The following is a 72,089-nucleotide window of genomic DNA, read 5'->3' as shown; positions in this document are numbered from 1 at the left end:
TATTCAGTAGGATACCTTTATTCACTCAAAACTTTACTATGCAATGCTTAATGAACCATAGTTTAACGTGAAAGATGAAATTCCACTAGAAAAGAAGGAATATAGTGTTGGTCATATCTTATAAAATCATTGAGAATTATTAGAGAACAACTGATATTTTTATTGTGAGGCTTAAAGGATATGGAGAATTCTGTGTGGACTGGAGGCATATTCTTTGCAGAGGTTTTATACTTGAAATATATATATTTTTAAGTATGAATTCAGGGCTACTTACTTGTATTTATAAAATAGAATTATAGTACCCTTTAAACTTGAAAAATATTGAAAAACAATTATACAAGTTACGGTACGTTACAATTTGTATTCTTGTTAAAAATTTTTTTTTCAATTTTAAAGGGTATTATAATTCTATGTTATGAACTTGGAATATAATATACGTTATTGGAGTTGATATATATTTGAAAGGGTCTGGAAAGAGCCCATTGATTATGGTAGGGTTGTTTCATGTGAGTAAATATACTAGCAATAATATTGTAAGAAAGCTTACAGGCATCGGAAGAGGGTGCTCATGAGGATCAGCACTTGCTCTATGCTATCAGAGACAAATAATCTAGGTAGATTACTCAAGATAATTTTAACAGTATATTTTTGCCAATCAGTATCTATATGGTACTATTCAGCTGCAGAATAGCCTAGGTATGCCAGCCCTGTTTGGTACAAGTCTACTCATACTAAACATATGTAGATTATGCTCTGAATGAATCATACAGGATATTACTTCAGGATGTCTGAGGGCTAACCAGCCTACTTCTGCTAATAGATTGAAATCGAGGAAGAGTTTTCTTAGATTGGCCACTAATGACAGAACATGCATGATGAACATATACTATCATCATGCATGTCCTGTCGTCGTTGGTGGCCAGCCTTTATTACCACAATAAAATATTATAACTGCTCCCTCATAATAACACGGAAAAAATTGTGAACAACCAGAATAGTCATTTGTGCAACTAGTTCGCAAAGCGACAGTTTGCTGCACCGAAAGTTAACGTTTACGCCCGAGCCGTAGGCGAGGGCGGAATGGCTTCTTGAGTGCAGCAGAGGAACTTTGCTCACGTATTTCACATTAAACTTTTCCTACAGTTACTATTGAATATGAGAAGTGGTTGATTATGGGTAAAATGATGGCTGAAATCCATCAAATGTTTGTGTGTGTGATGCTGTTATTAATAACAACCTTAATTCATTTAAAAATTAATCCAATTGAAGTTGAAAATTCTCAGCCAAACTTCTCATTTCTATTCATTCAAGAATCAGAAAAAATACAGATATAACAAAAAATTGGCATTCAAAATACACGCCAACAGCTGATTGGGATGGCTGAACCATAGTTTGTTTCATCCAGCTAAAAAGTACTGAAACAGGATTCAGAAATTTAGACTTTTGCTCAAATTACCGAGAAAAATGCTCAAAGTAAACTGAAGAATATTTATAAAAATAACATAGACAACAGAGAATATTTATTGTAGTATTCTTATGTTTTTTATTATCATTATTCATATGGATATAAACGGTAATCATTTAACCTCAAAATTCGAATTTTATATTGTATATTTGCTACTTTTCTCATTGCTTGCAGTTGAAATAATAATTATCAATAGAAAAGAACTATTATTTATTATTAAATGATGAGAATTAGTAAATGATGATTATTTAATTATGATTTAGATGAACATTATTCTTGTTTTGGATTTCTAGATTGGGATTTTATCATAAATGTAGGATAGCCATTGAAATGATTCTTATCTAAATCTAACCACAGTCATTGTTACCAACTTAATTTTTGTTTTCGTGCACTAACCCACCAACTATTTTGTGTTGCCATGTTGCAAATCTGGTGTACGCAAAGTAATACTTTGCGCACTAGAGCAGAAAAATTATTCTTTGCGCTCTGTAATAATTAGTGCAGGAATGGTCACTTTTCAAGGTAACTGTAGGAAAATATAATTCCATTCATGGATACTATATGTACCGTCTCAGGAGGCAACCAGCACTGGAGAACATGGGAGTTTCTCAACCGACTAAAAAGCAGGGTTGCCAGAACAAGGGACAACATTATGAAAAAAATTGAACTATCGGAATCTCAACACCATGTGTGTGGTGAGGAATTGAAATAATTGGATTGAATTATCCATCAATCCTCATTTTTATACAAAGTCCAGTCTCCTTCACATTGGATGATCTGATGCAAGTTAAAGGAGAATGCAATTCATATAGAAGTACGGTACGGTAGGTATAGTCAATATTCTGATCTGAAAACAGCTAAATCATCGTAATTTGTTTTTCTTATTTCTTAGTGATTGATGGAAATCTTCATTCATCTTACTATTTATAACGGTATTTATAATAGTTATGTTCTGTTATTATTATTCTTGACCGAGCGAAGTGAGGTCTAAGATTCAAGTCGACGGTTTGGCATTTCTCTAAATTTTTAAATGTTTTTATGTTGCGCATTTACGGTGAAACGCGGTAATATATTTTCATGAAATTTGACAGGTATGTTCCTTTTTAAATTGCGCGTCGACGTATATACAAGGTTTTTGGAAATTTTGCATTTGAAGGATAATATAAAAGGAAAAAGGAGCCTCCTTCATACGCCAATATTAGAGTAAAAATCAGACTATAGAATTATTCATTGACCGAGCGAAGTGAGGTCTAAGATTTTCAAGTCGACGGTTTGGCATTTCTCTTAATGTTTAAATGTTTGAATATTTGAATGTTTATATGTTTTTCACTCGAAAATGTGAGGAATTCAGGACAATCAGTCTAATAGCTCATACAGCGAAAATCCTTTTGAGAATAATAAATAGAAGACTGTATGGAAGGTTGAATAACTCAATAGGAGAGGAACAATATGGTTTTTGGAAGGGCGGAGGCACTAGGGAAGCAATTGGCTTGTTGAGAAGTATTGGAGAGAGATTTGTAGAGAAACAGAGAGAGGTTTTTGTGACATTTGTGGATCTGGAAGAAGCATTTGACAGAGTCAGATGGGACCGACTTATGGATACTCTGAAAAGAAGAGGTGTGGAATGGGAGGAGAAGAGACTAATCAGGAACCTGTATGTCAACTAGACCAGCAGAGTGAGAATAGAGGGCGAAATTGGAGAAGAGAGTAGAATAGGAAGAGGAGTGAGACAGGGATGTTGTATGTCACCAATCCTTTTCAACGTCTACCTGGAGGATATATTGCAGGAGTGTTTGAATGGCAAAAGAGGAGTCAGCATTGGAGGAAGACACATAGAGTGCATAAGATTTGCAGATGATATGGCGATCCTGGCTGATAGCTGGACAATGATGAATGGAATGTTGAGAGATGTGAATGAGGCTTGTGAGAGGTATGGAATGAGGATAAACGTCAGGAAGACAAAGTGCATGAGAATTGGTGCAGGGAAAGCAAGAATGGGGAATGCTGTACTGGAGGGTGAACAATTGGAACAGGTATCATCTTTCAAGTATTTAGGAAGCATAATGGAAGAGGATATGAAATGCAACAAAGAAATCAAAGTAAGAATTGCTATGGCAAAAACAGCATTCAATAAGAAAAAGAGAATTCTTTGTAGCCAACTGGACAAGACAATAAGGAAAAGGCTAATAAAGTGCTATGTTTGGAGTGTGGCACTGTATGGTGCAGAAACTTGGACGCTGAGAAAGGAGAATAAGAGGAGGCTTGAGGTATTGGAAATGTGGATATGGAAAAGGATGGAGGGGATCAGTTGGAGGGATAAAGTTACAAACGAGGAGGTGTTGAGGAGGGTTGGGGAAAGAAGGAGTCTGCTGGATGTGATAAAGGGAAGAAAGAGGAGATAGCTGGGACATTGGATGAGACGGCAATGCTTGTTGATGGATGCCATGGAGGGGACCATTCAGGGAAGAAGAGGAAGAGGGAGAAGAAGATACAAAATGTTGGACGACATCAAGGAGGGGATGAGCTACTATACAACGAAGCGACTGGCAGAGAATAGAAGAGAGTGGAGGGCTGCTGCCATATAGAAGGACCTGCTTACGAGCAGAAAACTACAGATACAGATATGTTTTTATGTTGCGCATTTACGGCGAAACGCGGTAATAGATTTTCATGAAATTTGACAGGTATGTTCCTTTTTATATTGCGCGTCGACGTATATACAAGGTATTTGGAAATTTTGCATTCATACATACATTACATTATATTACATATTTTTAATAAAAATATTCAGGGTTTAGAAAATGATACCTCACTATATAATATATGTGTCGAGGTTATCATCAAATTAATACTAATTTATGCTACAACAGATAATACAAAAGTCCAAAAAATCTAAAACTATATCTATTACCCTCATTTCAAGGATAATATAAAAGGAAAAAGGAGCCTCCTTCATACGCCATTATTAGAGTAAAAATCTGGTGTGGCGCACTCACACACAACTTCCCTTGCCATTATGAAAATTGATCACGTGACGCTATAGTGTTCCCACGCATCTCAAGTCTACTATTCAAAGATTTGAGCCAGCTGGTGACAGGGCAATAACGCTGGAGACACACGAGGTCTGCTATCTCTTCATAGTAAATCATTTAATAGAATCAACAGTTGCCAACAGTTTGCAATTGGATAATCACATTTTCTCGAATTTCGAACTTATTTTTAATTTTAGGTGAAAATGTTACTTAACATTAATTGTAGAGATTCTCATGCTCAATCTTTTCCACTCGAAAGTTTTTGTTTAAATTGTATCAGAAGCCTGATAATTGAGAATCTAAAATCGAATTTTGCATAGATGGGGCGGAGCTCCTGAAATTTTTACAGATATGGGACTTGTGGCAGTTGATAGAGCTTATCGATGACTATTTCAGGTATAACTTTGATCAAAATCGTTGGAGCCGTTTTCGAGAAAATCGCGAAAAACCCTGTTTTTGACAACATTTTCGCCATTTCAGCCGCCATCTTGGATCGCATTTGATCGAAATAGCTCGTGTCGGATCCTTATATTGTAAGAACCTTACGTTCCAAATTTCAAGTCATTCCGTTAATTGGGAGATGAACGCGATAATAGATTCTCATGAAATTTGACAGGTATGTTCCTTTTTAAATTGCGCGTCGACGTATATACAAGGTTTTTGGAAATTTTGCATTTGAAGGATAATATAAAAGGAAAAAAGAGCCTCCTTCATACGCCAATATTAGAGTAAAAGTCAGACTATAGAATTATTCATCATAAATCAGCTGACAAGTGATTACACAGATGTGTGGAGAAGCCAGTCTATTGCTGTATTTCCATGAGGTCTATAGTTTCAATCAGGTACTTGTGGATGAGAATACTGCGTGAGGTCTACTGTTCATAGAACCACTAGTAATAATAATAATGTTTCATTAACTCAAGAGCTTTTACAAACATAAAGTTTCGTCATACAGTAATTATTTATAGTCAATACAATATCAATATAAGTTCCATGTCAATAGTCCATTCATTATAAAAATCTTATCACAACTTATTTGTTCCAATGCTGAGTCAGCCCAGATCATAATTGAATTAATTATAACAGAAAAAAACAACAGCATATCTAATAATGATCAAAACAATACCAAATGATAACATTTATATCACAGTCAGGTCAAATGGAGATTAAACAAGAATCACAGTCAGGTAGGTCAAATCACAGGAACATAGCATAAAACATCAATACATCCAAACTGGGTCGTAGAACTAGAAATGCTGTGAATTTATAATATGCACGGGAAAATCAGAAGCAAGGAAATATGCCATTCAATTCCCCAGCAAGCTGCATTCAACTATATCTAAAAATACAAACTGCTGTACAACTAACTAAGCACATAGGAAGTCCATATATTGAGATATAAAATATTGATTGTTGGATAATTTCCATGAAAATATAGTGCATCAAATTTAGCTAAGACTAAGCACACCTGGTACGTAAATACTGGTTCTTTAAATTTAAATATTTCAAACTACAAGTTTCAAATGCTCTGAAGTGGACTGTATAAAAACGAATCAAATCTTTGAGTTGAATAATATATCCATTCAGGAAAACCACATATAAAGAACATAGAAAATCAGAAAATGTACTCACCAAATCCCAAATCCAACATGTTGCGAATCGAATTGTTTCACTTTTTGTGTAGTTGATATTGTGGTAATTATTCATATTGAATGAAAAAGACTAAGAAATTGTCAAAAAACCACTGATTTATTGATAATTAGAAAAGACCGGTTTCGGTTATTACACCATTGTCAATCTCTGATAAACTAAAACTAAATACAAGAGCAGCAGAATTTATACTAGTAGGCGAGTAGGCCTACTGCTATTGGTCGAGGGCATGAACGCCTGCCATTGGCCCAGCTAGCTTTGCTGATAGGGTAGCTAATTTCTTACAAGTCCAATTTTCATCCTCAGAGACAGAGTTACTAGGACGAGGTAACAAATACAGTAGTCATAACTATTTGGATAACCAACAACTTGAACGACTAGCATGCAGCATTGATAGCAATTGGGAAGCCTCAAAGAACAAAATACTAACTAACAGATGTGCTGACATAATTGTTCAAGAAAAGACAAGGGAACTTCGACCAGAGATCACAAAAACGGCGGACATCATGAAGAATTTAAAGAAGAAGATGAAAACCAATGACCTGATGATTTTGAAAGCTGACAAAGGATGCACTACAGTAATAATGGATAAGGACGAATATCTAAGTAAGGTAAACCATTTCATTGCAGATAACAATTTTACTGAGATTAACTCCAATCCCACCACCAAAATCAATAGCTTGATTAGAAAAAAGTTGACCACCACCAAATTATTTAACAAGAAAGAAACTAAGTATCTAACAGTTATGAATCCATATCCACCTAGACTTTTCGGTCAACCTAAATTACACAAAACTAATGTTCCTATAAGACCAGTGGTATCTTTTGTTAATTCCCCCTGCTCTAAATTAGCTCACAAACTGAATAGCACCTTTCGGTCATTAACAGGTTTTCAACCAAAGTTCAGTATTAAAAATTCATTGGAGTTGGTCAACAATATAAAACATACTCCTGTTCTATCATCCTATAAACTTGTGTCATTTGATGTTACTAATTTATTCACTAACATTCCGGTGGGAGAAAGTCTTGAAAGAGCTGAGGAAATAATGGAAGCCTCTATAAATGATCATACACTCAGAGAAGAACTGATAGGATTGATGAAGTTATGCACTCAGCATAATTATTTCAAATTTAACAATAGATTTTTTGAACAAAGAGAGGGGTTGGCAATGGGGTCACCCCTCTCACCACTCCTAGCTGAATTATTTATGGATAAGTTAGAAAGTAGAATAATTGAAAATAGTCATTTCAAAGATAAAATTGTTTACTGGTTTCGATATGTTGATGATATTATTTGCTTATGGAAAGGAAGTAACAGACAACTAGATAATTTTCTTTCCTATCTGAATGGATTACATCAGAGTATAAAATTCACTGTAGAGGTAGAACAGGATTGTGTATTGAATTTTCTAGATTTAAGAATAGATCATAGCACTGGTTTTCACAAGTTTTCTATTTTCAGAAAACCAACCCATACTGATGTTATCATTCCTCTTCATTCTTGTCATCCTATTTCTAACAAACTTGCTGCTTTCAATAGTATGGTCTATAGAGCACTAACAATACCTATGAGCCATCATGATTTTGATATTGAGATCACTAAAATTAAACAGATAGCTGTCACAAATGGGTATGAAGAAAGTATGGTGGACAGATTATTGAGTAAAATTAATAGAAAAATTTCAATCAATTCTAGCTTTGTAGGCTCAAACTGTGAGGAGAAGACTTGGATAACAATTCCATATTTAGGCCTTGTATCTGATAAAATAGGTAGGGAATTGAGGAGGAATGGATTTCATGTTGCTTTCAAGACCAAACCGATTTTAAATAGTCTATTTAGCTGGAGTAAAGACAAAATTGATATTTGGGATAAGAGCGGGGTGTACAAACTTAAATGTGATGATTGTAATGCTTGTTACGTGGGTCAGACTGGTAGACGTTTCAAAAGTAGAATTAAAGAACACATCAGAGATTGGAATAAACAAAATGGGGAATCTAACTTTGCAGAACATTTGATAACAAATAATCACAAGTTCACAGTTAAGGAGAATGTTGAGTTTCTGCATGTTAATAACAAAGGCAGATCTTTGAATATTCTAGAGGCTTTAGAAATAACAAGAGTAATTAAGGAAAATTCCCAGTATAGTTTAAATGACCAGATTCATTTCAACCAGTACAACACTACGAATTTAGTTTTATCATAAAATTGTAAGCATACATTAGTCAATAGTTTTTCCATTTACATATTTGTTTCATTATCTTTCACACTTGTTTTCTTGGTTCTTATTTTGTACTCAAAGTAAATTTTATTATCATGGCGATTCTGTTGCTTAAGCCGCCATTTTGTCACACCGTTGAGGGGGAGGAGACTGTCTAGCTAGGCCAATGGCAGGCGTTCATGCCCTCGACCAATAGCAGTACTCGCCTACTAGTATAAATTCTGCTGCTCTTGTATTTAGTTTTGTTTATCAGAGATTGACAATGGTGTAATAACCGAAACCGGTCTTTCTAATTATCAATAAATCAGTGGTTTTTTGACAATTTCTTAGTCTTTTTCATTCAATTGTTTCACTACTTATATTTGAGGTAAAAGGTGGACAGTTGGATAGGATAAATGAGAGGAAAAGGTAGGTGAAATTTATTATGCAAATCGATTTATCCGAAATGTGATTGTTAAAGTTGGTTCCTTGCTGTTTTCCCGTTCTAAGATGAAGTTTACTGTCTGGATATATAAAACTATGACTTGACTATTGATAAAAACAAAAACTAAAAATTAAGTTCTGGCATTCACTTTCACTAATACAAAACGTGAGTAACTTTCCACGTAAAACGAAAATGCAATTTATGTACACAAATAAATGTGTAGGCCAAATTTCTTATAATATTAAAGGACACGAATATTCAGGCAGATTCAGGACAAATTTCCTGAATCTTAAAGCCTCGACAGGGAGTGCTAGCAATACGAGAGCTGAATTCACACTGACTGGCAAACTATCCAGTGCGTGGAACGATAAATTGATGAGTAATGGATATTATAAAATTATAGAACTCTCCTGCCATCTGGCAGTCAATGAGCGAATGAATACAATTTAAAATGGCCTCAACAACACCTGTGGAGGCGCGGCTTGGTGATACAAAGTGTTGATCTTATGGAGATTGCCTTATCACACCGTTCCACGTCATGTCCGATTCAGTGTGTGAGTTCTTCCATTCAAACCAATAAGCAAGGAGCATCTGGATGCAAAATGCCGCATCGCGCCTCCTAAAGCCGCCTACACACTTCCAGACCAAACCACAAACAGTCTGAGTCTTTAGTCTGGTTTGGAAGTGTGTAGGGCTGTCTTCAGACCGATTAATGATTTTCAAACCGTCTGCCGGTCTGCTGACATGAACCACAGACAACAGACTGTTTGTGCTTCCCAGAACACTATTTTGGTCTGGTCTTGTAGTTTGTAGTGCTGTCTTCAGACGGCAGACGGTCTCCATTAGCTCATCGGAAACTTAATTTGTGTAAAAATGAAGATAGAGAAATTGTGATTTCAGATTCGGATTCAGCGCCCTCGAATGCTTCGCGAGTACTCAAAAATAATCAAAATTGAGGATTTTTTTCGATTGCATATAATAATCATCAAATCACTATAAGGTTAGCAGATTTCTTGTTTTACTATAAGTTATAGAAGTAATCAATATTAGCCTATGCCTTTACAATTTATCACTTTTTTCATTAATTTTTTATCATTACCGGCAAGGCACCAGTGCTTCGCTACGTGAATTGAAAGGTGGATTATTTTTGAGAGATAATCCAAATTCAATCAAATCGTTTTAATTAGTCTGGATTAGACTCATGTGCAACTGAGTGTAAGTCTCTAAAGGCCATGGCTGTTTATAAACAAAGAGCGACAAGGGAACCAATTCAGCAGAAGCTGGAGAAATATAGTCGCATTTCTATAATGAGAGTATTCACATAATAATATAATATTGGGGTGAAAAGCAAAAATGCCATAAATAATATTGAAATTGAAACAGGTGTGATTATTAATATAATGACCTCAAACTGAAATTTGTGAGGAAATTATTGTTCTTCATCTGATCTAATGTGAATAAATTATAGTACATTTCACATCAATGTGTCAGCATTGTTTGAATGTGGATCATTGATGCTATTGATATTGAAGTCATGCATATTCTCCATTATTTTTATCAAAAGCTATATACCTTCTATTTTTTTTTTTTTTTTTTTTTGGTGAAACAATCAATTTTTGATAATTATTGATTCATGGGAAAAGTGCCTTATTTCTATAAAATATAGAAGAAAAGATAACAAATAAAGATAAAAGATAGTAGAAAAGATATTATTTATAGTATAAATACATTATTTGGGAAAGTAACAAACGCTATTTGGTCGTTTTAATAAACAACCCTTATGTTTACCCAAGTAAATTTTGTCCGAATTTCCTCATTCTTTACACACATATCCTGCAACGGACACTTCTAAAATTTTAAAAAGATCCTCCACATATCATACTGAATAATCCAAATTTCATCGAAATTGTTGAAGCATTTTCCGAGATCTGTCGAATATACAAACACAAGTAGTATACACACATTGATAGAATCGGATCAATTGATAAAAGCAACTCCCGTCATAAAATTTTGTTCCATGAAACATTGAGAATTAATAAAAATTATCTATACCCTCAAGAATGGCTCCGCTTGAAACAGCAGTGCACAATCAAGTTTTTGCTCAATAAATGTATTTTAAGTTCTTTAGCTTCTACCTAATGAAGTGACAGAACTCATATATCTTGTTTCGAAAACATCCTCAACTTAGGCCAACCAGACAGAATTAGACTGTTAATAAATTTAGTTGCCAAATTCAACCGTAACAACTGTTACGAAAAGGTACTCTCTCTAGATTATAGTTCTACTAAGATAAAGTATGTACATTTTAATTATTATAATTGAGAGATTGGAAAAATAAGAATAAACATGCTAAAAGACGAACTTTGAACCCTTAAAAACCATCCTTAGAGTTGAAATATCGCCAAAAGATTTCTCAGTGGGCACCTAGGACTATAAGAAAGCTATACTTCAAGCTTTCTTACAATTTATCCTTTCTACATCCACCATGTAGTTTTTCATCAGAAATCGTGATCAGTGAGTGAGTGAGTGAATAAGTCAGTGAGTCAGATAAGAATGTTATGTTATGAGTATAGATTTAATATAAATGTTCTCGCCAATTTAAATAGTGAACTCAAATAGTAATATTCATAAGGTATTCTACTTTATGCTTGTCTGGTCTGAGGTCTGGTCTTGGAGTGTGTAGAGCCGTCCCAAACGGTTTGCCGCGTGCCGAACGGTCTTTGTCTGAGGTCTGGTCTGGAGCTGTGTAGGGGGCTTGAGGTGTGCATCCAGCTAAGGTTTGTCATGAGATGCATTAACTATTTGGCGGTACGAAGTTCGCCGGCCAGCTAGTTTATTGAATAAAACGGGGTTCCTTTCAAACCACTGATGCAATTTGATCTTGAACACATTTAATGGAGCATCTCGCAAATCAAGAGGTAGTTTGTTGAATAATTTTATACCACAATAAAACCAGTGGTCCTGAGTCTTTCTAAGTCTGTATCTAGGAACATTAATAATTATCATAACTGTTCTAACATTAAACCTGCGAAGTAAACCTCTTTCATTATGTTGTAACAGACTTCTCTTGTTACATGTTAATGTTTTCTCAGTGATTCACACATGAATCTAATTTACTAAAAATTACACAGTCTTATACATTTGAATTATTTAATTATTGCGTAGCCGACAAGAACTCTAGAATTTATAGAATGCCATTAATTGCAAGAAAAATAGCACTGTGTTGATGACATTTTTAAATTTTCAAATAGCGCGCTCTTTCGTAATTGGTAACCAATCACAACATATCTAGATACCACACAACGAAATTCAGTTGGCATCAGCACGCAACCGCCATGTTGCCTGGCAAAACATATCGATCTTTTTACAACAATCCAGGCTAAATTTTGTAAATGCCGTTATGTGTGACATTATCTAACATCTTCTAATCATATTAACTTTGTAACTTAGTATAAACTGATCCTTTGCCTGTGCAGTTGTTGTTAGAAGTGATTGATAGTCTGTTTTGCCCCACAATTAAATTCTATGACCTCAAAGGACAAGGGATTTGAGACAGAAGACGGCGAGAGCTCAAGGTATTTTCAGAGTATTTTTGTTCTAAATATGTACTTTTGCCAATTTGTACGCAACAATACTGTTTAGTTACCAGGTCAATTACTTTAGAGCGTTGAGAATGATTGGTAAAATTTGTTAGGTTAGTTCTGTTGTGATGAGTATTCTAAAGCGTTTCTAAACTGAGTATTCAATTCTAACTATTAGTTTTTATTGTCTCTCACGAACAAATGTTGCCTTCAACTTTGCATTGAACTGTCTCGTTTCCAGAATTTTAAAGCACATTTCGGTTACTACCTTCTATTCTATTTTTAACTAATGAAGGTTACTTCCACTACAACTCATTGGAAATTTGGGTTGTTTACTGTGTGCCAATTGCCAAGAAAACTGTCTTGTTTTTTGTTTCATCAAATCTCTTGACATTTTTAATCTAGGTTCAATGTTTCTATTTTAAAAATATTCAACCTTCTAGTTTGCATCTCTGAATTATTTTACTTATTCAGTTTTTTATAATCCTCTGTGGATGGTGAGGCTAAAGAACGTTAGTTCCTCTTCCGGAGACATTTTTCTAAATAAATTCTAGAATGTTTTTGATTCTCTGACTTGGCACAGTTTTCTTTCCTAGTTCGCATTGGCTTTCTAAAGAAATCTTGTTGAGAAAGCTCTTGGTCTTGGCGTAAGCTACACGTGATACTATTCTAGCAACAGTCGACTTGAAAATGGATGAAAATTCAAGGTGAGGATTAGTTAGATTTGTAATTACCATTGGTCTTATGCTTCTATCCATCTTCCCTTATTTCTTACCGTACTAATATATTTTTTAAATGTGAAGTAGGCCGAACTCAATAACATACTCCAACAAATTTGTTTATACTTTTCCTACTTGTGTGTAACAGCTAGAGCTTACCTCCTGCAACAATTAGCTCCTGATTATTCCATTTTATTTAATTGTTTGGTCCAAACAAATAGCATTGATACGGTTAACCCCCTCTGTTGAAGCAAATGTTATGTTCCTTGTGTCTTACAAAATTAGTAGGTCTAATCCTCTATTGATACCGGTACTCATTGTAATCATCATAATTTCATTCCTAAACCTAAACACGGGAATGAATGATATTGAACGTATGTGCTATTATCAATACAATCATGTTACTTGAACTAGAGGAAGGTTGCCTAAATTATTTCAGCTCTAAAGGTTGACTAATTAATCTCTCATCATAATACCTCTTATGCTGATGATGATGCCGGTATTAGCGTTTGACTTATGCATGGACTATTGCTGGAATGATAATAATAAATCAATGATCGTAAATGTCGGCTTCAAATGACCTGCAAGAAAGTTTTCTCTCAATATTATTCTAAATTATTTTTGTTTTATTTGGAGAAGCAGTTTGACTCAGTATTCGAGCAGATAAGCTATCGCTTAGATAAGTGAGAATCATGCGCCTGCTACTCCTTTTGGGAAAACTTGAGCCATCTCCTCTGAATATGAATCATGAGTTAAAAAATCTCTTTCCGTTTGTTTGGAACCCACCTAGGGTGTGATCACTTTGAATGCGTATAAATTTGCAAATGCATGTGCCGAAAAACAAAAACCGGAAAGAGCTATTGAAACACGTTGTAACTTGTCTGTAGCTACCCATACTGAACGCAACCAGTGTGAGAGTTCCTATTGCTCTTTCCATAGTTTTTCTCATCTGCGCGCTTCGTCATTCATAACCAAGTGTGTACTTGTACATAAATACGCATCACCCCCTATAACCTTAGTGTCCGGTTTCCCATTTTAGGGAACTTTGGACTATAATTATACGGCGAGGTGGAACTACCCTTGGGTCTCCCCACCATTCAAAGCCATACGCTAATAATAATAACCCCCTAAAGCTGGGTTTTTGTTTGTGCGTAAATGCCGTCGTCGACCACAATAGGGAGAGAATCTCAGATTGGGTGGATTTCAATTTGTCTACATAACCTAAAAGATTATGTTCAATTATGTTTTAATGGGGCACGTTGAGTTTATACTTTCAAATGGCAATATGTTGATATTATTAGAAATGTTTAATTCTTAAATAATATAGACAAATAATGAAAAGATATTTGATTAGCTGTTTCAGCACACTTGAAATTTGGACAATATGAATGTCAACAATGCTTGCCGTCGTCGACTGCGGAAATTTACACACAAACGAAAATGCACCTTTAGTGTGTACGCAGCTTTATAGATCAATGATCTTGAAGGGTTCAAAATTATCAGAAATTGTGATATTCAATCCTGTTGTTCCTTTCCTAATCATTCATAGTTGAGAATGATATTGTATCCATCAATGTATAAATTAATAAATATGTGTATTTTTGTATTATTCCTGCTCATGTTTGTGTGATTTCCAATTGGCAGTAGAAAATTGATGCATTTGTCTAGTATTAACGTTACAAATAATCATGTTAGTTTGTGTAGGTTTTGTTTATTTTTTGTGTCATTGCCGTGTGATTTTGCTTGGTATTTTTTGGTGGTTTTGCTGTATGATTCTGTCGCTTTGATTTACTAATTGATGGTTTCTGTTGATTTTGTTACAAGTGGAGGTTGTAGTTCGCAAGGAGGTCGCTACAATAGCCAGGAGCAGCCGGTAGGGGGAGGAGGAGTAGTGAAGAGTGGCGGAGACACCATGAAACGGTCAGCGGCCAGAGTCAAGCAATTTATTGAAAGTTACTTTTATCAGCTGATTGACGGTTGTGGCAACTCAAACTGTCAGAATGAGTACTGTGCGTCTAGTGGAAAGGTTAGTCATCAATAAAGCACAATCATAGAGAAAAATAGACCAGTAGATATATTATGTGTAAAATAGAGATAAGATGAAATCCAGAAAAATATGGATAGAAAGATTATAGCAAATCCCACAGATATGGGATATGCATATCCCATGGGAATTATACATAGACATCCCATGATATAGGACGTGACGTTTAGGGTAACCGTCCACTGGAACCTTATTCAACCGATCCGTTCGACCTTTGGATCGGACGAATCTGCCAATTGTTAATTCGGCCGAATATGGTCGTCCATTGGAACCATTTATGTCAGTCTAGTTCAGTAGTAGGCTGGTTGCCAATTATTGAATTAAATACTATCATAGCCACCAACATTTTTCATAAACAATGATTATATTGAGATTTTGAAAACTGAACAAACATATATCCACTACATTAGTTATTCATTATAATAATCTTATCTTTAGATCCTATTTGTTCAGCAATCTTTGTCTACAGATTCCTTTGCACATCACGACGATGATATCTTTTGTCTCGCTTATCCCACAATGGAACATGCTCTTGAACCAAACTTATCAAGTTTTGATTGTCCATAGCTGCAACTTTATAAAACAGAACAACTTCTAAAAACTAAAACAAACAATACTGTGAAACAATTTTAGGTTAGGAACATTTTGTTGTCTCAGCTCGACTAGTTAGTCCCATTCAATTCTGATCGAAAAATTGATCGGCTGGAGACGGCCGTATGAACCTGTTGCAATGGACGAGCATCTATTCCTTTCTTTGTTGGGGGATCGTTCGGTCGCGTTCGGTAGTTTTCGGCCGATGCTAGTTCGGACGAAAACGGTTCTAGTGGACGGCCCACCTTATGCTCCAAATTTAGCTCAAGTTAACTCAAGCTGATAGTTCACGTAGTTCTTTTTCGTGAAGCTATGTTACACCAGATATGAATCCCCCCACTGTTGAGAGGAAAGGGAGCATAAGAAGATGTCCCATTATATAGGACGTTACGTTCCAAATTTCACTGTTAACTCATGCTGATAGCCCTCGTAGTTCTTTTTGTAAAGCTATGTGTATGTGATGCCAGAGATGTATCTCACTACAGTTGAGAGAAAAGATAGCATAAGAAGATATCCCATTGTATAGGCCGTTCATTTCCCAAATTTAACTGTTTATTTCTTCGGACATGTTATTCATTATTGAAATTTGGGAACAGAATAGTTTTGGGCCATGCCTGTTGTTCTTTCCCGATCATATTTATATTATTTCTAATTGTATCTACAGAAAATAAATAAACTCAAGCTGACAGTCCACTTAGTTATTTTTCGTGAAGCTATATGACGCTGGTAGTCTCTCATAGTCGTGTGTTTATGGGAAGGATATTATTTTATATAATTTTGAGAGAGTCGACTATTATTTGTTGTGACACGGCCGATTTATATTTAGTTAGGCCTACATTACAATATTATACTATCGTTATCCAAATATTGCATTCAATATTCATTCTGATTAATAGTTTTTCATACTTTTTAAATTGACATTATAATTTTCTTTTTGAATTTGAGGTCTTTTCACATTACGCTTTGGTACGCTGAAATACGTCTTCGGAAGATGTAGTCATCCTATATCCTAACATTGGAAGCTAAGCTACGTCTTCCAAAGACGTATTTCAGCGTAGCGTAGCGTAATGTGAAGAGACCTCTAGCGTCGTCTTATTCAATTCTCTTTCAAGTTGAAACGCTGGATACTCGTGTCGGATAAAATGGCCGGTATTGTGGGAATAATTAATTAGAAATAATTAAAAAATAAACAATTAATAATTGTTTCAAGTGTCTGTGTTTTGTTTCAATGTGGAAATTGGTGAAGAATTGAAAAGTCGCGCATAACTTTTATTTGGACAATTTATTTTATGAAATTGGGATGAAAAGAAGTTTTGGACTGTAGTCTGTTTTTTTGTCCTTGAGTTGATTGAAAATGATGAATAAATAAATAATATTATTCCCATAAGTTCTAATGGGTAAAACTCGCACGGTCTTGCTGATTGTGAATAGTCTGATCAGATCTCATGAGAATCATATTTTCACTGCTCTGATCACTTTTACTGATCCAGCCACTCACTACTAAACTTTAATTTGTAAGAGTATATGGGTTAAACATAATAAAAAGGTTAGCTATCCTCACGCCGCTCCAATAATTTCAACATTTCTTGTGATTTACTAATTTATTCTATTTAATTACAAAAAAAAGATTAGGAGAGAAAAATAAGGATATAACGTGCACTATTCCTCTCCAAAATTTAGATAACATCAAAAAGTATGAAATAGGGTTCCGTTATGATGAATGATAGTTCTCATGATGATATAGTTCATCATAGTTCTATGATGATAAAGTTCTTCTAACTTTTCTAAAATGTAGTCCATTCTCAAAAACAACATTAACTAAGATGTCGAATTTTGACGGTTGATAAACTAAATAAGAAACAAAAATGTAACATTTAAATCACCATTAATCATATTATTTGGTATAGTTGAACCAAAAGCACGTAGCACACAGGGACAAAAGTAGCGTCCACTACTACTGAATTGGAAATGTCATGTACATTTGAGTTCCGGACACTTCCGATTCCGCCTTCTCATAGCAGCTAGTGGACGCTACTAGTGTCCCTGACTGCAGGGGACTTTTAAGGTTTATAACTCCCATCTACTTTCCATAACTTTCGAATCATCAAGCAAATCTTTCTGGCAGATCCCCCCCCTTACAGTCAGCAAACCCTCAAACACATCAAGAGTGGCCCGAGGCTTGACAGTCTGTTTCAGTGAGGAACAGGACATAGTTGATGATACAACTAGGAGAGTGAATGGTTTTGAACTGCCTCGCCAGGTGTGGGTGAGACCAGATTCAGAAATGGACAGGGGAGATGCCAAAACATGCATTGATGGGGTTTATCTGACACGCCTCTTTGGGAATGTGGTCAGGAGCAAACCATGAACCACATCATTGCCGAGTGTCTATTGACAAAACTTGTGGGAGGGCTACAGAAGTTGCATGTAGCAGATGACGAGGACATACTCTGGCTCAAAAATTTGCATTTACGAATTGTTTATTTGTTATCTTTTTTAAAATTCAACTGAGTCATTGTCAATATTGTAGAACCGTTCCATAATTGATTAAAAACACAAATATGTTGTCAAATTCTACACTGTTTTATTTAGTACACGACCATGGTTTCGTGACCACACCGGTGTAGAATTTGACAACATATTTGTGTTTTTATTCAATTGTTTGTTTGTTTCTGTCACTGCCTTTCCATACAACATAATATATAATATACAAAGCACATCCATAATCAATAGGCCTATTCATCATTTTCTTATCCGGTACCGTATTTTGTTTGGCAGGTTCAATTTTCATCATTTCCTTATCGGATATTTTATTTTTTTGTAGGTAAAAGGGCTGACCCCAGACCAGGCGGCCGGCCTGGCGATACGGCTGTTCCGGCAGGAGGCCGTCCTTTGCCTGGGCGCTGGCGCTGGCAGGCTGAGGGCCGGAGGCGGCAGCAGTATGGGGCCGGATACCTTTGGTTTCCGGGCGGAAGAGGGCGAGGGGGCGCCCAAGGTTGCTCGCACCGAACAGCACCAACAGCCGAGTGCCAGGTGCGGACAGGAGGTTGAGCGTCACAACGCCACTACCGCCACCGCCAACGTCGACAACGATGTACAGAGCAAGTCGTCGACAAGTGAGTTGATTTTCATATTAATTATAGATTTTAATTCAAAACTCACACTGATTGACTTGAGAAAGTAATTGATTTTCAAAACATAAATGTGTATTTATATTGAAATGAAATGACAAAAATCACACAGATTGACTTAATTTCAAGGAATAATAGATTTTTCAAAACATGAATGTGTATTTTTATTGAAATGAAATGAAAATCCTCAAGAAGGTACCCTTCTTCATGTTTTATTGAATAACAACATTTTCCATTGACAATTATTGAATTTATTAAATTTATTGTTCTATAATAGAATGAAAAATCAGTCACAAAATATAGCTTGATGCAGGGTGTCATTTAGGTATTAGTTAATAGTCAATAGTCAAAATTCTTTATTACATATTCTTCAAGAACAGTAGCCTAATTATTGTTGTCAAAAAATATTACAATTGTTTGGTAACTATAAAGAACATAATCATTAATAATATTTGTTGTTTCAAAAATAGATTCAGTATATTTTTTCACAGCCAGTCTGAGTCTTTTGTTTCAAGAAATTCACATACTTCATACATGGACCTTCCTTTGAGAAACTCCTTAAGTCTTTTTTTCAATGTCACACAATCCATTAGTTTTGCTCATAGTTAATCCAAATGTCAAGAATAGTTTTATTTATCATTTTTATTATTCATGATTGCAATATGAATGTGATCATACATAATAATGATTACGTAATTATAGTTGAAATTAAAACATCTTCCACTGTAGTTTACATATAGTGTTTTCATGAGTATTGTTCAACACAATAAAAACATTATAAATAAATCTATTTATGACTAGAACAAGGCAGTTCTACATAAGCTATTCACATCATACAGCGTAGTTTGTACAAAATGTGTTCATTGGAACTCCGCCAAGTACAAGGAGTATAATTTTGGCAGAATATCCATGAAATCTTTGTTTGAACCCGGAATTATCGAGATTTCAGACAAAAATGTCATTCAGCAACAAAAGATGAACTATTAAATTTTGGATGATTTTGTAACAAAATTGTCAATTCTATTTTAGTAATTCCCTTGACCTAGCTAGCGGTAGCATCTTTGTGACGTATGGTTTTTACTTCACGCCTCTCTCCTTCTCCGTCTTCTCCCTCCTTCTTAGTCACTGTTCTATTTATTCCCTCTCTTCCCCTTCTTAGCTGTCCTCTATTTTGCACTTTCATTCTTCCTCCACACATCATTCGCCTCTAGTTTCTGATCAGTTTCGTTAGAATTTTAGAGAGCATTGGACTCCTAAATTGTGATTGGATAAGCGGATAGAAAAGTTGAAGTTTTTTGTCACCTAATCTTATTCTAGTCAACAAACTGAATTTATTTAGAAATTGAAGTTCAATAGAAGTGAGGGTGTATTCAGGAGTTGTCTAGTGCTTTTGAAATTCGAAAAGTTTGTAGGTTAGTCAATGATTTTATAATTTGAGTTCATTGGCCTTGAGTTCGTGGTGATTTGAGACTTTAGACTCTGTGATTTTAGAAAGACATGTTCCTACGCTGCAACTTGAGATAACTAGGATAGAATGAAATTGAAAGGATTAACGAAAACATTATATTACTAATATATTCTCATTATTTGTGATATTTGATCAAATTTTGTTATATTTTCTTTACAAACTTGTATTTTAAGTGATCTCATGTAGTGTAGTGTCTTCGAATCTGGGATATTTTTGTGATATTATAAAAATCAATCATATAGTTGAACATCGTGTTCTTTGAGAGACAGTTTAAATTTTTCAATTTATTTGTTGTCTTCAGTGAGAATCGAGTTTTAAATTATGATGTTTAAAGTGTTGCAGTTTCGAAAGTTTTAATTCGATTTTTTAATTATCCAAAAATTTATTTGAAATATATTTGAAGTTCCAAGTAGGCCTACTTACTCTGTGAACTGAACTAGTGAATTTCTTTTTGTAACTATTCCATATCTTTCACTTTGTAAATATTTCATATGATAATTATTCAAGGGAATAGTATTCATTTGATACTAGAAACACTCTACTAATCGAGAACTAGATAAAACTCCGAGCACATTGACAAACAAATATTCAAGAAACATTCAGTGACTGTGCTTAATACAATATAAACTGTCAATCTAAACGTTCATATTCGACTATCTTGGTATATAGATTTGATTAGCCTACATACAGTTCTATTCAAAATAAATTATTTTCATATTTAAAAACTGCTATTTTAAATCTAGACCATGGATCCCAAAAGATACGTTTATAGAACCACCGTTACCGAAACGACGCAAAACCCTCCCAAAGACTATCAACTTATTCTCCTCCCTCTTTGTATTCTTCTTCTCCCACATCCCATCACTCTTCGTATCTATCTCCCTCCACGTATTCTCCTTCTTCGTCTTCTGCCTATGCCTCTTCTTCCTATTCTCCATCTTCTACATTGAATCCATCCACTTCTTTGTATCCTTTGTCTCCCTCTTCGTCCTCATCATCTGCCTACTCTTCTTTGAATTCATCTCCTTCTTCTTCACCTCCTTCGTATTTGTCTCCGTATCTTTCACCTCATAATTCATCTGCATCCTCTGCCTATTCTTCTTCATATTCATCTCCTTCTTCATCTAGTTCGTACTCTCCTTATTCTAATACTTCTCGTTCATCATCCACTTATTCTCCCTCTTCGTATTCTTCTTCTACTTCTTCATCCCCCTCCCACACCTCACTTTCTTCCTCATCCATTTCATATTCGCCTTCCACCTATTCATCCTCATCTCCTTCGTCCCATGCTTCTCATAGTTCTCATCTTACCTCTTCTTCCTCTCTTCCCAATTCTACTTCTATCTCCTCCTCTTCTACACCTTCTACATGCACTTCATCTCTCAGTTCTCCTACGTCCACTTCCTCTCTTGGTTCTTCTTCTAATTCTTCCACATACACTTCCCCTCTCAATTCTTCTTCTATCAATACTTCCTCTCTAAATTCCTCCTCTTATCCTACTTATACTTCCTTTTCCTACCCTACTTCTACTTCTTCTTTCTATCCATCCTACAATACTTCGTCTCTCAATTCTACTTCCTCACCTAATTCTCCTACCTATTCCTCTTCCTCCTCCTATCTTTCCACTCACTTTCCTTCCCGCATTGCTTCTTCTTCTTCCTATCCTTCCACCCATACTTCCTCTCTTTCTACCTATTCCTCTTCCCATCCTTCTACCTATACATCCTCCCACAATTCTCCATCCACACACACATCCTCTCCATATTCTTCCTCTCTTAATTCTCCTTCTACCTATTCTTCCACCCTCCTCACTTCCCCTTCCCCCTACACCTCCTCCCTGTACTCCTCTCCCACCCACTCCTCCTCCGCCTCCCCCTACACCTCCTCACTCTACTCGCTCCCCTCCTACCTTCGCAGCTCTTGTTACGCTTTTTGTCCATCTTCGTCCCCCCCAGGCAATCACCACCACCACGAGGTTCTCAACGAAAGAAAACTGCTGCAAGTGATGGAAACCTGTAAGGCGGAAAACTCGCATCTCAGGCTGATTCGGGTGCTTGGTGAAGTCTACTCCAGTCCGGAAAATCTGGGAAATTCGTTCCTGAAAAGCGACTCGCCGCCAGCCGAGATGCTCGCCCCTAGTCAGCTGGCCACCATGAAAAAGGAGGAGGTGAGTTTCCACCGATTTTCCGAATATTTTCAATTTTTTATTAAGGAATATGTTGAAATTTTTCAAGTTTCATTTCTAAAGTAGACTAAGGGCCGGTTCCCGAGCTCGGGATCTATAAGTTCTGGACTAATCAGAATCTGATCAGAGTCCAGGACTAAAATAAGCTCTCGGGTCTAAATTGACTTTCTGAGTCACGATTTTATCTTCTAAACTCCGGAGTCTATCAAGTTCTCGACTTATTTGAGTCCAGGACTTTAAGGCAGTGAACGTGAGGGAAATTCACAATATTTTGCTGTTGGCATTATAGCAAAACGGAAACAGCTGATTACAGCGGGACAATTCAAATGAGCATGCTCTCCAAACTATACAGTATTGTAATAATACGTTTCGATTTCTTTGTAGGCCTATTCAAAGCAATACCTTTGAAAGGTGAATGAATAAACATTTCATTTTACGTTGCTATTATTGATCATTGATCCTAACCAGTGATTTTGGAATAAAAATTTAATTAGTGTTTTGAAAATAGTGGAGTAATAATGTATTATTATTATTATTATTATTATTAATATGTTGAATATGACATTGAATAATAACATTCAGATTGGAATACAAATTCCAAGGCAATCCTTGTATTATTTTGCTTGAACATTTTTAGGTTGTCACAGTCGTAAAATGAGGTTAGTTTTTTACGCATATTTCTGATACAATTTTATTCCAAAATGAACTTGCAGACTATAAATTATGAATTTAGATGGACTAATCCAAATAATTTAGGTAATCCATGATATCTATTTGGCTTTTTATCTACTCCAAAACTATAACTGAATTGCGTTTGCTCAGTTAAGTCTAGAATTTGAATTTAAACCCTCCCCTAGTCGAGGGTTTAAAATCACGCTGTTTTAAGTCTTGGACTTGACGATTTTCGATAAATCCTTGACTCGGAAAGAGGTGAGAATCTTATTTAAGTCCTGTACTTATAAGACCTTAACTCAGAAAGCGAAATTATAAACTCCAGGGTCTAACATAATCTCTAAACTCCAGAGTCTATTTAAGTCCTCAACAACGTTAACGCTCTGACTCGGAAAGCCAATTTTCTGACTCCAGAGTTTAAAGCGAGTTGAATTCTAGAACTTAGCTAAATCCCGAGCTCGGAAACCGGCCCTAAAATGTCGGTAGTACGACTTCTCCTGACATGATAAGATTATATTCAAGAATATGAGGAGATTCCTGATATAAGGCTGACAACTAACGTAATGCCACTCTCTTTGTTTCTAGAAGTTATCTACTCATCTACATATCTATTCTCTGTTCTGAATACGTTAAATTTTTACTTGTTTCCATTATAATGTAGAGTTAGTATGCAATGGGTCTTGCAAGGCCTGGCAATAAATTGTCATTTGTGATAAACAATCAATCAATAAAGAATCAATGCCGCATCCATACTATCGCCCAATGACAACGAGCGCCAGAGTATGGATTGGTGGTTTGCCAGTGCTTGCTAGTGAAGTCTTCGCTTGCCATCGCTGTGATTTCTGTGGAGTGAAGGCGAGTGGCCAGCCGAGCATCCACAAATAATGGTCCCATTGCATTGTGGATGGCAAGACCAACTTGGCAAACCACTGGCCAGCGACTGGGCGATAGTGTGGACTAGGTATTACGTTTCACATGTCCTATACGACTGTCTGACGAACAGTGTTTGAGTACACCTGACCTGAAAGGGCACACAGAAACTGCTATGTTTTCTTCAGTCGAAACGACTTGAACAGTGTAAAAACAGAAAAAACCACCAATAACAACAACTAAACTACTGGAACATTAAAAATATTACAACATCAAGTTAACCTTGTATAGAGAAGCGAAGTATTGAACAAAGAGGAATTATTGATTGATTGATTAGGGTGGAGTTAGGACTCCTGGTCCTCTCTGTCACACAACCCTAATCGTAGGAATCGTAGATACAAAACCCCAAACTCTAACTACGCTAACTGTCGTTTTCACACAATTACTGATTCCTCTTCGACACGACACGACAGGACAGAAAGCTCTCCGATTGGCTGATTGTCGATTGTCTATAAGCCAACCCAATCAACCAATCCGATTCCAATCTCCGTTTGGCTTATTGGGTTGGCGTATTGATTGATTGATTGATTATTTATCACAAATGACAATGTATCGCCAGGTCTTGCAAGACCAATCGCATACTAACACTTCATTTTTATTGAAAAAAAGGAATAAGACAATCAGCCAATTGGAGAGCTTTCTGCTCTGACGTGTCGTGTTGCCGAAAAGCAAATGAATAGATAAATACACAAATCATAGAAATTACCGGTAGATCTGTCCTTGAATTCGGTGGAAAGATGTTCTGTCTCTCTTTTTCACCAGTTAACTATTTGTGTCTCTGTCTCGCTAGGTGCGCCAACTAGAAAGAGAGAAAGAGAAGGACTCATCTTCAGTGGTGGATGAGTAAATAAAAAATAAATATACAAATCATAGAAATCACCGGTAGAACGGTCTGTGAACTAAGTGGAAAGATGTTCTATCTCTCATTTCAACCACTTCACTATCTGTCTCTCTGTTTGACCAGGTGCGTCAACTAGAAGGCGAGAAAGAGAAGGACCTATCGTCAGTGACGGATGAGTAAATAAATACACAAATCATAGAAATCACCGGCAGACAACAGTCTGTGAACTCAGTGGAAAGATGTTCTGTCTCTCGTTTTGATTGATACAATATTTGTCTCTCTCGCTATGTGCGTCAACTAGAAGGTGAGACGGAGAGAGTGTGGATTCTGTGGATAGATGTTCTGTCTATCATTTTGACCAGTTTTCACTTATCGTATATTATTTATTTTTAGTTGAATTGTATTGTAATGCTGAAGTTCATTTTGATTCTTGTAAATGTGTGTATAAGTGTGAAATGAATTTGAATTTGAGTTAACTATTTGTGTCTCTGTCTCGCCAGGTGCGTCAACTAGAAGGAGAGAAAGAGAAGGACGAATCGTCGGTGAGTGCAGATGAGTGCAGCGGCGGAGAGGGCAGCAGCAACGAACTGGAGTCCACCTCGGATCACACAGCGGTTGACCTTGAGAGTGTTCGCCGGGCCTACAGTCAGCTGTTCTCGCTGTTCGGCAGCATAGTCGAGAGTGCTCTCGTGCTGGCTCTTATTACACTCTCCAGTAAGTCGAGCAATTCAATTTTAATCAAGAACATTCCATTTTTCAGGAAGTAATCTTAAGCTGCGTTTACACCAAATTTATTAACAAAATGTTAATAACTTAATACTTATAGATTCTATTAGATTGAAAATAACTTATCATACACATGATGAACATGTGTTTGTCAAGTTCCGTTCAATCTAATAGAATCTATAAGGATTAAGTTATTAACATTTTGTTAATAAGTTTGGTGTAAACGCAGCTTTAACAGATTGAAGTTGTTATGATCAGTTTTCTATCACAAAACATTATTCAAGAATAAAATCAAGGAGTGAGTTTGGTTTTTATTTGGTTTCTAAATTTCTAAATAATTCAATGTTTTCAAGTTTTGAATTACAGTTTGATGCAATAGAATATTGCAGCTTAATATTGAAATATTAAATTTTCATTATTCTCGGTTCTGATTTGAACCAAATGTTCTTATTTAAAAGTTGTGTACATTTTTGGCTTCCACATTTTTCGAAATAACTTAATTTATTTAATGTGTGGTGATAATTGAGTGTAATATTTGACTATAATCAGGTGTTTTAATCCTTGAAAATTTCTAGCTCATATATATTTTTTCACTGAAATTGAATTTGATCTTTTAACAGTAAAACATAACCTATTTTTTGGACATGTCATTTAATATCAAATTTTAGGAATAGAATAGGAATAGTTTTGGGTCAAGCCTGTTGTTCTTTCCTAATCATATTTATGATTTGGAATTGTATTCATAAATAAATGAATCAAACTAATTAAATCAAAATTTTGGTTTGATCTGCAAAATTGCAAAAGATTAAAATAATTTTTAAAATAAATCACATTTGCCACATTTGATCACATAAAAGTAGACTCAATTTCTCTTGATTTTGTTCATAGTTCCTGTTGTAGTTATCGATTTTCTTTTGTATTTCTGTTGACATTCTTGATTCTTTTATTGTAGTCTCAGTATCATTTCTTACAACATTCTTGAGTTTAATAATTTATGTATTTGTGTTGTAGATTACATAGAAGTAGACCTGCGCATGGGCTTCGTGATGTCTCCACGGGGAGGGGACAGGTTGATCAACAAGCAGCCGTGCTCGCTGGAAACCCTGCTCAACGCTCTAGTCATCGCTCTCGAAATACCCACTCTCGGCACTGCCGACTATCTCGAAGTCGCTTTGCCCAAACTCTGCAGGTATCTAGCACTTTATATTTACTTCGATTTTCAAATTTATATTTGTTCTCATTGTTTTTTCCCGTAAATTCACTTTATATTTGAAAATTATTCAATCACTTGATAATTCACAACTTTTTATGTGGAGAAAACATTCGCTTTCCAATCACAAATTAAACTTGTAAAAACGAAATGTAGTGAGATTCAGGTTACAAAGTACGTTCAGGTCCCGTAGCTTTGCCTTCCGGCGGAGGGGCACTAGAGTACAATATTACCCTTTCAAAAATATAGAAAATTTTTGAAAATCTATCTTTCCATAAACAACAAATGCTCTTTTGTATCTTCTCAAAAGCAACGTGTTGAATCCGGAAAGATACACAAGGAGCTTTAATGTATTTTTCCATAAGCAACAGATGCTCTTTTGTATCCTCTCAAAAGCAACGTGTTGAATCCGGAAAGATACACCAAGGAGCTTTAATGTATTTTTCCATAAGCAACAGATGCTCTTTTGTATCTTCTCAAAAACAATGTGTTGCATGCAGAAAGATGCACAAGGAGCTTTAATGTATTTTTCCATAAGCAACAGATGCTCTTTTGTATCCTTTCAAAAGCAACGTGTTGGATCCGAAAAGATACACAAGGAGCTTTTGGAGTTACGTCCTTTTAGCACAAAACAGCCTATCAGCTGACATTCGTTCAACATGCTCTTTCCATTATTGGTGATATGTTGCAACTCTCTCATTCATGAAGAATCGCTGTGTGTAGTTAGCTTACTTCAAGGAAACCTTGTAGAGAGCTTCCTTCACCTAGGGATCTAGGGTCTCTGAAGCCTGATGTTTTTTCAAAGCCGTGATTATTACCCCACGAACCATACCTTGCCTATATGCCGTTTCAAAGTCACGGAGGCAAAGCTATGGGACACGTACTGTAAGAATCTGATAAAATTGCTTACCTATCCTTGTCTGTTATTAGACAAAGCAGATAGCTCTATCCGTTTCAACTCCATATTGTTTGTAGACTATGTAAAAACTAAAAGAATATTCAATCTCAATTAAGAAATTCTCTTATTAAATCATGGAAATAGTTATTTGTGCAACTAGTGCACAAAGTGACAGTTTGCTGCACCGAAAGAAACGTTTAGGAATGGTTTCTTGAGTGCAGCAGAGGAACTTTAACACATTAAATTTTTCCTACAGTTACCATTGAATATGAAAAGTGGGTAATTATGGGTAAAATTCCCTGAAATCCATCAAATGTTTTTCTGTGTAGTTTTATTATTAATAAAAGCCTTAATTTATTTAAAATTGAATAATAATGTAGTAAATGAATGAAGGCGGCACTCATGTGGTGGCTGTCGCTGTCATCGTTGTCCACTGCCATTATAACGTGGACCTCACTATACCACAGTCAGTGTTACCAACTTAATTTTGATTTTCCTGCACTGGTGCTCCATATAACCTACTAACTATTTTGCGTTGCCATGTTGCAAATCTGGAGTGCAGAAAAAAATTTTCCCGGAAAAGTGATTCTTTGCGTTCTGTAATCAGTGCAGGAATGGCCACTTTCCAAGGTAACTTGTAGGAAAAATATAATAAATTGTACATTATTAACGAGTATCTATCAGCAAATTTTATTGTAATAGATTTTCCGGAATGGCTTGTATCATGCTATCATCTACTATATAGTGAGGTTCACGTTATAATGGCAGTGGAGAAAGATAGGAGAAAAATGTTGCTGAACCTCTGTCTTGTCTTCTATAGACGGTAGCACGTACGGGTTTATTAATGTTTCTTTTCGGTTTCGGGCTACTTGTAATATAAATAGAAATAAAAATCTCAGCATCTACCCTTTTATGAATTGTTTAATCACAACATGTTTCAACATTCATGCCACTTGAAAATGTTGTGATAAAATAATTCATAAAAGGTTACTGAGATTTTCATTTCTATTTAGGTTTATTAATGTAATACTAACTGTTCATTCTCGTTTAAAATATTCAATTTTATAAGCAATAAATTGTATTTTTTAATAATCTCATAATGAATTTACATGATTAAGATGAAATATTTTGTTTTGTTAATTATTAATTCTACATTGTTAAAAGACGTTCTGGCAACAGAGCAAAGCGAGAAAGAGATAGCGCTATCCGCTTTGTTGAATGTAAGACAAGAATAGCAATATCATTGCTAATCATGTTGAATGAAAGACAAGTATAGCAATATCATTGCTAATCAAACACTGCTATTATAACGTGGACCGATTGAAACGTTAATATTAAAACGTTATTTTCGTCTATATCTTCCCACGTAACCGATTTGAGTTGGAATTCTAGTTGATAAATACTTGGATGTTGTTGTGTTTCAGAGCCACATCGTACCTGCCACTAGCAGCGCAGGCTCGCCTCGCTCGCGTGTGGTCTCGCCACTCTGCGCACACACTGCGCTCTCTGCTGGAGGCACTGCAACAGCTCATCACGCACAGAGTCATCATCGGCTCGAGGGACTTCTCTGTGCAGAGCGACGAGGCTATCACTGCGCCCACCAAACTTATGAAGGTAGGCTACATATCAATCAATCATTTATTGTCAAGGAACATAGAAATGTTGCAAACGTCATTTTCTACAGTAGCTTATACAAAGTCCGACAATACAATTATTACAGTGAAAATAATACTGCTGTATATAGGTGTGTATCTATTGCACTGTTTACTCGTACTTCTTACTCATTTTGTTGCTTCATTGGCAGGTATCAGTCCTCTGACATTCATTTGTTAGTTTTATTCATTCTTTGTAACATTTTCTATTTTAATTTTAGAATCTTTTCATTTCTATATTATGTTTTATGATTATTTTCTTGTATATATTTATTTTTTCCTTCTCTTGTATTTCTATAGTTTTTTTAACAATGTTGCAATTGTAAGTTACATTGCTCATTGTATAATAATCTTGTATTGTTGTATTTGTGAAGGAGACACATTAGGGGTAACCTGTTGTCTCCATGAACAAATAAATAAATATAATAGCGAGCCCTAAGACGCCTAACACCATTAACAATTTATCACAGTAAGCTTTAGACTCAGACAAAAAACTCACAGAATACAGGCACCTTTCCAGTACCAAAACCCTCAAAATAAGTCTTGAATTGTGGAACGTTCATCGTTCGAAAAAAAATGAAAATCACAGTACCCTTTTGTCTATGTGTGCAATTACTATTTCGTTATCAGGGTATTGGTATGCTGCATGTTAATTTTAATAATACATACTGTGTAATACTAATATAATCCATAATAATGATAGTATTTAATAATAGTGTTATTCAAGTACAGTACGCGTCCCGTAGCTTTGCATCCGTCACTTTGAAACGGCGTAGGCCTATAGGCAAAGGTATGGTTCGCGGGGTAATATTCACGGCTTTGCAGAAACATCAGGCTCCAGTGACCCTAGATCCCTAAATGGAGGAAGCTCCCTTCATAGCTTCCTTGAAGGAAGCTCCCTTCACTCAGAGATTCTTCAACGTACCACCAACAATGGGAAGAGCATGTTGAACTAATGTCAGCTAATAGGCTGTGCTGTGCCAAAAGGACATAATTCCAAAAAAAACTCATTGTGTATATTTTCGGATGCAACACGTTGCTTTTGACAAGATACAAAAGCTATCTTCTTTGTCGAATGATAGACAAGAAAAGCAACACGAATGCTTATGAAATAGTACCATTATAAAGTGGACCTCACTATAGATATAAAAGGATGGAAAATATTATAGACTTACGATATTATCAGTTTACATTAGAACACCAGGGCCCTATTGTATGTTGAAATACAAACTAATTATATTAGTAGTGAACTGGTTATTATAATAGGAAATTGCTAAAATATTAGCTTGTATTCTCTCATGCAGCAGGGCCTAGGGAGGCACAAAAAGTGTCTCCAATACCATTATTATAACTTTTTCTTCTTCTTTTTGTGCTAAGCCTTATCCTAATCATATGGGGTCGGCTTATCTCTCCTTCAGAAATCTCTTCCACAAAATCATGTCTATGGTTATCTTCAGGGATACTTTTGAGTCACTGACTCGGGTGACCCAGAGCCGAACAAAATGGCGGCTGACCCGGGGCAGACTAGTGATCCCATGGAACGACAACCAAACATCGACCGGTCGATGCTATTTGGCGCGTACTTTTGAATATTCGGATGGCGCGAATATTTGAATGAAAGTAGGTTATGTTTTGCAAAACAAACATGGCTCATGCTGTAACTGTAATAAATGAGTTTATTCTAGGAGAATTGGTTAAGGAATAGAATAACAATAATTATTATGATGCACCAAACATTGTAGGGTCAGTTGCTGCGGTTGTTGTGGAGGAATTGAGAAATCCTTTAAGGGTTTTCAATGAATTATTCCAACAGGAACGTAATAATACGAGACCTCACAACTTGGGTTATTGAAATTATAATATCACTTTATAATATGAGTGAGTTTAAAAGTCATTTTAGAATGTCTTAGTAAACCATGAAGATAAAAGATTCTATACTATTATCATCAGAATCTTTCCACTGAAATTTTGTAAACATGGTTAATGTAGCATTATTCTATTCAGGTCACCTACTGAAAACAGACCAAGTGGGTCGCGGTGTAGATTTTGGATTCTTGTTTAATAATCATGAATATATTATAGGACTATATTTTTTGGCGTCATCAAAGAGACCACTGCACTAGTCTTCATTGGATGAAAATAATACCATTTTCTCTAAAAATATATTTTGTCTGCTTTTAAATTGTATAAAAATAAAAGCAAAAACTGATTTACTTTTGACATTTTAAAAGAATCAAAATGAGTTTAGAAATATAGCCAAAATTACATTTTCTAAACCAAACTTTTATGAAAACATTTTGAGAGACTAGTTTCTGTTGTTGCACCATTTTTCTTGAGTTGTTACTCATCTCAAGTAACTGGTTTGTTATTTTATTCGAAATTGACTATATCATTTTTTATAATGAAATCAGTGCTGTGGACTATTTTAAATTATTATCATCTATTTCCAATGACCAGGCCTTCCTGGATAGATCGATCGCGTCTTCAGTTATAGGATGGTCATAGTTGACTAGACCAACTATAGGTCCGCCACAAAGTAGACCCACGCTAATCCATGAAAAGCAACCCACGCCGTGGGATGTTTTGTAAACCATTGCTAAGCTTCTCCAGACATCTGTGTAATACATGCAATGAATAATCCACTTGTCAGTTGATTGATTATGAATAATTCTATAACAATGGTTTACAAAACATCCCATGGCGTGGGTTGCTTTTCGTGGATTAGCATGGGTCTACTTTGTGGCGGGCCATATGAGCGTATAATAGAGGTACTGCAAGATATAGGCCATACGAATAACCAAACATGGTGTATTTCAAATCAAAAATTGGTAGATTGATTGTTTTTTTATTAAATTCCAAATTTACAAAGATTAACATCAACATTTTTAGGTGTTCTTAGAAGCTATAGGAAGGAGAATTAATCAGCCTGCAAATATAAAAATACCTCTTGAGGAGAAAATACTTTTTACAGTTTGGACGTTGAGCAAACCAGAGACTTTCTTAGCTGCTGATGGCAGATATAATTTTTCTCAAAGTACTGCTCATAGAACATTCTATCAGATAGTGGATGTCATTGCAGCTTTAGTAGATCAACATGGTCGACACTCTTGCAGCAACAAAAGTCATCTGATGTAATTAATAATAGCCTTTACTAACTTCATAACTTGCGCTTACTACATAAGAACTTCCTTTAATACAAGATTATCACCGGGTTGCACAACGGTCTGTTAACTTTTAATCCCAAATAAATTTTACTTTTGTTGCCTCAGTGGTCCACACATGACCCTCTGTGGTGACTTCTGTAACATAAAGAAAACAATGATATTAAAACATCATTAAGTAGTGAACATGATTGACTTCCATAAGGTAGGCCTACTAAGCATTATGTTATAATTACTAGTAGTGCAGTCTATATAAATTGGTGCTTGCAAAATATTTTGTAGTTCTTAATTTTCAATATGATATAAATCACTCTCAAACAGGCTGTATCAGTGCCACTTTTTTGAAGTTGTTTTTTGAAGGAAACTTCAAGCTTGGCTACAAAATCTTACAGAAGCTTGATTAAATTACACCGGAAGAGTAGCTCAAATAATGTTATAATCATGATAACATAGAAGAAACGCGTCTATAGTGAGGTCACGTTACATTGGCAGTAGAGTAATATAGAAGAACAACGTTGCTGATTCTCTGCCTAGTCACTGCCTTTTATAGAGGATAGCTGATACCAGTATATCTTATGTAATATCAATTGTTCATTCTTCTTTAGAACAATAAATTTATTGTACTCATCAAGTAAATTTACTTTTCAATAATTAATAATACACTTGCATAATTGGATTGAATTTTTTTCAATAATTAGCAATTATTGAATATATTTCTACATTGTAAAAAATCTGGCAAAAGGATAGCAAAACCAATGTTGATCAAATACTGGCATTCAATCAAATACTGACTATCCTATGGAAAATTAAAGGTTACAAATTTTCCTAAACATTTTATTTGTCTCATAGTTTTAGAGATTTCCCTATACTGTAAGTCTTCTATGTTTTTCTCTGTATCTTCTTTAGTATTGACAAAAAGACAGACTTCTTTCAATTGTGGAGTAGCTTGGTTTAAGTTTTCAAAATGCAATGGGTTTAAAGCTGCATATTATACACCAACGTTTTCACAGATTCTTCTATAAAAAAGTTGTTGATTATCTTTAAAAATTTGCTGTTCTCAAACAATGTAGAGCAACAAAAGCTGTCGAATTTTCGCTTAGAGAGCATAGCCTGCATGGACTTGTAATGAAGGAAAATTTTGTTGGCAACTTTCTTAGTGTTTTCGACAATGTATGGAAAACAAAAATCATGTTATATAGAGGGATTTTTACAAGTTGAGGAAGCAATTTTGCTGTAATTTCAACATATTGCCATAATTTGTTGAAAACTTTGAATGACAACTCTAATGTAAAAGCTCCAAGTTTTCAGCTTGGCGTAAATTATCACAGTCTCTACAAAAAATAGCAGCAGAATATGGTAAAATTATTTATACCAATGTGACTACTATCACTAATCGTTATTATGTGATAAAAATTTTATTATAAGAGGATTGCATGAAAGCGCCTTACCTGCTGCTAAACCAGCCATCTCGATGTGGCCATAGTTTTCTTTCAGATAGGACTGGAAGAAGTCCAAGCTGCCTGTAAAACAAAAATCATAAAGTTTCAGTACTTGAGCTGTTGCAATTTTTGTAAAATATAATTTGAATGCTGCATGTGTTAATGTTGAACATTTCTGCTTGGAGGGTGAGCATGAGTTTGCATGTGTGACTTTGGGGCATGTCAAGATGTACATAATTGTAGTGTATCGTCCACCATCAGGCAATCTGGGTGGCTTCTTTCAGGCCTTGGAGGATATGATTATTATGCTTAAGAGGCTTAACCCAGGATTTGAATTTATAGTTGGGGGGGACTTCAACATCAATGTATTACTGAGTAACAATAAAACACGTGACTTTCAGAATCTGTTAAGATCTCTGAATCTATATCTGACAATCCATCAACCTACTAGAATGGATGCTTGCCTTGACAATGTTGCCTCCAGTCTAAGACTGAATGATAATTTATGGTCAAGTGTGGTGCATTATGAGTTGGGTGATCATGAGGCAATCAAGTGTATGGTGATTCCCATCTCCAGGGCAAATAATAGTATAGCAAGTGGGCCTAACCAGTTGTCTGTTTGTACTAAAACAAGATTGATTACAGAGAACAAAGTTAGAATGTTTTGTGATGGACTGAGAGATGTGAACTGGCTGATGCTCTTTCAGCATGTGGATGCAGAATCCAACTTCACAGCATTCTTTGATTGCTTTCTGGGAATGTTCAATCAGTGCTTCCCACTTATTAACTTTAGGAGCAAAAGAAGAAAGGCATCACCATGGATAAGTAGAGAACTGTTGAATCTTAGGGATATTGTTCTCATTGCTTATGAGAGATACAGAGTTGATGGCTCAAGGCTTTCAAAGTTGATCTATACTGATCTGAGAGATCATTACAGGCTGGAGGCTGAGAGAGCCAAGCTATCATACAATGCTGATCGTATTAGTAGAGCACCAAACAGATGTCTGGCAGCATGGAATGTCATTCGTGATGAGCTGCGGTCTTCTGTGTCAAGGGAAGTTCCGCTCTCTCCAGATGTTCTCAACAACCACTGGATTGGTTCTGTTGAGCAAATAGCAGCAAGGATGACATCACCTGTGACCTTGCCAGCAACAGCAGAATCGCTGACAGCACCATCATTGACACCAGAATCATCATCAACATCAGTGCCAGTGACAGCCTCTTCACCGGCACCAGCATCTCTGACAAGACCATCATCAACTCCAGCATCACTGATGGCACCATCATCGGTGGCATCACCACCAGCAGCGTCATCATTAACATTGTCGTCGTCAGCGGCATCATTGTCATCAACATCGGGACCAGTGACAGCCTCTTTACCGGATCCAGCATTGTTGACAGCACCATCATCGACTCCAGCATCATCATTGATGGCATCCTCATTGACAGCATCATCATCGACATCAGCATCGGTAACAGCCCCTTTGCCAGCACCAACATCACCAGTTCAAGGGATGGCTGCATCAGTGGCACTGCCTGTGTGTCATCTTATGCGGGTTCGGCAGCCACCCACAGCTACACTGATGTGGCACAGTGTCACATGTGAGGATGTCCTGCAGATCACCATGGGCCTCAAGTGTTCGGCAAGCAAGGACATTTATTGTATGTCAAGTAATTTCTTGAAACGTATCATTAAGTTTATATTGATCCCTTTGACTCAATGTATAAATGAGTGTCTAGCTCAGAATGTTTTCCCAGATGAGTTGAAGTTGGCAAGGGTTGTACCAATTTATAAGAAGGGTTCTCGCCTGGATCCTAACAACTATAGACCAGTCTCAATTTTGCCAGTTCTGTCAAAAATATTTGAGATCATAATAGCTGGCCAATTGTATGAGTTCTGTGAGCTGAATGGTCTGTTTGCTGACACTCAATTTGGGTTTAGGGCTGGACGGTCGACAGTGGGCGCTGTCGAATGTATAATTAAAGGGATATGTGATAGTTTTGAAGGGGGGAGCCTTGCTGGGCTGACGCTATGTGATCTCAGCAAGGCTTTTGACACCCTGGATCATGAAATCTTGCTGTCTAAGTTGATTCTCTATGGTGTGGTTGGTGGCCCTCTCCAGCTTCTGCGCTCATACTTGGGTGGACGCAGGCAGGCTGTTCAGGCAGGTGGTGGGCTCTCACGGGTTAGAGCCCTGAGTTATGGGGTGCCCCAGGGATCTGTGCTGGGACCCCTTCTGTTTCTGATTATGATCAATGATGTTGCCCTTTCAGATCATAGGATGGTTGTATGCTACGCCGATGACACCTCTATCATGGATGTTGGCAGGAATATGCATGAGGTCCAGGACTTGATGAATGCATCCAGAGGGGCGGCTGCCGACTGGTTTGCTGCTAACCGGTTTGCCTTAAACAGTGAAAAGACACAAACCATTGTCTTCAGCCTTAGGAATGGGATGCAGTATGAGTTCCCTCCTGTAAAGCTCTTGGGCTTCCATCTTGATAGGAAACTTTCTTGGAGGGAGCATATACAGAGTGTCTGCTGCAGGTTGAACAGAGTCCTGTTTCTGCTGAGGAGCCTGAAGAGCTGTGTTCCCGAGGCATATCTCCGTATGAGCTACCATGCGTTCTTCCACAGTGTGATGTCATATGGCATCACACTCTGGGGTGGAGCTGCTGAGGTGGGGGCTGTCTTGCTGCTACAAAAAAAGGCTGTGAGAATTCTGTGTGGTGCTGGATACCTAGCCCCTTGTAGGCCACTCTTTGTTAAGCAGCGTATTTTGACTGTGGTTGGCCTCTTCATTTTCAGGTCTGTGATTGGGGCAGTTGGGGAGGTGGGTGTCCTGCCTACAAGGGGTGATGTCCATGGGCATAATACCCGTAATAGGAATAGGCTCGACCTCCCGTATTGCAGGCTTGGAAGAACTCAGGTTAGTTCGGCTTACATGGTGGGAAAGATCATCAACAAGCTACCCATTACAGCGGGGACTCTGCCACTGGCAAGCCTGAGGAGAAAGTTGAGGCTGTTCCTTGAGGATCACCCGTTTTATGCGCTGAATGAGTTTTTCAGTTGTGAAAGTGCTGCTTTGGAGCGGTATTTTACTTGATGCCTGCTCTTGCCTTGAGTGCATGCTTATTCTTTCATTTTTAATGACTTGTCTATCTGTGCCCATCCAATGTGGTTCACATTATGGACAGAAACAAACATAATAATAATAATATAAAATGCAGAGGACCTGCATAGCAAATAAAATTATTCTTATAGAAAGCAAGAGATAATTTCTATAATCATTATTATGCATAGGCCTATTCCATAGAATAACAAACTTTTTAATGAAATAAAAATGAGTGAAGTTTATTAGGTTTAAGTTTCTGTTTAGCCGATTAAGTATTCTGAAATTTGATAATGAAATTCTATTTATTTTTTTAATAAATTAGGCCATAAACAAAATACGAATAGGTATTGAGGTTAAACAGCAATAAAAATCTAAGAAGAAACAGAAGTAGCCAAAATCAAAAGTAAATATTTCAATGCTAGGTATTTAAATGGATCAATAACTTTCATGACCACAAAGAATAATATTAACAAAATATTATATTATTTATTATTCACAATTTCATTGATGAACACTAAAAAGCCTAACAGTTTTGGATAGATCTCGTCATGAGCATAAATATATTTTAATATAATAGTCATACTAAACTAATAATATTGTCAACAATGCAAATAATAAACTTACTAGCCAATAATGTGTAAATTTCCTCCTTTCCAATTATTTTATAAAATAATATAACAGAGCAGACGACGCGAAACTATCAACCAATAGGAGCGCTCCGATTCCGGGTGACTCGGGCTAGAACTTCGTAGCCCGTACTATTTGGTCGGGTCACGATTCCTGACCCGGGCTAGAAAAATCAAAGATGGCGACCGGGTGATGAACTGTCAAAAGTTCCCATGAAACGCGGGTCGCCTAGCTCGAGTCACTCGAGTCATTGGAGCAGTGTATCCCTGAAGACGCTCTATCTCCTATCCGTGTCGCCAACCCTTCTCAAGCAGATCAGCCTCCACTCTGTCTCTCCACCTCATCCTTGACCTTCCTCGCCCTCTCCTGCCACCCAGATCCAAATCCTGCACTCTCCGTCCCACATAATCCTCCACACGTCTCTGCACATGTCTAAACCACCTCATCCTGGCCTTCTGCATTTTCCTACCCAACGGTTCGACCCCAACAGTACCTCTTATCACCTCATTAACGAATCCTATCCATTAGCATTCTCATATCATTTTTATTATCATATTATATTGAGCGAGCAATTTCTGTATTTTTATACTTGGTTATTTATATTTATTTGTGGTTATTTATGTTCGACGGATCTCGAAAACGGCTCTAACGATTTTCACGCAATTTGGAACATAATAGGTTTATGATATAAAAATTCGATTGCACTATATCTCATCCCTGGGAAAACTCGCTGAAGAACATGAAAAGGATAATATTCAACCTTGGAAAAACAGATGATAATTTCGTCGTCTTTCGATTACAGAAGATGCGTGTGCCTATGTGGGAGGTCAGCTGTGTAATCAAATCAGCTCACCGTATCTCGCGAGAAATCTAGAAATTTTAATAGACTCGATCAAAATAATCTGATTTCTTGACATGACATGGTATCATAATATTCAAAGTTGAACATTCTTTTACAGTTTTAAGTGATTAGTGAGTGTTATTTTGTTATTCAATTTGGTTTGTAAACAATCTAAATTAGACATTTTATGTTTTCACATATTTGAACTTAAAATTTGACCTGAATTCAAGTGTGTGGAACATAACGTACTTTTTGGAATATTTATAGTGTATAAATCAAAATTCGGGGAAGAAACAGTTTTGGGCTGTGCCTGTTAGTCCTTCCCCAATCATTTTCATTTATTTCATTTCATTTATTCATAGACAATAGATACAATGCAGGTAAAAACAACAGGAATTCGCCCAAAACTGCTTTAAACCTTAATTTGGAATACACAGTCTAGAGATAATGTAAATAATAACTTAATTCACACACTATTTTGAGTCCAAAAAAATGTATGTACTACAATAATTTTGGATTTATCAGATTAATTAATACCAAAATACAAATCCAAACCAAAATCTTCCTTCACAATCACAAGAAATATTAAAAATTTCACTTAAATACACAAATTATTCTCATGTTAAAATTCTAAACATGTTGAAATTATTATTAGAATTAAAACTTTTAAGAATCGAGTTCTGTTTATCAATAAATAAATAACGAGCGAAGCTCGGTGCCCCGATATTTTAAATAAATAACTCTAGTGTAGTAGTACACAACCATTGATAATTTTGTATTTTGAAATGGATTCTACTGACTTTGTTTTCATAACTATGCTTTATTTTGTAGATAATCTACTACGCCAGCATGCTAGCCGGTGATTTTGACCCGCCAGAACTGCGTGAGGAGGATGCCAGTAGTAACACTGTAGAAGACCTGCCTTGGGGGCAGTCAACCAAGGCTATCAAACAGCCCACCGTCGAAGACCCCCTCGCTGACGAACTCAAGGTTAGACCAACATTCACTTCTAATTATTCCCTATAGAACTCCTGAGTTTAGTTAACATCTATAATGAAATCCACTAGTAACCCCCTGGGTCGGAGAACTCGCTCAAGAACTGTTGTATTGTAATGTTTTAAACCCGCAACTTTCAATTATACAGAGTTGATGAAAATTATGAAAACAGCTAAATATATCTCTTACAAGAATAATTTGATAGTAGGTTTCATTGGGGATCCTATTTGAAATGAAAAATTACTCTGTCGCTTCAACATACTTGATCCTCATATAATATAGCATTTTAATTTAAATTATTTTATTTTCATTTTCTAGTCTTTTCTCTGCACAATATATTGTTTGATTTTTTATGATTCTGCTGTTATAAAGTTTTGTAATTATTAGTTAAATTTAACTTTAACTTTCTGCATTATTTCGAAATATCATGTTTTTCTTTTACTGTTTTGCAACTCTCACCAGCGGGCAAAGATTTTCTTTTTGCTGGTGATGCCTAGATTTCATATTAATTCTATTCAAGTATATGTATGAGTAATTATTATGCTTATTTAATTATATTTTCAAAGATATGTCATATTATAAAGAGTTTGTAATATGTTTTGAATATTCTAATTGGCAATAAATGGAATTGAAATTGAATTGAAATATAATATAATATCTGATCTATATAAGCATTAAAATAATAAACCTTATTCCGGACCACTCCCTCATAGACTCTAAGATTAGTAGAACAACTAAAGTAGAAATAAAAACCTGGACATACAGTAACTTTTTCTTCCATATCGACGTATGAATCTCGAGATTTCTGCTCAAACTACTGTTTGCAAGGCCAATTCTTTTAGATATATTTGTTGAAAGTGGACTCGCTTACAATTTTTACACATTTTTTTTTTTTTTATTTTTCCCTACTTTCTTCTCCAATACTTCCCTTTTCTTTTCCTCTTCACCCTTCTTTCCTTACTTTTATACCCTCTACCTGCCTATTACATGGGAAACCACAGTTGGCTAGGTATTTTTTCCTCCTTTTCTTCTTTTCAGCACACCCCGCCATAAAGCCTGTTTTTGTATTTCATTGAAATTTATTTTTGATTGTGATTTTTTTGTATTTTGATTCCTTTTATGTATATTGTATTGTGTTGATTGGAATAAAAATTTATTGATTGAAATCCAAATTCATTACTTTTAAATGAGATGGTGGTCATGTGACATGATTTCGATACAGAGTTTCAAGAGAAAATACTCTTCAATGTTTCTTTCCATTACGAACTGCTTGTTAATAAATAGGAAAACCGCACATTGATATTATATCAACTCCTATCATTTTATTGATGTAAAAGTTGTAAATTATGTTCTATATTAACCAGCTGAAATCATGATTGTGTCAGCACATGAAGGACTGACTGTCTGTCTGTGTGATAGGTCCCAAATAGCCTCAGCCGATGTTATGAATGAATGAATGGAAAAACTATAGTAATAACATACGAGGGTAGGCTGATAAGTAATGCACATATGCTTGTAGAAGGCAAACAAAAGCAAATAGCAAGATTCGGTAAAAAATAAATTAAAGTACAAACCTTTAACTTCAAAATCATGTATTTATTTTTCTACATAGTCACCGTTAAGCATTACACATTTCTCCCAACGTGTTACAAGTTTTTTTATTCCGTCACTGAAAAATTCTTCCGACTTTTCTCGAACCCACGACGCGACAGCTGCCTTCACTTCACTGTCCGAGCTGTAATGTTTTCCCTTCAGGTCTCTCTTGAGTAGAGGAAAAAAATAAAAATCACAAGGCGCAAGGTCGGGAGAATATGGAGGGTGGGGTCTTCAGATGGGGTATTCAGGTTTCTCAGAGCCTCTTCAGTTGCACGCAAAGTGTGTGGCCGAGCGTTGTCATGTTGCAAGATTATTGGCGCCAGGCTGCCTCTAACACGACAACAACTTTTGCGATATTCCAACTTGGTTTGCGCTACGCTGTTGAGTGATTCGCCGGTCATTTTGAATCAAGTCTTCGACGAGTTTACGATGATTATCGTCTGTGGCAGTGATTGGACGTCCGCTGTGTGTTTCGACAACAATTGAGGCTTTTCCAGGTTGGCAATCTCGAAATTTTATAACCCATCGATTCACGGTAGACCTATCAACAGTATCGTCACAATAAACAGCCTTTAAACGATGATGAATCTCACTAGGATTCACTTTCTCAGCAGTTGAAAATTCAATAACAGCGCGTTGTTTAATTCTCATTGACATAACACAAGAACACGATGCCATACTTTCACTAACCAAACCAAACTGGATGAACACAACGCCTTCAATCTGTGCAGCTGTGTAGAGCAGAAATAGTACTTCCACATGCCACCAGGTGCGCTTCTGAAGTTTATTTGGTTTGTGCTCTACAAGCATGTGTGCATTAGTTATCAGCCTACCCTCGTACAATGAATTCTTCAGCTGATTAAATTATAAATTACAAAAAACCTCATGCACTTACAATGTTATTTTTATATCCTGGTACTTGATGAGTTATTTCATTGTTGATTCCTGTGTACATGTTTTATTCTTGATTTTGGAACTTTTTTCGTCAGGTGAACGTGCTGGACAGCCGGCAACCGCTGATCCCGTTCACGGAATTCTACAACGAGCCGCTATCGGACATTGTCGAGATGGACAAGGACTTTGCCAACTACAAGAGCCAACGTGGCGGCGACGTGACGTCATCCACTTCGTCGTCGGCCGACCGTGACGCCGGCTCCTTCAGCTTCATGAGATACTCATTTGTGCTCACACCAGCCACCAAGACCCTGGCGCTCTACTATGATAACAGGTATTTATTGGTTCCCTCTTGAAAACTAGTTAATTTATTTTTACATTTAGGGGGTTGGTTTCCGAGCTCGGGATTTAGCTAAGTTCTAGACTTTAAACAGCTGTAGTCAGAAAATTGGCTCTCCGAAACGGGGTGGTCGCAGTTTTTATGATAATCTTTCTTATTTCTGGAATTGAAAACGTTTTTTCTTGACGAAATAAAACATTCCTAAATAGCTGGAACTTTACACTATTTTCTATTTATTTTATTTTGTATAGTTTTTCGAAATTTAATTTGTACATGGACTGCGACTACGCCCCGTTTCGGCAAGCCAATTTTCTAACTCCAGCTGTTTAAAGTCTAGAACTTAGCTAAATCTCGAGCTCGGAAACCGGCCCTTATAGACACAATATCATTCTTGAATGATGAATGATTGGGAAAGAAACAACATGCTTGAAGCACAAAACTGTGAGGTCCGGGTCCGGTAGCTCTGCCTATCGGCGGAGGGCCACTAGACTACAATACTACCCGTATTTTGAAAATGTATCTTTCCATAAGCAACAGATGCTCTTTTGTATCTTCTCAAAAGCAACGTGTTGCATCCGAAATTATACACAGAGCTGTAATGTATCTTTCCATAAGCAACAGATGCTCTTTTGTATCTTTCAAAAAGCAACGTGTTGCATCCTAAGATACACAATGAGCATTTTGGAGTTACGTCCTTCTAGCACAACACAGCCTACCAGCTGACATTTGTTGAACATGCTCTTTCCATTGTTGGTGATACGTTGGTGAACTCTCATATTCATTAAGAATCTCTGTGTTTAGGGAGCTTTCTCCATCTAGGCATCTCGGGTCTCTGAAGCCTGATGTTTCTGCAAAGCCGTGAATATTACCCCGCGAACCATACCTTGCCTATATCCCGTTTCAAAGTCACCGAGGCAAAGCTACGGGACGCGTACTGTACATTTATAGATAGGCCTACAATATAATTCTCAATTCATTTTGAATGGTTGGGAAAGGAACAACTGGCTTGAAGCCCAAAACTGCGAGGTCCACGTTATAATGTAAGTGGAGAAAGATAAGAGAAAAATGTTGTCGATTCACTGCCTTGGATAGAGGATAGCTGATACAAATTAATGATCATTTAATATTACATCAGAGATACCAGTATCAGCTATCCTCTACAGAAGGCAGTGAGAAGGCAGAGAATCGGCAACGCTGCTCTCCCATCTTCCTCCACTGTCATTCAGTGAGTAAATGAATAATGTCCTCCACTGATATAACGTAAACTTTACTATAGATTCAAAAGAAATATAATCTTTTATTACTCATTTCTTAGTTATTGAAGAATATTGAAGAGTTTTAAAAAAATCACACAGAATGTTACACAGCTCAAGGTTAATCAACTCGCTTTCGAAATGAGAACCCAACAAAGTGAAAACTTGGCAAACCAGAAAACAGACGAAGTAAAAACTTGAGGAATTGGAAACTTGACGAAACGATAACTTGACAAACCGAGAACTTGATAAACTAAAAACAAAAACTTGAAAACGAAATGAAAACTTGTCGAACTAGAAACATGAAGCATTATAAACTTGACAAACTAAAAATGTAACCAACTGAAAACTTACAAGCTCTAATATGACGACAGAGGTATTGATTCCCACTTGAATGGTAATAAGTAGTTGAAACTTATTGTGGTGTATTAATAAAAGGGTAGTTAGTACCGTGGTCTTCGTGGTCTTTTTTGGGTAAAAACCGTGGAAGGTGTCTCAATTTCTTCATTAGGACTAGTATATGAGGAGCACAAACACAATGATAGTATTCGAAATCACAGGCAAACACCTCGAAAACAAGAAGGCCGCCAAAACTTAGATCGGAATTAGATTTGGAATATTGATAGTTTTCTCAGCGTTAAAATGATATGTCGTGCAATCAGCGGTGGAATATCTTGAACGGTTATCAAAATACAAGTGATAAAAGAAAACCCTGAAAATGTTAGTGCTCATCTTGCTTTCGAGGTGTTGCCTGTGATTTCGACTTATCATCATTGCGTTCCTCATTATACTAGTCCTAATGAAGAAAATTAAGACATCTTCCACGGTTGTTACACATAAATGACAACGGAGTGCTTTTTTTAGTACATTTGCGCCCAGACTAAGTTGAGAATTGTTATTTGATTGTATGATAACAGGATACGGATGTACACGGAGAGGAGGTTCAGCTTCTTCCAGAATGTGGTTGGACAGCCGGCTAATCCCTACCTCAGGCTCAAGGTCAGGCGGGACCATATCATCGATGATGCCCTAGTTGAGGTCAGTTTATTTATTTGTTTATTCCTTAGACCAGATATAGAATAGACACGCTGGGAAGTCAAACCTCTGAAGCCAACATGTATGACGTCATACTGGGGCATTCCACGTTATAATGGCAGTGAAGAAAGATAGTAGAAAAACGTTGCAGAGTCTCTTAAATTGACTCCATTTTGCCACTGAGTGTACACAGCTGTTACTCAATTCATCCCATTTTAGTTAATCTAAATATTAGTCTTCATTTCCTTGATAAGATAATCAATTTCATGTAATATTAGTTGAATGCATCAATGAAATATCTTTTCTCCTAATTTGATTCAAAACTTTGCTTTGGGATCAGATTTTTATCTTCATACAAATCTGAAATGGCGACTAATTTAAAAAGCTGTGATACACCAATCTGAACTTCAAAACAACATAAATAAAGTTGCTCGAAGGGTATTCTATTTTGAATGAAAGTAATTTTGATGTAACCTTTCAATATTATCTATACAAAACAAACTACAATGTAAACAAACTCTACAAAAAGTTTTCTATCCGATACTGACGTCACGATGGGGCGATTTGGCAGTAGTGATGTTGGCTTCATCGACTTTCAGTGTGAATATACAATGGGCCGTGTCTATTCTATATCTGGTCTAAGGTTTATTCAATGATCACAAAACACAATTGTTTATTCTTCCAATTAGACATGGTTTTGTTCGTTTTTGTTCTATTTACTTCAAAACGTTATTGTGTTCATTATAAAATTGACGTTCTCACTCCTTTTGAAGTTTAGGGAGGGTTCATTCAGGGTCAAAACATAGTGGAGTGGCGAAGGTAGAGTGTATCAGAGAGATGGATAGATAATTGCCTTTAAATAAAAAATGTAACCCTAAAGAAAAAATACATTAATTGCCTTTATTTAACACACTTTAAAATATTACGTTATAAGTGTTGTTGTCAAAGTTGAGGCAATAAGAGGCCCCCTCTCCCACTTCTCAAAAAAGGGTAGGCTATCTGATAGAGTTGGAATAATGCATGTATCTAAATGTTTCCACTTCCTAACACCTTCTCTACCCTACCTTCACCGCTCCATTATGCCTGGACACTTTTTGATACTTGTATTATTTTCAATACCTTCTCTGATACCCTATACCCTCAATAGGTTTAAACGAGACCCTCAAGGATCCTTAAGGTTTTTTAGTTTGACTTGTTATTGATTATAATGAAGGCTAAAAATCAAGGCTAACTGGTATTTGAGGTTAGGTTAGGAGGGATCATATCATGCGTTGTTTGACCTGAGTTCTAATGGGTTATTCAAGTAGTTATTTGATTTTAGTATAGTGGTTGAGTTTGAAAAATCGTTAATGGAGGCTAGTAATTCAGTTTGAGGGTATAATTACATTGTATGCACATATGACGAATTTTTATGACATTGTATGTACGAATTCAATAATAGCAAGGATGAAAACTACTACATTTGGCCAAAAAACTACATATATTTGGGACCAAAAATTTACAATTCAGTTCCAAGTTACATTAGGGAAGAATTCAATAGACACAAGTTCAAGAAAAGTTTATTTCCCTGGTTGGAGTAGAAAATTGTGAAAATTTAGTTAGACTGTAAATATTTAAACTATTTATTCTTCATTGTTTTCCTTTACTAGTTTTTCATTTTTTAAAATTAACTTTATAATTATTATCCTTAATAGAACATTAATATTTATTATTACCAATTTCATAATTTTGTTTGTATTATCAATTTTTACCAATTCAATATAAAAAACTTAAATCCTATATCACTGAATGAAGTTTGTAAATAGTAATTATAACACGCAACAAGCAACTACTAACTCATACCCCAACACATATAATTTGTAGTGGGGTGTATATTTATTCATTGAATTATCTATGCCTATTTAGAACATAATTCTTAATAGGCATAAAACTTCTTTGTTTTATTTGTATTAAATGTTATAGTATTCAAAATTATTTTTTTTTTTCAATTCAATTCAATTTATTTATCCTTTTTACAACACATAGTTATTGTACAAAGTAGTTATGAAATAAATAACTTAAAACTAAAACAAAATAACTTAAAATAGCAGGTTAACAAAAGCACGGAAGGTCCCTGCAAAGGCAAAGCCTGTGCGCAGGGGCTGAGTGTTACAAAAAACTACAGAACCAAAGTGAAAGCATAAAACAAAAATATAAATTATAAGTATGAAATTTGTATAATAAAAAATCTCGAGAATACAGACAATTAACAAGAAATAATGAACTTATTTAAGAGAAAAAAAAGAGTTGAAAGGTGAAAAGTTACAAGAAATCGAACAAATCAGTAGAGTTATGCGATGTGATGAATATAAACTTTGATTTGATTTTGATGTGCAAGTGCACGCTAGATTATGCATGATCAACCGCGCAGTTGAGAAAACAAATCTAGAGAGAGTCATGGGAACACTCACACTGCACGCGTGCACTTGCTGGTGGCGTTCTGTGTGAGCAGCTACAGGCACGTCACAACGTGTTTCCATGACTCTCCAGTTTTTTTCTCATCTGCGCGGTTGATCATGCATGCATCCAGCGTGCACTTGCACATACGTGCATACTATGTTATTATACCCTAACATTTATCCGAGGCTAAAGGCTAGGCTTGATAATAATATGTTTGTGATGCATTTGTTTTAAAAGTTCATCCATTGAATTGTTTTTTAATGTCAGATTTGAATGGTTATTCGGGTTGGAATAATTGCAATCAAGTTATATACTTTTGTGATATGATAAAATTCTTAATTAATTCATTTATTTTATTCACACATCCACTCACTCATCCATATCATTTGAATAAATCATTCATATCCACTCACTCATTCATTTATGGTTAGAAAGAGTGCAATTGAATATTTTTTAAATATGTCAAACTTCATAATTCATTCATTCACTCATAGAACATTCATTTATGGCTGGAAAGAGCAATCGAATGCACACTTTTGTAATATAAAAAAAAATCAGAATTGGAAGTTTATAGTTTAGCTCTAAATATTGTAGGTAGTGTAGCTTTTTATTGTACAATATTCCATCTCTTTCGATTGAAATGAGTGTATATGAAATTTGTTTTTCTTTTTAATAGTAGATGAATACTTATACACTATTCCATAACTTTCGATTGGAACCAGCGTGTAGGCCTAAGTGAATCAATTTTGTTGTTGTTTTGTCAGTTGGAAATGGTAGCCATGGAGAACCCGAAGGACCTGAAGAAGCAGTTGGTGGTGGAATTTGAGGGGGAGCAGGGCATAGACGAGGGGGGAGTCTCCAAGGAGTTCTTCCAGTTGATTGTCGAAGAGATATTCAATCCTGACTTTTGTAAGTAAACATTTTAACTATTCTCATTGATAAGCCTGTTAACTTTTAATCAAGATTAAATACCACGAAAACCAATCAGAGAAGGCTTTTTGTGAAAGAAGATTTCTCTGGTTCTCTTGGCATTAAAGTAATGTTAAAATTCAACAGGCGTTTGTGCAACTGATCCAAAAAGTTGATTTGATACATTGGAAATTATCTCGTGGCATTTAATCACGATTGAAATTCAATAGGCTTTTGTACAACCGAGCCAGAAAGTTAATTTGTTACATTGTAAGTTTTCTGCCCGTCCAACATATATTATTATTATTGAATAATAACGGCAGTTCAAAAGTAGAAGGTCTACATGGTTCCAGGATATTTAGTAGCGTAAGAGGTTAACCCGACTTTCAGAACTCATTTCTCTGAATATATAAACGGGACATATTCGTGGCCCGTTCCAGCTATGCCGGGTCTGGGTATGAAAAATAAGGAATAATAACAATAAAGGAACAATAAGGAACAATAATGCCTCTCCTACTTCCTCGGTCTCCCCACCATCTCTTGTCCTCAACCTGTCTGTATCCTCTCTTCACCACTTTCTATGAATAATATTGCTATTTTGTATGTATAACGACGAAGGGGATTCTGATATCCAGTTTCAAACATACAATATTACTTTATTCTATTTATCGTGAATGACATTTGCCATTGAACGCATATTTTGTCTTTCGATTGCAGCAATGTTCACCTACCAGCAAGACACGCGGACGATGTGGTTCAACACGGCTTCGTTCGAGAGCAACGCCCAGTTCACTCTGATCGGCATCGTGCTGGGACTGGCCATCTACAACAACATCATCCTAGATGTGCACTTCCCCATGGTTGTCTACAAGAAGCTCATGGGCAAGCGCGGCATGTACCACGACCTTCAGGACTTCAATCCGGTCAGTAAATGTTCATTTATTCATTCATTTCTTCCATAGTAGTAAGTTACGATAGAAAAAAATATCTCATTAGTCTTAGCTAGACTAGATAGCTATAGTATTAAAAAACAAAAATTATTCAATCATGTATGCGGAGGCATAACAAGAGGGGGGCATGTACCTCGACCTTCAAGACTTCATTCCGGTCAGTTCCAGTTCATTCATTCAAATTATGGTTTGTTAATAAATAGTTTACTTTTTAAAAAACATTTTATTTACTACAAAACATTACAAAGAATTCTATGAGGTCCGTTCGATATGTGCGCTAGCGAGGAACTGAGCTCTGAATACAATGTTGTCTTCCACTACGACTATGCTGACTAAACAAGTTAACAGTGATTGCATGCTGTTTTCACTTATATAACTTTCATTCATTTCTTACATAGTAGTATGTAGGATACAAAAATAGCTCATTAGTGTTTAAACTAGATAGCTCGTACAGTATTGAAAAGGGATAAATTTAACAATCATTTACAATATTATTATACTTATTTATTTATCATTTTAGAAAGGTGACTTTCTAGAAGTATTTTGAGCCTAGGTGCTGATGATGGGATGAATGAATGATAATACAATGAAGGTAGAGTTATGAATGGATAAAAATTATAGGTTATGCTATCCACTTGAATTGATCTGAGTCCACTTTTCAGTCCAGAAATGAATAAACTAGAAATTTCGAATTTGATTTGATTAAAACCCGAATATAGTAGAATAATTACATTCAATAAACTCACAGAACTTGAAAATATTGAGTTATTAAGAAAAATTTTGAACCAGAAATAAAACACAAACTAATTCACTGAAAGCACAGCTGTATATGAGAAGGCACAACAGGATTATGCCCAAGAATGCCAAATTTAAAGTACAGTTAATCATTGTCTAAAAATAGTTTATTTAGGCTGGATTTTCATTTATCACAGTAAGAATATTATTTCCATAAGCTCTAATGGGACCATTCATATCCGCTTGGGTGGGTTGCTGATTGGGAATAATCTCATTAGAACTGATGATAATTATATTTAATATGTGGGCACCCACCTTATTCTTGAATCAAATCAAAATCCATTTATTGCCAACGATAATTATTACATAAGTATAGGACACTTCTTAAAAGATCACATAATAATTATAATGATTAAATTTACTTGTATTTATAATTATTAATTAACGAAAATCCTAAATAAATGCTGTGAATTACCCCGAAGACTTCTGCTACTGCAGACATTGACAAAAGGGTTAACAGCTAGATGGAAATTCGATGAGAACTACTATCCAAAAATTAGTTGCCAGCCCGGGAATCGAACCCGGTACCTCCCAATTGCTAGTCAGGAATGCTTACCCTTACACCAAACTGACAATCTCTGGATAGCTGCGCTCATTTTATACGAAGCCATAGCGGCCAACCAGTTTACAGATGGAATTGAATAGAGAATGCATTTATAAATGCATTCTCTATTCAATTCCATCTGTTACTTGTATTTGTTATGGTATATAAAAACATGCACATTAGAAACTATTTATATCAAAGCTAAAATATTAATTGTTGTAAAAATAGTTTCTTATTTGTTTCGAACTACAGTCAAATCCCAAAACTGCTCCTCCCTTGAATCTCGATACATATCCTATACTGATCCAAAAAGTATATGTAAAGTAGATTTGTGCTCAATTCTTAGTTTTTGTTTGTGACTTGTATGTTTGATGTTGTTGGCAGACGCTGTACAACAGTTTGAAGGCGCTGTTGGAGTATGAAGGGGATGACATGGAGGATACTTTCATGCAGACATTCAGAGTGGGCTATACGGATGTGTTTGGCAGCAGTGTCACGCACGACCTCCTGCCCAACGGAGACCAGATCAACGTCACACAGAGCAACAAGAGGGTCAGTAGGCCACTACTAATTTGCAACAACAAATATACTAAAGCATCTGAATTTGAAAATCTACTTTCTGAAAATATTTAAGGACTGACAATTTTGTGAATTGAAGAACTAACTACAAGACCAATATGAATGTATGGTTAAATATAACATGTCTAGAGTTATAACTTTCTTATTAAACTAGATTTGTACCTCAACCAATATGAATGTATGGTTAAATTAAGATAACCTTATCTAAGTTTGGAAGAGGAATAGCACAAGGTTACCTTATTTTTCCTCTCCCTATCATTTCGATGATGTACTTGTATGAATAAAAATAAAGTATTTACGAATATACTATCAAAGAAAAATAAATTAAGAGGAAACAAACGTACGAGATGTATTCACAGTGGTTTTCCCAAGTCCCATGTTTACTGCAACCTTCTTCTTTGAATATTTTAATGTAAGGAAACCATTTACGAAGGTTGTTGATCTATTTCAGAAACACTCTGTATATTAGCTGTAAGACAATTAGTTACAAACTGTATAATATTATAAATAAAAATATAATAATGTGAGTACCCTTTTTAAATTATTTCGTCATGATTTTTTTCTGCTATTAATGCCATTAATAGAATTAATGCCATCATTAATTACAAGTAATACATTCTTTATTTACAGTATAAGTCATTACTTACTCAAGTAATGACTTGAGTCCATGGCGAAGGTAGAGGGTGGCCGAGAGTGTTGAAAAGTAATGCATTTTTTGAAATGTGTCAGAAATATTGGAGCAGTGAAAGTAGGGTAGAAGGTTGAAGGTAGCGGATACATTTATACCTACATGAAAGCCACCTTCTATTATGCACTCTACCTTCGCTGCTCCACTATCTTTTGCCCCCAAGTAATTCATCTTATCTGTGATATGACTATAGGAGCTTATCGACTTTCTTGTTTGTAAACGGTTCACCGTAGAGAAAAGATAGCATAAGACAATATCCCATGGTATTTTTTTTTGCAAAAACTTAGAATTAAAATATTTTCCATTTAAAAATCGATTATAATATTATCATTGGCGTTACCAGCAAAACTAAATAGTTTGAGCGATGGCAACGAGTAATCAGTCGGCTATAATTAGTGGCTTGAGTGAGATTCAGTCGAAAATAGAAAAAATATAATAAAGAAAAAAAGAAACATATGGAATGTATGAAAAACTAGAAAAAAAAGTTTTCAATCTGAAAAGAAGAAGTACTAAGAGTGAAATACTAAGAGAGCAGAAAAACTAGAATGAATTCATAATAATTTAAAAACTATAGATCGTTTAAGGTATAGATCGTTTATGTTTCAAATGTCATGCTGATTTATGTTGTGTCGACTATTGTCTATTATTACTGTTTTGGCCGGGTGAGAGTGTAAGAACGGCACAGTATGAGTGACTACCAGCGTCACATAGCTTCACGAAAAATAACTACTAGACTATCGGTTTGAGTTGGCAGTGAAATTTGGTACATAAACCCCCTAAATCATGAGATATCTTCTTATGCTATATTATTTTTCCACGTGTTTACTCAATTCATCAATAAACAAATTGGTTATCCTTTATCAGTGTGTTAATTTATCATGTTTCTGTAATATTGATGTATGTGTTCTGTTGTAGGAATTTGTGGATCGGTACGCAGATTTTTTGCTCAACACGTCGATAGAGAAGCAGTTCAACGCTTTCAAGAAGGGATTCCAGATGGTCACAGATGAGTCACCGCTACATCTCCTATTCAGGCCCGAGGAGGTCGAACAACTGGTCTGCGGCAGTAAGGTTAGTTCTCATCACTATTACCACAACAGACCCTAATCCCTATAAATGAATCTTACTCCTATAGTGAGATCCATGTTCTATTTATTTTATTTTATTTTATTTTATTTACAATCACAAATCATAATTAAAATATGATTGGGAGAAGACAACAGGCATAACCCAAAACTGTCTTCTTCCAAATGTTTACAAAGTCTCAAAAGAGGAGGTTAGATGTTATACTCAGTGGAAATGATAGCATGGCATTAGTGTAATTTTTCTTTTTCCGTCATCTTCTATATTTTAATCCATGCAGAGTGTCCTACGAAAGGTGTAACAGCCGTTTACCATTGATTCTACATTAAATTTGCAACAAAAAATGTTCAGTGAAATTTCCTTATATCGACCTTAATTCGAAATATATAGATTTTTCTATATTTTTGAAAAAAGGCCCAACTAGAAAACTATCAGTCAAAATCTAATTCTAAGAATATGGTTGTGAAGAGAAAGAAATTACCAATAAGATTCATAAAATTTGTTTCTTTATTAATTTGAGGTTTTTGAACTTTTTATGAGTGCTCAAAGTTGAAAAAAGTACATTCGTGGAGTTCAATGCCAAAATTTCAAATGAACGCTCATTAAAGTTCAAAAACGTCAAATAGAGAAACAAACTCTATGGATCTTATTGGAAATATCTTCCTCTTTTCAACCGTATCCTTAGAATTAGATTTTGACTGATAGTTAAAAAAATATCGAAATATCTCAAAAAAGGGAAAGAGAAGTGTAGGATGTAGAAGATTGTTCTGGCTATGTAATTTCAGAGATGAAATTCAGTTATTCTGAATTACACAACAGGCCCAGATTAATATGAGATTCGTATGGCTGCAACTCAAAAGAACTTTCTGGGCTCCAATTAGTAGAGTGAGAATCGCTGTGATGATTTCCAACCTTCGATAGGAGAAGCAACCAAAAGAAGAAGAGTTGATTCTTGTCACAAATCTTATGAATTGTCTATCATTATTGTATATTTCCTCCTTTTGGATTGTTCAAACTTATCGTGCATTGTTTCTTCTTGAATTGTATTGTGTTTGTGAAAAATGAAATCTATCAATTTTTAATGTATGATTAGCAATAAATTGTAATATTTTTTGTTGTAATTTTGCAGAAATTCGACCTGCGCGAACTGGAAGAGGCGACCGAATACGACGGAGGCTACAGCCAGGACTCGGCAGTAGTGCGCCACTTCTGGGAGATTGTGCATGAGCTACCGTTGGAGTCGCAACGCAAACTGCTGCAGTTCGCCACGGGCAGCGACCGGGTGCCGGTCGGCGGGCTCAGCAAGCTCAAGCTCATCATTGCCAAGAACGGGCCCGACTCTGACAGGTCAGTACATACAATTTCCTATCACAATATAAGGCTGGCCACTAACGGTAGAACATACATTTCATGTTTATTGATTGATTGATTCATTCATACAATAAGTAAATCAACAAAATGATAGGGAGAGAAAAATTAAGGTAACCTTGTGCTATTGCTCTCCCAAATTTAGATAAGGTTACACATAGTCCGAAATAGGTTAAGTCTTGTAGTTGTTCACTTCATAAAATTTTCAGTCCTTAATTATTTTCACAAAGTTGGGTTTTAAATGTAGATGCTTCAAAACCAAACATACAAGAAACACATACACATATATAGTTTACATATAAACATGTTCATCATCAGCGAGATGATTATAGAAAAATAATTCAACTTCAAATAGATTAGCGAAGAAAAAATAACAAAAAAAAACGGAGATACAAAAACCTAACCTCAAAAACTTTTTCTCGAAGCCTTTCGCTGTGATGACGCAACAGTGTATGATGTAGCATGCATTTTCTACCGTTGGAGGGCATCCTTATGCCTAGCCCACTCGTTGTCCCAGTGGCATGTTTTGTATTGCCATCCACACTGCAATGTGAACAGTACCAAATCAAGGGCAGCGGTAGCCAGCGACATTTATCCATGATAGAAACTGAACATATTAACTAATAAATGGAACACAATTTTATTTATTTTATTTGTCCAAATCAAATTGAATAGTTACACAATAACAATTGATGACAAGTAGGCGTATAGCAACTCAATTACACAGGAAAAACAGCAGAGCAGATGTCAAAAAGGAAACAGCACGCAGCATTGGTTGACAAGAGTGTGGATGGGTGGTTTGCCAGCGCTGGCCTTCATTGGCCTTCGCTCGACAAAAATCGGAGTGATGCCAATGAAGGCGAGCTCTGGCAGACCACTCATCCACACTCTGGCGCTCGTCATCATTTGTACGCATTGGACGATAATGTGGATGCGGCATTATGTGTCTAGCTAGGAGGCTCTGCCATCTGGACCTCCGGCTGAGTCGGCCAGAAAGGAGACTAGGGCCCTGGTGCATGATAAAATACAAGCCAATGTACCTAGAATATCAGTATACAATGTATTATATGTACATTGATAGTTTCCTAATAGCAATACTTCCCTAATCAGCTGACTACTGGTATTTTATTTTGTATTTTTTTGCCACACTGCACAGAAAGCAGCTGTTTTCCAGTCCCTACGTAGATCTGAAAGACCTTGTTTTGCAGACTACTCTCGTCTGATGCAAGAAACAGGTTTCTTTCCGGACCTAGGCCGGAAAGAGTACTCTTTCCAGCCGCTAACGTAGTTAATAAGTCATCAGCTAGATCGGGCGAGTGTCAACTTTCTTCATCTGAAGTCGCCATTATTTCAGTTCGAATTTCGAATCAAACTAATCCAGCATTCGCTTCGCAACCATTTTTATTCAATTATTTATTGTTGATTAGCGCATTCAGAATTTTCAAACATGCTTGAAGATGACGACGCTCGTGATATTCCAAGTAGAATTTTAAAAGAATCTGAAATCCTGACTGCAAATCTTCTACCACTAAAATCAAGAGATAGGTACGATAACGAGTATTCTTTATTTATTTTGTCAGCAATACCTGTAGTGTGAAAACCGATTTCGAGCCGGAAAAATCTCATTTTCTGCTCTAGGTGCGAAATATACTATATCATGTGGCCCAAAAGGCTTGCTTCGCTCGCATTTTCCATTTGAACATGCTTTCTTCCGTTTGAGTCAATACAGACTTTCAAACTTGTAAAATAATATGAGAAAACTCTGATTCAGGGCGTCTCTTTCTAAGCTCTCTCTACACAAATTTTCTAGACTAGCTTAACCTGTATACTAAATTTGAACGTTTTCTGTTCGCTTGTACTTCAATATTTGCATAAATTACAACATTTGCACTATTTCTAAATAATTTCATTATTGTACCAACCTGTGTAGCAAATTTAAACGTTTCCTGTTCGTTTGTTCTTTAGAAAACATGACATAGAAAAATAAATTCAGAAGTAATTCAAAGCACTTTTAACAGAATATTTACACTCCTTATTTCTAAACAATTTCATTTTGGAAATTAAAAGCAGCCGATTTTGGCAGAAGCCTATTTCAGGCAGAAGCCTGGTCTTTCCTTGTAGCTCAATTGTACATGATTGTATAAATAAATAGTAATCCACCTGTTAGAGTAGCTAGATTTGGTGCTTCCCATGTTTTATTATTTATTGAATTTCCATTGATGTCCATGAGTTTTATTTTTATCTAAATTGTTTGTAATTGTATTTTGCAGGTTACCAACAGCCCACACCTGTTTCAACGTATTGCTTTTACCAGAGTATGAAAGCAAGAACAAACTCTACGACCGATTACTAAAAGCCATCAACTATTCGAAAGGATTCGGCATGCTATGAAAAATGTGCTGAAGGACTAATGTAAAATAATTTTAAACGTGCTGAGTTTCGATGTGATGTGATTAGAAATGATATTGTGACAAAAGTACTTTTCGCTTATTGAAATGAATTGTGAAAGTGTATAACCACCCATTGAAAAGTGTAAGTAAAGTATTGTGAATGTGTTTATTCATCACCCTTTGGAGAGAGTAAAAAGAGTATAGTGACAAAGTTTTCCCCTTGGAAGGACTAAAGAGAGTATTGTGCAAGAGTGTATCCGACCCTTTGAAAGACTAAAGAGAGTATTTTGACATTGTAATCCCACCCATGCCCATGAAAGGACTAAAGAGAGTATTTTGACATTGTAATCCCACCCATACCCCTTGGAAGGACTAAAGAGAGTATTTTGTCATAAAGTACCTTAGTTTGTGAAAAGACTAAAGAGAGTATTTTGTCTTTGTATCCCACCCATGCCCTTGGAAGGACTAGAGATAGTATTGTGACATAATGTTTCACTGTTAAGTGACATTGAAGAGGGTATTTCAACAATGAGAATCCCACCCATACCCCTTGGAAGGACTAAGGAGAGTATTGTGTCTATCGTTTTGGAATGACTAGAGAGAGTATTGTGACCCTTGAAAGGACTGACTGTACCCCCCTCTCCCACCCCGCTGTGTATCAAGTACCTGCCATGTTAATTAATTAATTTTAATGATTTAAATTATTTTAATTGTAATTTGTGCAAGTCATGCGCAGGTATTGTTAATGTGTACTTGTCTTGAATGGATGTTGATGTTGAAATTGTCAATATAATATAAATGTATTATACATTTTATAACGATTATTATTTTTTAGTTGGATCATCTGAATGCTTTTGTAAATAGGTGAAAAATAAAGAATATGTTTGAAATTTCGAGTTTTTGTTTGCTTTGTTCCAAAATGGATAAATCTTTTAGCCAGCTAATCATCTCAGAGTGAAAACATAGTGAAGTGGTGAAAATTGTGTGTTGAATTTAATGCATGTATTATTTCAAATGGGTCAAACCATATTGGAACGGTACCGTAGCCTAAGTATTGACCCATTAAAATACATGGATTCTTTTGAACACACTCAAGCTTTAAGCTGCCTTCGCCGCTCTACTATGTTTTCACCCTTAGCCAAGCACGCTTTGTAAACTAATCAGAATATCATTGTTTAACCAGCTATCAATAGTGAGGTTAAGCTGGAGCTATCAGCTTTATTTGAATGGGCAGCATCGATGTTTGTAGCAAGGAATGCTCACAGTTTTAAGTGAATCTCACTGTACTATAATAAGAAACTTCTGATTATTTGTTTGGCAACTAAAGCAAGCTTGGCTAACATATAGAAACGAAAACTATAGAGTTTTCGTTCATCTCTTTTGACTAAGAAAGTTATTTGAAATTGTATAAATAACACAGTACTGCCCTATATCTCAGAAAATAGAAACAATAAACGTTGTTCAGTAATAACTACTATCATAGAGGAACAATAGCGTAAGTAGATATCCCATGGTATAGGGAATTTATGTCGCAACTTTTACTGTTATCTCAAGCCGATAACTGTCGATTATTGTCAATTTTTACTGTTTTGTTGGGGTGATAGTGTATGAACGGCACAATTTGAGAGACTACCAGCGTCACACAGCTGCATAGGAAAGAACTACGTGAACTATCGGCTTGGGATAACAGTAAAAGTTGCGACATAAACGCCCTATACCATGGGATATCTACTTAATATGCTATCGTTTCTCTATGCTACTATAGTCAACCTCATGAAAATCGGAACAGATGAGTGCAACGTTGCCAAATTAGATTTGATCAACATTGTCCACAGCTCATAAATGAGAATAATCTAATATTTTATAATACACCCAACGAATTGGCAACGTCTATGTGTGCGAGGAGGGAGTTTAGGATATACTCAGCCTTTCCAATTCTCATCGGACTATTTTTGTGCGGTTGACTATTTATAGCAATGATTGAATGGGAAGCTTCGGTGTTGCTGACAGTGTCAAGTGAAATAAATCTGTCCGTTTAGTTGAAAATCTGTGCCCCTGAATTACATGAGTATGAATTCCATACAGGGTATGGATTAATTGATCAATTGAATTCAAATTTTCATAAATTTACTCCTGGGAACAGTTGATAAAAAAATTTTATGTCTTGTGAAACTGGAATATCTGACAGAACGATGTAAGCAGACTTTATCAGGATTCCAATATCGGGGTACCGAGCTTCGCTCGTTATTTTTATTTATTGATAAACAGAACACAATAATTCTCAAAAATGATCGTGTTTACATTTCACAGCTGGCTATACGTCATCTTATGAATTTTGGGGATGCGATATTTTGATTTTTCACATACTCACTTTTTTACTATCCATAGCTGTTTCAGCCAAGGATGCATTATCCTTTTAATGTCATTCAGCGAGTTTTCTCAAGGATGAGACCTAGTGCAATCGAATCTTTATATAATAAACCTACTATTTTCCAAATTTCGGGAAAATCGTTAGAGCCGTTTTCGAGATCCGTTAAACTTAAATAACCAGATATATAAATACAGAAATTGCTCGCTTAATATAATAGGATAGAGTAAAACAATCGTATAATTGATTATAAATTAAAAGTATAAATAAAAACAATCTTCTTCCACAGGATTCACATTGAACTGTCATCATTTACTGAATGGGAAAAATTGATAAAGGGTCAAAACATGATGAAGGGCGAAGGTAGAGGGTAGCGGAGAAGGTAGCTTGGAGTGTTGAAAATAATGCAAGTATTTAAATGTTTTCGAATCATGCCTGAAAAGTAAAATATCTTCCCAGTTAGCACGACCACGTAAAATTGACTAAATCTTCTTCAAGTTGCCATGATCAAATAAACTTGACTAAAGTGAAGTAGTGAAGTCTACATTATAGGTGAGACCTGATAAAGGTTTAAAGGGTCAAATTCATCATACTGTATTCTGTCGAATCGCATAGGAGTTTTTACCTTGAAAACCATAGCAGTATTAGACCTTGAAATTACTGAATTTGTACATTTATGCAGTGAATAAACTCTTATTTTGTATATTGGATTGGACTTTGGGCTCAAAGTAGTCTCTGACATTCAACAGGTGGCCGAAACAGACTCCTTCTATTTCATGATGCTAGTCTCCATGAACATGCAAAAGGTAGTTTTTGTGGTATCAGTTTTTTGCCGTAATCAACTGGTACGTACGAATCAACATAAATTATAAAAAAAATATTTAAAAAAACGAATAATAAATTATAAAAAATCGAATTGCTATCAGAGGGTATCAGCGAAACTAAACTCCATCAGAGTTGACTACCTATTTAGTCTAGTTGAATGTAGGCCTACTAATAATAAAAATCACTCAGGAAGAAAATCATTAGTGTGATGCATAATGGATAAAGCACTAATGCTTCATATATCAGCTACTGCATCACTGCATGAAAAAAAATCATTAACTTAACTGAGGACAGAGTAGAAAAATGATATTGAACATTATTCATATTTCCAAATCCACTGATGTCTTCCATTTTTAGAAACATTGATAACATATCTTTGAAGGTCACAGGAGAGTTACCATTAAATTTATCATTGTTAACATGTTGATAGTTTTGTAGATAATATCAGGCCAGTTTTATTAGGTACAGTTTTAACAGATTATAGTATTACAGATTAGCCAATAGTTTAGGTTTATCAAGTTGGATACCTAATTTCAAAGTAGACATAACGTAATGAATAATGATTTTAAAGTTTCATTTTTGAATGAATTATTAATATTCTCATAAATATTACATACGGTGGTACCGTATCTATAGGCTAATGTAATCTATGTAGTTATTACAAAATTCAAAATAACAATATCTCTATCAATAACTAAGTACTGTATTCATTAGTACCTATTAAATTATTTCCTTATTGAACAGGATATTGTTCATAGTTTGAGAGAGCAGATTAGTGATTATCGATACCGGTAGTTTTTTGATTACTTTATGTAAATTAAAAGCTCGTTACTGCGATAATTCAGTTCTTCCCAATCCAAGTTTGCCATTATATTTGCATCATTCACTTGCACTACAAAAGGATGTAATCAACCAATTTTCGAGGATATAGGTATTAGGGAAGTGGCAAATATTTGATTCTAGATTACTTCAGCGAATTAAATGTGAATTATTGTAACAAAATCAGTATTAGATATGATTTTTCATGGATATAGTGGCAGTTTTGAATAAAACTTGACACAAGGATGACAGCCTTACTGTGGGGCTGTTTAGGCCTAGTGACGTTTTCATTCTTTTTGATTGATAGCTGCTCTGGAGCTTGTGTAAGTAATATCTTGAAGTTTTTAAATTTTCTATTTGATCTTGATTTTTTTTTAATTCACTTTAAAAATGATCAACTGTAATATTTTTCCATTTATTAATCAAATTACTACATGTAGCCTACATTTCTAGAGTTTTTAATTTATTGTGATACATATTCTGTGATTCATTTAGAGTATAAAATCAACCTTCAAAATTCAAAATTTTAAATCATCATTTCTGGACCGAAAATCAAGTGACGACGAAGCAGTGTGTGACTATATAACCTTATCTTTTGGACAACATTAACATTTTATCAAAATTTTTGGAGAGAAATAGTACAGGCTCAGCCTAGTTTTTCCTCCAATGTCATAATTGTATTATGATTATAGTATTTTATACAATAAATAAATATAATATAAAATATAGAATACAATAATTATGTAGCATTTGAAAAATCTTGAATGAAAGCGACTTTAGATAATAATTGGAAAAAGAAACTGCTTGCTCTACCATCAAATGCTGCGCTTCCGTCTGGGAACTGGTAAATGGTGGATTGCCCCCTTGAAGTTTTCAAGGTAGAAATTGAAATAATGATACTCTAAGCTAGCTCAATTAGTTGAACATTTGAGTTGTAAGTGGAGATGTTACAACTGATTGTTATAGTACGCATCATTCATTTCTTATTGTTTCAATTCCTTGCTTATGATTTTTTTAACGTGCATAAAAAGTCATACTAATGTTACACTACTACATTTTATTCTCAAAGGGGGCATGAACATAAGGCATGAACATGGACTGTATTGAGTGTATTGGATCTTGTGTGATTATTCTTAAGTCTGAATCTAAATTTGTCTATTTTGTTTGATGAAAATGGAAATTCAATAAAGCCTATGAATTTATTAATTGGGTATGCATTTATGAAAATAGTTTATTAATACCTACTAAATTGGTGATTGGAAATAATTAAGAATCTCTTACCACTGTTGAGCAGAGTTGAACAGGAAGTTTAACAACTTTTTGGTAAATTTATTCAGTAGTTTAGGCAACTTAAGCTGCGTTTACACCAAAGTTATTAACAAAATTTTAAAAGGTTAATAACTTAATCCTTATAAATTCTATTAGATTGAACAGAACTTGACAAACACATATGTTTATCATGTGTATAAGTTATGTTCAATCTAATATTAACTTTTTTTATAACTTTGGTGTAAACACAGCTTAAAGTTATTATTAACATTTTGTTAATAACTTAATCCTTATAAATTCTATTAGATTGAACGGAACTTGACAAACACATTTATGTTCATCATGTGTATAAGTTATGTTCAATCTAATATTAGGTAACATTTTTTTATAACTTTGGTGTAAACACAGCTTAAAGTTATTATTAAAATTTTGTTAATAACTTTGGTGTAAACGCAGCTTTACTCTTACTTAAACTGCTTTTACACCAAAGTTATAAACAAAATAGATTGAACATAACTTATACACATGATGTGCATATGTGTTTGTCAAGCTCCGTTTAATCTATTAGAATCTATAAGGACGGAAAAATAAATATTTTGTTTATAACTTTGGTGTAAACGCAGCATTAGACCTTCTCATAACAATAATTTTATTTTTACTTCTCTCATCATATCCCTATTTCTAAGAACAATGTCTAATTTTTTCCATCTGTAACATAAATTATACTGAATCAAATAAATCAATCTTTCATTTTTTAAATTAAATTGCAGGAAGGCTACTCTCTTCACGATGTGAAAGTAAAAGCGTGTGAGGGAACAGGTGATGACCTGATAAATGTCACCAACTATAAAGTGAATTTGACTTCAAATTGTCGAGTAATTCCAACTGGATGTATTCAAATTCTCAAGGACATTGAAAAGTTCTCAGTAAGTTTTGCCATACAGATAACATAAGTACTAATCTTTCTCTACCCTTATTTTATGTTTTACTAAAACTGCAGTAACTACATAACCAGCAGTAACTATAGTTATGTACTTACTGTAGGTAAAACCGTAGAGTAAAGATAGCATAAGAATGTATCCCATATCCCATGTTATAGAGCGTTTATGTTCCAAATTTCACTGCTAACTTGAACCGAGAGTTCTAGTAGTTATTTTTCGTGAAGATATTTGACGATGGTAGTCTCTCATACTGTGCTGTTCTTAGAACCTCACCCGGCCAAAACAGTAATAATAATAATAGACAGCAGTCGACAGTAATCGGCTTGAAATGTGGAACATAAACGACCATGGGATCTTCTCATGCTATCATCTTTCCTCTATGGTAAAACCATACCTACAGTGATGTCCACGTTATAATGGCAGTGTTTGATTAGCTATCACTAGCTATTGTCTATCATTCAACAAAGCAGAAGGCGCTATCTCTTTCTTGCTTTGCTCTGTTGCCAGATCGTCTTTCAACAATGTAGAAATAATAAGTAATTGAAATATTTCATCTTAATTATGAAAATTCACTATAACATTATTAAAAAATATGATTTCTTGCTTAATAAAATATAATTGATTATTTTAAACGAGAATGAAGCGTTAATATTACATCAATAAACCTGTATCAGCTTCCGTCTATAGAAGGCATTGACAAGACAGAGGTTCAGCAACGTTCTTCTCCTATCTTTTCCCACTGCCATTATAACGTGGACCTCGCAGTATACCACACACCATAGGGAAACAATCACAAACTACGTTTACATAATAAGCTCCAAATTGATTTTGGTACATCGTAATATGAACTCTTATACATCATTTCATGGATGATTACCATTGTTATCATCTTATCATCATCTATTAAATTATGAAACACTAGCTGTACCCTGCCACGCTTCGCAGTGGCACATTGTGATTGAATGTTTATTTTTTTTTTCTGTGGCCCCCACTTTATATAAAATATGTGTTGGGAAACCACAAATATTATGCTTGTTAAATAAATTATGAACATCTGTGTTATGTGAGCTGTTAAATCTGGTTTATTGTGCAATTACAAAACTAAAAGGAAAAATAATGTTTATGTGAGAAATAAAATGAGAAAAAGCAAAATTTTTAGAAAAAAGAAATTAAAATGAGTAAATGAATACCTATATATAAAATAGAAAATTATTGATGGAAAATAATTAGATTCTAAAAGAAAAAAATATTTGAGAATAGTCTCTTAAAAAGGATTGATAAAAAATGAATTAATAATATTCATAATATCTAGTTTGTAATAAGGTCTTCACTATAATTTATTCTATTTTCAATTATCCAAGTTTTTGTTTTTGCTTTAAATATATTAACCAGTACCATTTCCTTGATGTCCATTGGCAGCCTGTTGTAAATCTTTGGTCCTAAGTATGTGACTGTTCTCTGGGCGGCAGTTGTTGTCATCCTGGGGACTGCTAGATCAATATTCCTTCTTCGCGTGCTGTGGGTGTGGTCCATGTTGAGAAAGAACTGCGGGTTTTTCCTGATGAATGTGAGTAATTTGTGAATGTAAATTTGTCGGATGCTCAGTAGTTGGAGCTCTTCATATAGAGAATCTGAAGGGTAGAGTGGATGTTTCTGTCCCATTATTCTGAGGATGAGTTTCTGGACTTTAAAAACAGGATTGATATGGCAGAAATACGTAGCTCCCCATGCCAGGATTCCATATCTTGCTATTGACTCTACCAATGCGTGATATACAATTTTTAACGTATCCAGTGTGAGTAACTGTCGGAGTTGAATGAAACTGTAAACCAGTTTCCTGAGTTTTGTTGTTTGCTGTATGATGTGTTTGTCCCACCAAAGTAAGTCGTCTATTATAACTCCTAAATATTTTATATTATCTGTTCGTTCTACTGATGGACAATTGCAGTCTATGCGATTTATTTTGCAGTGATGTAACTTGATTGTATTTCGTACAGGTTTTTTGGAGTCCGTCAGTGAAAATGCTAGAAATTTAGTTTTTGATGAATTGAGAGTCAGGATATTACTGTGGAGCCAAAGTGTAATTTTTTCCATGCCTAATTCAGCGGTTATGAAAGTCTCGTTCCAGTTGTTGCCTTGAAATATCACAGCTGTGTCGTCGGCAAAGACAATAATCTTGCCACCAATGTCGAGTGAGCACAACTCATTGGCAAAGATGAGGTACAGTATCGGACCAAGAACTGTTCCTTGTGGCACGCCGAATTTTACAGGAAGGCCTTCTTCTGCACTCAGATTTTTCCCTATTCTCACTCTCTGTTTGCGAATGGTTGAGAAATGAGAAAAAACAAAGAATACATTTCATATAAGTTTAATTTTGCAATACTTTTTTATATACAATATTTTTTGTTTTTCCACTGTCTGCGTAAATATAAAGACTATCTGGTTTGCCGACTCGGGAACACGCAACATACAGTTGTCCATGTGAAAAGCAATCTACATCTAAATCTAGACCACACAATTCTAAAGATAGACTAATACATTATTATAATCTATCCCTTCATTTTGTTTATATGATCAAATAACCAGCTGACTACTAAAATATTAGCCTACTTTGTATTTTAGCATGCAACACAGCCCAGATCGTATTATCAACAACACCGTTGTCAAATGCCGGTATGTTAGTAGAAAAGAGATAAGAATTTTTTTTTATTTCTCGTTGTTTTATGATAGAAGGAAACATAGCATGAATATGAAATAGAAATAAGATATTGAAACTATAAGATAAGCCGATCAGCTTATGAACTAAGGTTTGGAGGATTATGAAACATTGACAATTGAGAAATTATGAATACACAAATGCAAGAATAAAAGCCTCAATAATTATTATTCATTACAAGATTGATTTACATCGATAAGATTATACTCACACTATCGACTGAATTGCCAATTGATTGTAGCACGGTACCGGTATCAATCCATTCACTGATTGAAATTACTACAATATTAACACAAGTAACACAATTATTTGCACTGAAACACGAATTTATTATCGAAAAAAAAGCATCGGTATGCTTTCTTTGTTCTGAATTGCGAAAGTAATTGAAATCCAATAATTGTACCGGAAAACATACGGTAATCAAGAGTGTAGTTTACCGGTACTCTATATCTCACGAACCTGTTGAAGCTGCGTTTTGAAACATGCGCGCTATCTAGCGGTCAGATTTTGCACTTTGATTGCAGCAGCGCTCAGCTCAAATCTGGCCAAAAATGGCCAAAGTTTCACCCCCTCCCCCCGGGCCACCCTGCGAGCCCGGTCAATTTTTTTTTTTTTAATCGACTTATTTTCGCGAGCTGACCCCGAATGTGAAGTCAAAAATCGGAAAAATCCATAAACAAGAAAGTTAAAAATTTTCGGGCGAGCGTAGCGCCCCTGAAAATTGTAAAAAGTAGATAAAAACCATCCTTGATGCGGATTTTATATCATGTTAAAATTTCAACTCAATCGGTCCAGTACTTTTGGAGTTTTTGCATTACACACAAACCAACATAACATTTTTATATATATAGATTGTCAAAAATAGATAGTACACCTGATTTGCATCAAAATTAAGTTGCATTACGATGTATAATGTGTAATGTCCATGTGTGATTATTACACTGAATAGAAGACACAAAAAATACATTTGAATACATTTTAAGTAAAGTTTTCATGCAAATGAAAACTGACTGCCAGTCAGTATTAATCTAGTATTTGAAGTGAATAGTATACAAAGATGGAAGATTTTGATAATTGGATATTAGGATAATTGGACTTAATAGGTACTGTAATTTTTAGGAAAATTTAAACCCTTCATAAAGGGATGACTTAGGGGTTGTAACTCGAACATTTTGAATATAAACACCCATTGTGTGAAGTTTTGGTTTTTACTTGAAACTTCAATCAGTCGCCATTTTGGATACAAGTAGCCTATCGTAGAACATTTATTATATTGATGTCATCTTTCTTGTTTTAAAAATGTCTTTAAAATTATGTACCACACAAGGGATGTTTACATTCAAATTATTCGAGTTACAACCCCTAAGTCATCCCCCTATGAGGGGTTGAGATTTTCCTGAAAGTTAGAGTATTATAATTATCTACAATAGTCTCCCACTTATTCCCAGACATATGACTCTGTATATTAATATTATTGTACTATAAATTTAAATAAATTGTATGCTATTCATTACTGTATTCATTGCAAATATCCAATTATAAAAATCTTCCATCTTTGTATACTATTCACTTCAAATACTAGATTAATACTGACTGGCAGTCATCCCCTTAAGAGGGGTTGAAATTTTTCTGAAACTAACAGCAGTATTTTATATCTACAACAGTCTCCAACTTATTGAAGGGTTCCCATACATATGAATCACTATATATTTTATCACTCTATATATTTTCAACGCGATCCAGATTATATTTTCGAGCTATTTTCTGTAATCTTTCTTCAGATTGATTATGAATTGAACAAGAATGGAATCACTCTAAAGCAAGGAAAAATAAAGAACGGCTGCTACCGTTTGGAGAACTCTGACAATGACATTCAGCTGATCCTAGATGCATTCAATTTCATCGGCAAATGTCCTGTCAAAGCGGTAAGTCATTATTAGCTTTTTTAAGTCATTATTAGCTCTTTTATTGATATTGATTCATACAACAAGTACCTACATTATCGAAATGATAGGGAGAGAAAAAATAAGGTAACCTTGTGCTATTCCTCTCCCAAATTTATATAAGTTTACATTATAGTCCGAAAGTCCTAAGTCTTGTAGTTGTTCACTTCACAAAATTTTCAGTCAATCATTTTCACAAAGTAAATTTTTAAATTTGGATGCTTCAAAACCAAACATAGAAGAAATATTTCACATTATTATCACTAAAATAGGAAATATCACATATTAAAGAAATAATTTGTTGTAGATAATGCCTTCTACAGTTATTTTCATGAGTGAGTGTAATGCTTCTTGATCAAAATATGTTAAGGGGAAATATCTAGTATATAATACAGTTCAATAATAATAATAATCTAACTGTTGAACAAAACCTTAAGCTATTCATATGAGTGAATATGATAATGCTTCTTGATCAAAATATGTTAAGGGGAATATCTAGTATAATACAGTTCAATAATAATAATAATCTAACTGTTGAACAAAACCTTAAGCTATTCATATGAGTGAATATGATAATGCTTCTTGATCAAAATATGTTAAGGGGAAATATCTAGTATATAATACAGTTCAATAATAATAATAATCTAACTGTTGAACAAAACCTTAAGCTATTCATATGAGTGAATATGATAATGCTTCTTGATCAAAATATGTTAAGGGGAAATATCTAGTATATAATACAGTTCAATAATATAATAATCTAACTGTTGAACAAAACCTTAAGCTATTCATATGAGTGAATATGATAATGCTTCTTGATCAAAATATGTTAAGGGGAAATATCTAGTATATAATACAGTTCAATAATAATAATCTAACTGTTGAACAAAACCTTAAGCTATTCATATGAGTGAATATGATAATGCTTCTTGATCAAAATATGTTAAGGGGAAATATCTAGTATATAATACAGTTCAATAATAATAATAATCTAACTGTTGAACAAAACCTTAAGCTATTCATATGAGTGAATATGATAATGCTTCTTGATCAAAATATGTTAAGGGGAAATATCTAGTATATAATACAGTTCAATAATAATAATAATCTAACTGTTGAACAAAACCTTGAGCTATTCATATGAGTGAATATGATAATGCTTCTTGATCAAAATATGTTAAGGGGAAATATCTAGTATATAATACAGTTCAATAATAATAATAATCTAACTGTTGAACAAAACCTTGAGCTATTCATATGAGTGAATATGATAATGCTTCTTGATCAAAATATGTTAAGGGGAAATATCTAGTATATAATACAGTTCAATAATAATAATAATCTAACTGTTGAACAAAACCTTGAGCTATTCATATGAGTGAATATGATAATGCTTCTTGATCAAAATATGTTAAGGGGAAATATCTAGTATATAATACAGTTCAATAATAATAATAATCTACTGTTGAACAAAACCTTGAGCTATTCATATGAGTGAATATGATAATGCTTCTTGATCAAAATATGTTAAGGGGAAATATCTAGTATATAATACAGTTCAATAATAATAATAATCTCACTGTTGAACAAAACCTTGAGCTATTCATATGAGTGAATATGATAATGCTTCTTGATCAAAATATGTTAAGGGGAAATATCTAGTATATAATACAGTTCAATAATAAAATAATCTAACTGTTGAACAAAACCTTGAGCTATTCATATTATTATCATCATCATCAGAAAAAGGCTTGTATTTCTATTTATTGTTATCTGTCCACCGTATCTCAAAGCAATATAGACTACCTTTGTTATTGATATAAATATTGGTTTCATGGTAATGATAAACTTTTACCCATTCTTCTCTCATTCTCCGATTTTTTCCCTGAAATAGGAAAATGTTCCCCATTTTCTGTATCACTCAATAATAATTTTGCTTTTGTATTTTCCTGAACAGGGGAAAAGCTGTGCCGATCGTGGAAAATCGATCAATATCCAAAAACACAGCATGGTACTGCCGGCTGCATTGGGGAAAATTAGTGGGAAAATCTCACTGAAAACCAACGTGGGAAATGCTTGCTTTGAATATGAAGTGAATATTTCCTTCAACGGCATGCAGGCTGGGAAATCTGTTATTGGGAGACTGCCCAAGATCGGAAAATGAGTAGACGATTTTCCAGATTTCCTCAGAAAACTACCGTAGATGATTCGCTAGATTATACTGTAATTCCTGTACGTATAAGTGGAAAAGGAATAAATAAAATTATTCATGGATAATTATTCTGTATTAGTATTCGTTATTGTGTATAGTATTTTCGTCCAATAGATGGAAATTAATATGATACTGTATTTGATCAGATTGCTAATACCGGTAATGAATAATGATATACTGTATCATAACTAGATTAATGAGAATCCAATTAATATGCTATCAAATAATTGACATGAGAGAAAAATGGTAAACCTGCATTATTCTGCATTAGAACTGAAAATTTCTCATCAAGCTTTTAGATTCTATTTATTTATTTGGCTAGCACAAACAATACAATGATCGAGAAAGGAAAAACAGGCTATTGCCTAAAACTTTTCCAATTTCCTAATTTAGTTTCATATTGTCCAAATATTATACATAGGTTGTGTCCATTTCAATTTATACACCAAATCACAATCTGAGACACAATCACAATCACAATCCTTTAAGAAAATTTATGTTGGAGTCTTGTTTTTAAAGATCTTGAAGAACTTTCAGTAGGATTTGAAATCAGACGTTTGAAAAAGACTGGAAAAATAAGATCCATCAGTCTAACAATCTAATATTAATGAGAAATTAGCACCAATGTGGAAGCTCAGAATAACCTTGTGATTGATCTAGAATGTTCCTCAGTTTATGATCCACATTTGATTTGATGCTTTCATCGTTTATGCTAGGTTATTAATTTATTCATTTATTTATTTTTACCAAAAGATTATTTCCACTTAGTCTAATAAGACCCATACTGGTATAAAAGAAAATAGCACTGTACATAAACCATAAATAAATGTAAAACTGAAAATTATGATAAGTTTGAATTACTATAAAAAGACAGAAAGATAGACATAGAGAAAAATAAAAGAATAAGAAAAAAGTGATGCATTTCGTAAAACTTATGCAAAACTCTAAATCTACATTTCTTAGGTATGTCATTATAAAAAATAGATCTGGTGGACGAATATCAGAGAGAACTTTATCATATTAAAGCAAGATAGACATATAGAACGGTCTTCTAGAATGTTTCAATCTGTAAGCTACCGGGTACTCTGTAAGATGGTCATTTGTATTTTTATTTATTATTTTACAAAGGCGACTTTTTAGAAGTATTTCAAGCCTAGGTGATGATGATGATTGTAATGAATGATAATACAATGAAGGTAGAGTTATGAATTAATAAAAATTATAGGTTATGCTATCCACTTGAGTTGATTTGAGTCCACTTTTCATTCCAGAAATAAATAAAATGAAAATTTTCAATTTGATTTGATTAAAAAACGAATATAATAGAATAATTACATTCAATAAACTCTCAGAACTTGAAGATATTGAGTTATTAAGGAAAATTTTGAACCAGATGTTTTGACCAATAAGGAAGCTCTGAAAATCACACCAGTTACCTAAAATGTTAACGTCTTTCATCAATATTCTTTTCATTCATTACAATAAGTACATCATGGAAATGATAAGGAGAGAAAAATAAGGTAATCTTGTGCTATTCCTCTCCCAAATTTAGATAGGGTTACACATAGTCCGAAATAGGTAGCTTAAGTCTTGTTCGTTCTTCACTTCACAATAGTTATTTGTGCAACTAGTGCGCAAAGTGACAGTTTGCTGCACCGAAAGAAACGTTTACGCCCGAGCCGTAGGCGAGGGCGGAATGGTTTCTTGAGTGCAGCAGAGGAACTTTGCGCACGTATTTCACATTAAGTTTTTCCTACAGTTACCATTGAATATGAAAAGTGGGTAATTATGGGTAAAATTGCCTGAAATCCATCAAATAACTTAGTAGTGTTTGAATGGCGAGGCGGCTGTGTGGTGTGTGCTGTGGTGGCACTGTGCTGTTGCTGTCCTCGTTATAATATATATAATAGTAATAATTAGCGCGTTGTGCTTCTTTGCACCTCTGCTCACTATAGCAGCCCAGTCACTGTTACCAACTTCATTTTGATTTTGCTGCACTGTTGCTCCATATAACCTACTAAGTATTTTGCGTTGCCATGTTGCAAATCTGGAGTGCAGAAAAATTTTCCCGCACTAGAGCGGAAAAGTGATTCTTTGCGTTCTGTAATCAGTGCAGCAATGGCCACTTTCAACGTAACTGTAGGAAAAATATAAAACTTGTTAGGGCATAGGACCAATTAAGTAGCTCGACACATAAGTGCTCTTTTGAGTAGAATGTTTATATGTTCAGTAAACTGAACATATGAATACTGTGAACCTATAATATTTTGACAAATAATAGCTTGTGAACTCACACAAGATATCTAGAATGCATCAGTGAATCATTTTATCAACCATGAGAGGTTTGAACCTTTGAGAAAGCTTGCACTCACACCAGTAATGTATAATATTCTTTACTGTCTATGAGCTATTCTATACAATATTTTGACGAATGAATATTTGACAAATAATATAGACTATTTTGAGCTCTAAAGTAATAGATATAGTATTTATTAACTTAGTCCAGGCAATGAAT

At 35.0% G+C, this 72,089-nt stretch overlaps 2 protein-coding genes and 1 long non-coding RNA gene across 4 annotated transcripts; 2 read left to right on the top strand and 1 right to left on the bottom strand.

The window, feature by feature from the left end:
* Positions 1-12,094: 12,094 nt before the first annotated feature.
* Positions 12,095-57,375, top strand: LOC111046542 (ubiquitin-protein ligase E3A). Of its 2 annotated transcripts, XM_039438863.1 has the most exons (17): positions 12,095-12,365; positions 12,968-13,078; positions 14,915-15,116; positions 18,550-18,841; positions 22,280-22,491; positions 25,453-25,666; positions 26,690-26,867; positions 29,211-29,400; positions 39,454-39,612; positions 42,204-42,442; positions 44,619-44,739; positions 47,940-48,084; positions 48,802-49,007; positions 50,758-50,925; positions 52,556-52,711; positions 53,853-54,070; positions 56,362-57,375. In XM_039438863.1, exons 2-17 carry the CDS (start codon positions 13,062-13,064, stop codon positions 56,480-56,482), a joined length of 2,838 nt encoding a protein of 945 aa, XP_039294797.1. In that variant the 5' UTR covers positions 12,095-12,365; positions 12,968-13,061; the 3' UTR covers positions 56,483-57,375. The 2 variants fall into 2 exon arrangements, with proteins under 2 accessions (XP_039294797.1, XP_039294796.1); XM_039438862.1 differs by lacking the exon at positions 12,968-13,078 and having other exon boundaries at positions 12,110-12,365.
* Positions 32,602-37,808, bottom strand: LOC120353812. Its single transcript, XR_005572621.1, has 3 exons — positions 37,779-37,808; positions 34,048-34,119; positions 32,602-32,737 (listed from the first exon to the last, which is right to left on the bottom strand). It is a non-coding gene; the product is annotated as an uncharacterized LOC120353812 (long non-coding RNA).
* Positions 57,376-60,386: 3,011 nt separating the features above from the next.
* On the top strand, positions 60,387-69,642 carry LOC111046528. Its single transcript, XM_022332095.2, has 4 exons — positions 60,387-60,816; positions 62,533-62,688; positions 67,201-67,344; positions 69,320-69,642. The coding sequence occupies exons 1-4, from the start codon at positions 60,739-60,741 to the stop codon at positions 69,524-69,526; spliced, it is 585 nt and encodes a 194-aa protein (XP_022187787.2). The 5' UTR covers positions 60,387-60,738; the 3' UTR covers positions 69,527-69,642.
* Positions 69,643-72,089: the final 2,447 nt, after the last annotated feature.

Source organism: Nilaparvata lugens, chromosome 12 (assembly GCF_014356525.2).
Source record: "Nilaparvata lugens isolate BPH chromosome 12, ASM1435652v1, whole genome shotgun sequence".
Classification (NCBI taxonomy): Eukaryota; Metazoa; Arthropoda; class Insecta; order Hemiptera; family Delphacidae; genus Nilaparvata; species Nilaparvata lugens.
The sequence above is the reverse complement of the archived record's forward strand: the minus strand, read 5'-3'. Positions and strand labels throughout refer to the sequence as shown.

What these genes read in the sequence shown, in the direction of transcription:
- LOC111046542 (XM_039438862.1), top strand. Translation starts at nt 12,316, where the DNA reads ATGACCTCAAAGGACAAGGGATTTGAGACAGAAGACGGCGAGAGCTCA. An exon ending in GGCTCTTATTACACTCTCCA is followed by an intron (nt 25,667 to 26,689) that starts GTAAGTCGAGCA and finishes TTTGTGTTGTAG; the next exon opens with ATTACATAGAAGTAGACCTG. An exon ending in ACCTTCAGGACTTCAATCCG is followed by an intron (nt 49,008 to 50,757) that starts GTCAGTAAATGT and finishes TGTTGTTGGCAG; the next exon opens with ACGCTGTACAACAGTTTGAA.
- LOC111046528 (XM_022332095.2), top strand. Translation starts at nt 60,739, where the DNA reads ATGACAGCCTTACTGTGGGGCTGTTTAGGCCTAGTGACGTTTTCATTC. An exon ending in ATAGCTGCTCTGGAGCTTGT is followed by an intron (nt 60,817 to 62,532) that starts GTAAGTAATATC and finishes ATTAAATTGCAG; the next exon opens with GAAGGCTACTCTCTTCACGA. An exon ending in AGGACATTGAAAAGTTCTCA is followed by an intron (nt 62,689 to 67,200) that starts GTAAGTTTTGCC and finishes ATCTTTCTTCAG; the next exon opens with ATTGATTATGAATTGAACAA.